Genomic DNA, 72,089 nt, shown 5'->3' on the forward strand with positions numbered 1-72,089 from the left:
CAAAACACAAAAGACTCAAAGAAAACAACTCTTTAACCCTAAAATAGTGTTCTACCCAACAAATGACTCACAATTACCTTAATACAACTAGAAATCCTACCTAATTACAACAAACACAATAGAGATAAACCAAATACAAAGGAACAAGAACACCTTAATCAATGCAGAAACTAAATCTCCATTAACCAAGACATTTTGATCCAAGAACTTCAAAAAAGTGCTAAAAACAAAAGATTTTTCGCTCATAAGAATATCTCTCTCAAAAGGTTTTTTTACATCTCTCAATTTGATTTCAAAAATTCTATTTAAAAAGCATCAGAAATATAAAGTTTTATAAAAAATGTATTGTCAATTTTAATGGATTAAAATCTCATTTAAATATGTTGATTTTTCTTTTTCAATCTATTAAAACTTAAAAAAAAACAATTTTTGAAAGCAAAGAAATTTTAAATCATTAAAAACTAGTTATAACATATTAAAGAACCTTTTCAAAACCACTTGGGTCTTAACTAATTTCAACAAATTGATTCAATAAAATAATAGACTAAATCATTCACTATAGTCTTTTAGGACCTTAGTTAAGAATATTTTAACACAATAAATCATCATTTCAATCCATTAAAATATCTTAGAACCAACAATAAGTTCTAAAACAATTTTATAACAATTTAGAAACATTTTCTTTGACATTTTAATGGATAAAGTAACTTAGTAATAAAAGTTATTGAATCATACAAAACAAATTCATTCACTTTCTCTCTCTCTCTCTCCCCCTCTCTCTTTCTCTCTCACACACACTATATGAGTTAAGTCTTCACTATTCAAATCCTCATGCAAGGAGATTATTCATCAAATACTCCAGTTGCATCTACAATTATGTGTGGAAAACATAATCATGACTTGGTTGATACATTAGTAGATCAATCATATGCTAACAATTAAAATCTAATGAATAATCCATGCGTATTGACATGACTAAGAGTTTAGTGAAGCCCAATTTTTTTACTAACTTTGAAGAACAACTAAGTAAATGTCTCAACTATAAAACAAGTGTGTGTGTGTGAAAGACAATAGTTAATGATGTTGTTAGAATGTTACATGTATATTCACTGAAATAGGTTTGATGAGTCCTAAGGATTTGTTACAAATACTTTTTGGACACACCTTTATTTAGTGAAATTACTAAATACATTTAACATTATTTTGTTGATGGACAGTACATACAAAACTAATAGGTATAAGTTGCATATACTTAATATTATTGATGTGAGATCCACATGGTTGACATTCTTTGTGGCCTTTTGTTTTTTTGGCTAGTGAATGAGAAACAACTTTATTTAAGCTCTCGAAAGACTTAAAGAGTTGTTTTTTTAAACAGGGTCCTCCATTTAGTCTTTGTCACTAAGAAAGATCTTGCTTAAATTAACATATTTTTTCATAAATCTTCCAACCTTGTGTGTTGTTTCTCATTAATAAGAATGTTAAAGTAACGTGTAAAATGTTAGTGAATTTTGTAGAGGCCTGGGAGGTGGTCATGGATGCTTGAAGAGGTGTGATGGGTTGTCTAAGCACTAATATAGGGATGTGTTCAATATTTTGAAGTTGTCTATTTGCCATGTCCATTATTTATTGAATATGTGAATTTGATAAGTGTCATAATTCAGTAATATTTCATATAAAAAGTTTGACACTTATGAATTTTAATTGATAAAATAGTTATAATATTCAACCCTTAATTTAGGAATTTGAACTTTTTTACATATATTTTATTATAAGGTGAATGTGAATGATTTATTCCCAAATTTGTGTTAATTTTGGGATTCTAGAGGAAAATTGAGATAAAAGGGCTAAAAGAGAATGGACAAGTTAAAGACAAAGATGAAAATACAAAGTTGAAACATTGGAAACTCGTCCAAGACTCTCTTAAGCAAGTTCACTCCAGTTAAGTTAGGTTTGTTCTCGTAAGACTCACTTAAGCAAGTAATAACTCACTTAAGCGAGATGTCACGTAGTCCAAGTTCAATTAGGTTAAATAGAAGGCGTGAGGTATAACCCTAAACATCATTAGGAGGATATGGAGAGATAAAAAATCCTAGAAGAGACAGTTGTCAAGGAAAACACCCCAAATCTTCTTTTCTTGTTTTCCATGCTTGTAATGACCAATATGAGTGGCTACTTATTTCCTTTGGGATTAAAAGTAATATGTTCAAACTCTTATGTCTTAAGATGATATTTATTTATAATATTTTGTTCTTGATTGATGATTGATATTATCATTTTATAATATGTATGTTTTATGAATATACTTACCAAATATGCAAAACATTGTTTGTAATTGTGTATTTGTTAGGAATCCAAGTGTGAGTTATAGTCCCATATTGAGTAAAAATGAGTGAAATGAACAATATATATAAAAAAAACCAACAAACACATTTCCTTAAGATTTTAGGTTGGAGGTGGTGGTTTAGTATATCTTATATGGTTTGTTTATAGCTCATTGATGTCGAATCTCCTTTATATTTTGTAAGAACCTAACAAACTGGTGTAGTGAACATGGATCAAACATGTGAGTGGTTGAAGAATCCTATATTTAAGGATTATTTATATTAAAAGTCTTCCTTATGGGATTTTCAAGTAAGCGTATCCCGTTGTGGTAAATGACAATACAAGTAGGTCACCACTATGTTCAAGGGGAAGTGTACAAATATTGAAGGGCCTTGCACTTGAGAAGGAGATTGTTAGAGATCCTAATGTGAGTTGAATTTCAACATTAAGTAAGAATGGGCAAGATGAAAAATATAAAAGAAGACCCATAACCCATTATCCTAATATTTTAGGTTAGAAGTGGTGTCTTATTATCTTATATGATTTTCTCATGATTTATTGGTGTTGAATCTCTCTAGCATTTCCCTTTAGAAAGTCTTGAATCGTTTTGGCACAAGATTCAAGACTAGATTGTTTGTTGTTTAACGTATTTTATGTTTTTGTAAGCTTTTGGTTATCTTTATAAACTTTTTTTCTATATAAGTCAAAGGTGACTATTTATTAATAATACTCATTTAGTAAAAGTTTGAGGGAGTTATAAAAGAATATATGTGTTGATCTAAGCTTGGGCAAAGTATAAAATGATACCCATATCAGAAATGGTGAAACTCGTGTTGTTTAGTTTAAGTTTGACAATGCATGTCAAGGAGTGCACATAGTATTTCATTAATATGAACCAATACAAAAATATGTGAATGCTTTTATAAAACCTTTAGGCGATCCCTTTTTAAGTGTATATAACAGGACAATTTGTGAAAATATTCAATACAAGTTTGAGCTCTATTCAAACCTCAATTCCACAGTTAACATTTTCTTTCATATTCATTTCATTAAAAAGCTAAACTTAAATCCAAAGTGAGCTCATCTCGTATATTTTCCTTTAGATGTTTACTTCTCTAATTGCGTAAATTTGATCCTTTACTTTTTTCAAATTTTTTTCTAAAACACTTTCCTGATGTAACTCAAGGGTTACTTGTTTATTTCAAAGAATACTTCTGGTGTTATAAGAGTCTGAAAAAGTTGTACAAGAATATTTGTGCTGTAAATCAGAAGTGACCATCGAAGAAGACTCGTTTTGCAACAAAGCCTTCTTTTAAACTTGACGTTATTAAGAACTACGTAATCTCAAGTAAAAATGAACCAATATTGAATCTTGTGTTTGTATTTTATTTTTCTTCATCTATGTTTGTTTTAGTATCTCTTTTGAATTTGTTCTTACAACAAGGACCAAGAACACTCGAATCAGGTTGACAAGATTAGCTCCTTAGGTTCTCTCGGTTTCTTCTTGGACTGGACTCTTAGTTTCTCCTTGGGCTGGGCTCTCTTGGTTTCTCCTTGGGCTGGATACTCTCGGCTTCAACTAGGGCTGGATGCTCTCGACTCCTTCTAGGGCTGGATACTCTCGGTTTCTTCTCGAGCTGGGCGCTCTCGGCTTCTTCTCGGACTGGGTGCTCTCGGCTTCTTCTTCACACAGATGAGTGGGTGTACCTGCAAGGCGCTCTGATGCCAAAGTCAGAAATGATTTTATGTTCATCAGACAGAAATCACTCTTACTTACCTCTTGTGTTGACCTCCTATTTATACGGTTTTCTTAATGGGCTTCCACTTTTACCTTTGGACTTTCTTTCTGCACCGTTTTATTATTTACGCACCTCCTAATACAGACTTTTATTTAATTGGACCTTGTTATAATAATAATATTTATATTTTTGCTTTATTCTTTTATGCATAACCTTTTGGTTATATCTTGTATCTAACTCTCGGTTTTAGCCTACCAGTACAGAATTGATGTTGAAGAGTGTCTTTAAAACTAAACTACATTTGCTTATATATATATATATATTTTTTTTTTAATTTTTTTTTATAGTTTAACAAATTGTATATTAAATTTTTAACTATAATATATCTTTCTATTCTTTAAAATTACTGAAAATAAAATATCCACTTTTACAAAGAGTTTTAAATTTAAAAATAAAACACAATTCCACTTCCATTCTTATACTTTACATGATAAAAACATATGTTATGTTAGGAAATTGTCATCACATAAATACACATTTCTATTTAATGCCATTTTTCTTTCTTATTGTAACTAAATTAAAAGATAAAAATATGTATCATTATCTATAGTGAAGAAATCTACAAAAGTTATATACCTATAATTTGGTTGAAAGGAGTTATATATGAATAGTTTGAGATACTTAAATATATCAAAGAAACATTTTTAGGGATGAAAATGCATTTAAGAGAGAGGGACACCCATATAATAATTTTATATTGATATTAGTGTAAACAATTTCCTAACTTAGATGGGTATATCTTTCACTGTATTATTATGGATTTTAGATATTTTTTATAGGATAAAAAATTAGAGGGTATGCAATTATAATGTTATCTTAATAAGAAAAAGTTTGATTTCAGACTATGTAATATTTTAAAAAACTGAAGAGTTAAATAAATCTCATTAATTGAGATATTAATTTTCAACTTTTGTATATATTCAATAATAAAAGAAAATATTTTGCAAAAAATGTGAACAATTTGTTCCAATAAATATACTTAAATTGTCAAATGGGCATTCATATTCACTTAAACAAACTTCTTAAAAAAAAAAAAACTTAAAATAGTCAAAATATTTAGAATTGGTTAAGAGGGAGCATGAGAACAAATTAAGATAAAAATAATTCAGTAGTATGTATGATAGAAAAAATAAAATATAGATAATTTTAAAACATAATTAAAATTGATATAATACTCTTTATAACTCTTTAACATCTTTATATTTTTTTAACTAATCACCTTTAATTTTTTTTCGTTATTTTTCATCCATTTCTATTTTTCTAATTTATATTTCGTGTCCTTAACAAACAAAACATGTTTATATATTATTATTATTGCGAATAGTGACAAACTAAACATTACTTTTAATAAAAAGATCTTAGAAAATTCACTTAATTAATGTTTTATATAATTATTGATGTTAATTTTTTTTTTAGCCTTAGCAAGTATGAATTTTGGTACAATTCTGCTATACATAGTTTAAAAAAAAAAAAAATTCCAATTTTCCAATGTATTACAAGTTCCAACAACCTCCAACAGCCTATGGTAGAGACGGTTGAAGTCAAACAAACCCTTCTCTTGCAAATTCTGGGTCTTCTTTCTTTGCTCTTACCTTCTACTCATTATATATATTCTCTCTCTCTCTTTCTCTCTCTCTCCCTCTCTCTCTCTCTCTCTCTTGCATAAGTTCTAGAAAGACCCATTCCAATCCTAAATGGACGGTGCGGCACAATCCGCCGCTGCCGCCGCCGCCGCCGCCGCGGGAGGACCGGCGCCGTTTCTTCTGAAGACATATGACATGGTGGACGATTCCTCCACTAGCGACATCGTTTCGTGGAGCTCATCCAACACCAGCTTCGTCGTGTGGAATCCGCCGGAGTTCGCTCGCCTTCTTCTACCGACCTATTTCAAGCACAACAACTTCTCCAGCTTCATCCGCCAGCTCAATACCTACGTGAGTTTCTTCGATTTCTGCTTTTGCCTCTGTTTTGCTTCCGATTGATCATGGACTTGCTTTGTTTATATTGATTGTAATTCATTTTGATTACTGCTTCCAGTTTAACTGTTTGATGCATTTAAAGTTTGCGCTATTTGATTGTCCCCTTGCCAAAATTTATAGCCGCCGGATTTGACTAATTTTTTAGTCGTTGTTGTTGGCTAATAGCACTGTGCTGAATTGAATTGTTGCTTGTGCATTATGAATGATGATGATGTGAGATTGAGAAAATGTGTTGTGAGATGGAGAGAGCTTCAATTTGGATCCGATCGAGCCTATGAAGATATAAGTTAAGAGGAATGCTATGTGCTCCTACTAAATGAAATATAAAATGCATTTAGTACTTGCCATATAAAGGATGTACGAGGATGTTGTAGGAAGGTTAGAATTTTTCATTATTTAGGGTTAAAGAGACTTTCAAGCTTGAAAGACAGGGAAAGGTGTAGGATAGCCTTTTCTTTTTTGTTGTGAATTGGGGTATAGGGCACAGAGTTCATTCAGGCAGGTGATAAAAAAAATCTTCTTCTGTACGTTGGGGTATCCCTTGCTCAAAAAAACTGCCAGCAAAACATAGGCTCTCATCAGAAGGTAATGAGAATCTGGTATAGAACTAGGCCTGCATCAGAGAAGGCTGATCAGTCTTCAGCAACTTCCGGATGTATCTCACAATTATTATTTAACAAGTCACAAAATGTGTTTAACAAGTTTTCAATCTTGGATTTTGGTATTCTATTATCGACAAGGGATGAATATTGAATGCGTATAATAATTGATAATTGTCAGAATATTAAGGTTCTCAGTGTTTTACAAGTCTTACAATGGTAGTAATCTTATTTGGCTGCTAATGAGGGTTGTTGTACACTAGTTCTTGAACTATCTTATCAGAATAAGCAGTAGTTGATATCTATAACCAATTTCGTTATGATAGTCTTCTCTTTTTTATCTGGACTCTCCATATATGGTTTTAATACTGGTCAATGAAAATTATAATAAAAAGTATAAAACGGTTTCAACATATATACACTTTTCCCTTGGTTCTCCAAAATTGAATTTAATACTACCTAAGTTTCAAGTGTCCCTAGCATGATTGTTTTGGCAGTTTTCATGTATTGTCTTTTTCAGAGTGATATTTGAAGGTTACGTGTTTTGCAAATCATTGGGAGTTTGAGGAGCATGAGTATTGCGTGAATTGTGATAAATATTTCAGTTGAATTACTTATCATCAAATAACTAGAAAAATTCATGCTAGAGCAAGTTTGGTTGTTTTGGACATGTTAAACTCGCTACCTTTAAACTTTCTTCCTCTGTCATACATGCTCTTTATCCAGAAAATGATGGCTAACGGAGGTTCATATCAGTTCAATGACTATAATAGTTTAAATTGTATTTGAAAAAGTATTTATGCTTTTCTTTGGTCTTCCAAAACTGAATTTAGTACCACCCAAGTTTCAATCACTAGCATGATTGATTTGGCAGTTTTCATATATTGTGTTTTTACAGAATGATATTTTTTGATGTTATGTGTTCCAGAAACCATTGGGAATTTGTGGGCAACCAATATTGTGTGAATTGTGGTAAAAATATATGATCTGTTTCAGTTGAATTACTTATTATCAAATAGCCAAACTTAAAAATTCATACTTGAATCTTGAGCATGTTTGGTTGTTTTCACGAAGAGGATATATTACATTATCTCTAAACTTTCTTCCACCATCATAAATGTTGTTTATCCAGAAAAAAGATGGGTGATGGAGATGCACATCAATTCAATGGCTTTTATATAATAAAAAGGTATAAAGCTGTTTCAAAACATATATATGCTTTTGTGTTGGTTCTCCAAAACCGACTTTAATACCACCCAAGTTTCAAGGATCACTAGCTTGATTGGTTTGTCAGTCAGTTTCTCTATGTTGCTTTCAGAGTGATACTTTTTTATGTTATATGTTTTGAAACCACTGGGAATTTGTGGAGCACAAAGATTGTGTGAATTGTGATAAAAATCTGGTCTATTTCATTTAAATTACTTATCATCAAATGACCAAACTTGACAAATTCATGCTAGAGCATGTATAAGGACTAAATGTATGATTTTTAAGTGTAAGGAGTAAAAGGTAAAGTTATTCAAGTATAGAGACCAAATGATTAATTTTACCTTATTTTTATTTGCAACTAATTCATTTTATTTTGAAACGCCCAATACTTCCCTCGTATACCTGATTTGAGCTCCCCAATCCATGCCATGAATCAAGATTGCCATCAAAGCTCATGCTACCATGGATCTACTGTTTACATGTTTGATAGCTGCTATTGTTGGCTTGTAGTTGAATGCATAAGTTTCTTTATGGATAGAGTCATAAAGGGACACTTGGGCTTTAATTTTCTGTCTTTGGGAACGCTGTGGCCCCTTCTAAAAGGCTCTATGTCTTATTCTGTGTGAGCTATAATGACTTTGTAAGTTCATTCAGGTTGTATTGTAAGAGACCCATGATATTCTGTAGCTCTGTATTATTATGGACTGTACTGAATTTCAACTTTGAGTGCAATTAAACTCAAGAAAGTGTGTTGTTTTCTCTTGCTAGAATGCTTCTTGTTTCCTAAATCCCTATTTGTTTGAAGCAAGTAGTACTTTTGTTACCGTGCATGATTTGTTTAATTGGTTGCCTTGGGGATGTAGTCCTCAGAAATTTTCCATATATTGTAAATCCTAACCATAATTTCGGTTCTTTAATACTACTTTCCCTCTACGTTCTAAGCAACTCAAATACTGCATACTTTTGCTTTTTAGAGGTTTTCCTTTTTGTAAAGAGTATTATTTAAGGATTTAACAGTAAATTATTCTATGAAAATTTTGGACAATTTTTTAGACAGTAAATTATTCTAAACAAATAAATGAACATAACCTTTTTGGACAATTTAGTTGTTTATGTTCATTTATTTTTCTCAATATATAATATATATTTCTTAGCTTTTAATAAACCATTATTTGGTTATTTTTGTTCTGATTTGGTTTATTTGACGCTGCTCTGTTATTAGGGTTTCCGAAAAATACACCCAGAGCGATGGGAATTTGCTAATGAGGAGTTTGTGAAAGGTCAGAAGCATCTTCTTAAGAATATACATCGCAGGAAACCTATCCACAGTCATAGTCATCCTCCGGGTACCATTGTAGATCCAGAAAGAGCAGCATTTGAGGAAGAAATCGAGAAACTTTCCAATGAGAAATCTTCTCTTGAGTCCAATATTCATAATTTCAGACAACATCAGTCAACAGCAAAGCTTCAACTAGAAGATTTTCTGCAGCGGTTAGATGGTACTGAAAAGAGGCAGAAACAATTGCTGAACTTCTTTGAGAAGGCTCTTCAGAATCCTAGTTTTGTTGAACATCTTTCACGCAAAATTGAGTCCATGGATTTATCAGCATATAATAAGAAGAGGCGATTGCCTCAAGTTGATAATGTTCAACCGATTGCAGAAAGTAGCTTGGTGGACAGTCAAAGCAATTTTAGAATGGAATTTGGAAATGTCTTCCATCAGGATTTCTCGAATAAACTCAGACTGGAATTGTCACCAGCTGTGTCAGATATGAACTTGGTATCACGTAGCACACAGAGTTCAAATGAAGATGAGGAAAGTCCACAGAAAAAACTGTCTGAAGTGGAACCAAAAGGAGTTCAGACAAGAACAGCTCTTACATTTGCACCTGAAACATTAGAACTTGCGGATACCGGGACTTCTTTTACTTTTAAGATGGATTCATGTTTATCGCTAAAAGCAACAGCTGCTGAGAGCTCAAAACAGATCTCTTTGGAGCCAAGTAGTGAAGAAGGCGATAGTCATATATCCTGCCAATTAAACTTAACTCTGGCATCTTGTTCATTGCAAGTAAATAGAAATTCATATTTAGCCAGATCACCCCAAATCGACTGTCAAGAAATTGGCAAATTGGCAGAATCCAGATTTTTTTCCAGTGGTAAAGAATCTGAAAGTGGTGTTTCCTCAAACCAAAATGCAGCTGCTGAGGCTACCAATTTAGCTTCACCACAGGAGGCTCCAAATAATAACAACCAAGTTAATCCAGCTCCTCCAGAAAAGGTGAATGATGTTTTCTGGGAACAGTTTCTTACAGAAAGGCCAGGCTGTTCTGACAATGAAGAGGCAATATCCAACTACCGAGCCAACCCATATGATGAACAAGACGAAGGACGGTCAGCTCATGGAATATCTAGAAACATTAAGAACATGGACCAACTCAGACTTTGAGTTGAACATGCTGTCTTGGAGAACAGTTATATTATTGTTATATGAAATTTTCATGACTGATATACAACATAAATTTTCAAACTTTACTCATGACAGCAAATTGTGTCGCAAAGGGCTGAAACTATTGTTTCTGCCTTGCTACCTCATGGATACAAATGTTAATTAACTGTTTGACAGTGTTGTATATTTTCTAGTTGTGATTGGCTTTCAAACCTATTACTGCAAACATATTCATGGTTGAGTAGATCGAGTTTCACTACTTGATGGAAGTTATGATAAAATGATTTACTTAGAAACTATAATTGATAAATGTGTTTTTTGAAGTGTTCGACTACTAAGTACATTTGAATTATCGGGTTGAGGACAAAAGTTGTTTTAGTGAAATGAAAACCGACTTGATTCTTATTTCTTTACTTTAGAAACAAATCCAATTTATACTCTTTCCTTTAAAGATAATTTATATTTCCTTATATATGGATAGATTTGAGTGATTTATACTAGATGTAATTGAATTTTTATTTTTTATTTATTTTAATAATATTGTATTAATAATTTATTTTATTATAATAAATAAAAATGTAAATATGATTAATTACGTTTTTTTTTCTTTCAAATCTTCACTCTTATGTGAAGAAAGTTACATGATTTGTTTTTATTTTTAATTTTCATGTTTATTTTTTTTTGTTTTGCGTTTTATTTTTCATCTCTTGTGTTTTATTTTTCATCTCTTGCTATCTAGTACATATGTGCCTTTCTTTCCCTTATTACATAAGGGACACAAAAATGAGGATATGATGATACCTCTTTTCAAAATAAAATTTTCATTGCTCGACTATAAGCTGAAGGTGTAGATAGATGTAGAACTTGATATGCAAACTTAACTGAGTATACTCCACCCTCATTAACTAGCCATACTACCTTGTCCAGAGACTCTTTAGCTAGCCATACTACCTTGTCCAGAGACTCTTGTTGTGCTATACCATTATTCAAATGTGTTATTTGTGATAATTGTTCTCGTTTTTATTTCCATTTTAAAGTGTCCCTTCTCCATTCTAACTTCCATTTCTATTTTACTTTTGACCAAAAACCTACCTAGTAGTAATATGGCTCATATGGAAGTCCATTTCTTGTCAATTGAACCGATTAAAAGGCATAAGAATTCAAATGAACCGATTAAAATGCTTAACAATTGAATTGCATCGAACAAAAGTAAGAAAGAAGGAAGATGAACCGATTATATTCAGCAAAGAAGAAGATGAACCGAACAAAACATGAAATAAAGCTAAAGCACCGAATAGAAATGCAAGAAAGGACCTAAGACATGTTTTAAGAGTTCATAAGGACATGGAGATGGAAGAAATAGACGGAAAAGAGAGAAGACTTATGTGGTTGTAGTTCTTGGTTGATGAACACGCCACTTGAAGTATGATTGCTCCAAGATAAGTGTGAATTGCCGCCACTTGAGGAACCAAGGCACTCAAGATGAGACTAGGAAGAGGAGAAGACAATTCTCACTCACTCAATGACCAATTTGGGAGAGTTTCATCACTTCAAAAATCAATTCTATTATTTGAAGGACCTAAGCCCTCCTTTTATAGGGGCAAGGACCAGTCATGAAGCTTTACAAAGCTTGCACCACAAGCTAACCAAAAGTCCCTTTCATGATACTCACTTCTAACGCCTATAGTGAGGCATGAAGAGTCACCTTCTAGAAAATTCTAAACTAATGCCTAAAGATGCTTTACAAAAGAGGTATCTAATGTTTCCATCTAAGCACCTTCCTAAAAACTATAAATTTAAACATTCTACTTTTTATACAAAAGATACTATAAAAAGAGAAAACATTCTACCACTACTTCCTAATTCTTTAAACTTGCTCCTTGTAAGCCTTTGAGGTAAGCTAATGTCTTCTTGAGCCTCTTCAACTTCGGCCTCTACCTCTTCTTGATCTTGATCTTCGGCCTCTACCTCTTCTTGATCTTGATCTCCATCACTTTCCCACTCCCAAAAGAACTTCCTTTGCAAGCTTGTAATCTCTTTGCACATCAATATTGGAGCCTTGAATAAGGATAAGTAATACAACAATATTGCTAAAGACTAATTTAATCATACATACTTTTCCAGCAAAAAAGAGTTTCTTTCCTTTCCATTTAGATAGTTTCCTTCTCACTTTGTCAACAACCTCTTTCCAGAATTCCTTCTTCCTCGGATTTCCTCCAACTTGTAATCTTAGGTATTTGAAAGGAACAAACATTTGTGCATAATTAAGCATATTAGCATAAAACATGAGTTGCTGACTTTCAATACCTATGACTCCTATCCTTGTCTTATGGAAGTTCACTCTTAACCCATATGTTAATTCAAAACATTTGAGAATCGTTTTAACCGTCATAAAATCTTGGACATTAGCTTGGCATACCACCAAAGTATCATTTGCAAGCTATAGCATTGAAACTTCTACCTGACCATCACCTATTTTCACTACATGCAACCTATTTTAAGTCACAACTTTTCTCACTATTCCTGCCAAACCTTCAACAAAACCAGGAAAAGAAATGAGCAATTAGATCCTTTTGTCTCATACCCCTTATAGGCATAAATTCCCGAGTTGGGCTTCTGTTAATCAAGACTGACACAAATGAGGATTCTAAACAACCTCTTATCCATTTTATCCATTTCTCACAAAAGCCTAGTTTGCTTAGCATATAGTATAGGAATTCTCATTGAACTGAGTCATATACCTTTTCATAATCAACTTTTATAATTAATCCTGACTTCTTTTCCCTCTTTAGATCCTCCATCACTTCATTAGCCACTACTATGATTTCCAGCAGACCCCTATCTCTCAAAAAAGCTGATTGTGATGTATCAATATTCTAGGAAATGCTCTTTTTATTCTATTTGCTTTAAAGATAATCTTATATATTGCACAAACTCGAGATATAGGTTTGTATTGGTCCAAATTTGTTGGGGTCTTTTATCTTTAGTACTAAAGCAATAAAAGAAAAATTGTAACCCTTTGGATTCTTCCCTGTATTTTCAAAGCTTTCAACTGCTAGTATAATATATTGCTTAAGAGTTTTCCAACAAAGTTTAATAAAATTAAATTTGAACCCATGTGGCCCATGAATTTTTGAAATCTATCCTCTGAAATATTTGTTGTCAACATAACATTTTCCCTGTGTGAGTCCCATAAACTTCACATTCCCAAGTCTAACCATATAATGATTTGGCTCAGAAAAATGTTTTGCAAATAAGCTTCTTGCCTTAGATCTTACTACTTAAAGTTCCTCATTCCACACTCCTTCCACCTCCACACCTTTAATTTGATTCATCATTCTTCTCCAAGAGATGGTTGAGTGATAAAATTTTGTATTGGAGTCACCCAACTTGATCCATTTGATTGTTTTAACAGAGATTTTAACTTGCAGTTGATTTCCTTTAATTGACTTAATAACATTACTCTTTTCCTTCTATCTTCCTTACCTAAATTGTTTTCTTCATCCATTAAATCTAGCACTCCAAGGTTTTTCTACTGGGGCAGTTGCGTGTTGACAAGGAAAAACCTACAAAAGAGAGCATTAGTGTTGCTCTTTAAATTTAAGTAACTAAGGGGAAATCGACGAATGGCGAGGGACGACGACGAGCAATGGCGGAGGCGTGCGGCGCGAAGACATACCTCCTATGCAAACTCCTTTACTACCTACTTTTTCTCAAACTTTCCAGATAGCCATGGAGAATACGAATTGTTCAAGCTTTTTCAGAAATGGGGTAGAGTCAAAGAAGTGTTCATTTCAAGGCGGGTAAATAGATGGAGCAGAAGATTCGGGTTTGTGAGATTCTTCGGAGTAGAAAATGTTGGAAGCTTGGAGAAGGCGTTAGATCGCTGTTATGTTGGTAGTAAGAAGTTGCATGTTAATCTTCCTAGGTATAGGAGAGAGGAGTTTGTACGTAACGGTGGTGATGCTTTGTTTGGAGGAACGAAGGCAAGAGGAGGTCAATCCTTCTATAGGAGAAAGAGCGTGGAAGTATGGAGGGAAAAAGGAGGGAAGGCTGAGAATGTAAAGGGTAAAGCAAAGCAAATGTATGCAGAGGTAGTAAGAACACCAACACAAGATCGTTGGAGAGGACCCAACGTCACAACTAAGGCGACTATCCTTCCATGGATGACCAGTAGCATGGTTGGCCGTTTGAAGAATGAGGTTAACTTTGAGATTCTACAAGAAGAATGTGTCAAAGGGGGGATGTCAATGTTTAAGGCAAGATATATGGGCGACAATATCGTTCTTCTATCACCTAAGGCAAAGGGAAGAATGGAGGACATTGTTAAGCTTAATAAAGAGTGGTTTGATTGTATCTTTGAAGACGTTAAACCGTGGTCTGAGTCTGTTGTCGCAAAGTATAAGCGTGTATGGGTTAGGTGCTTTGGGTTACCGTTTCATCTTTGGAGTAAGGAGTGCTTGTCGAAAGTTGTGGGGGAAGTAGCAACATTGGTGGATATTGACGATGCAACTCTATCTTGGGATTGTATTGAATATGCCCGTTGTCAAGTTCGCTTACTAAGGTCTTGTAAGGCAGAGGTTTCCAAGGATTATAGGATTAATGGAAACGTGTACAAAATTACCATTGTTGAGGAGACAACGAAACATGATGGAGAAGACTCTGGGTGTATGTGTGAGTGTAACCACGGTGGTTCTTCGGACAGCGTAACATCCTTAGAGTCCTTTGCTGAAGACTCTATTCTCTCTGCAAAATTAAGTATTGAGGTGGGAGGCCAAGGCGGAGGAAGTGAAGGGCGACCGGAGAGGTCAGCGGAGGTAGGAAGAGGGTGGTCAACAAACCAAAGAAAGAAGGCGCCCGAAAAGGAAAGTTCAGAAGGCTACGAGATTTGTCAAAAGGAAGTAGAACGCTCTTATATCTCTAAGGCAAAGAGTGTGCAGGGCGTCTTAGCAGAAAAAACAGATATGACACCTATTCAACATGTCAGTGATGCGTGTAATGCTATCCATATGTCTTTGGTCAACATAATTGATGCGGTGGCAACTTTAAGTTCTACGTCCAGGCCCAATTATATTGAGGCCCAAACCAAGGAATGTAGTTCTTAGACCCAGCTGTGTGATGGGCTCAAGAGTGGTTCGGGGTCAAAGGAAACAGTCAACGACGCGGGGGATGTGCCTGAGACACCGTTACTACAGGGGAACACGTGGGTTGCGCAGCCTTTGGCTGAGGGTTCCAAAGTGGTGGAAAGCTCACCAAGGTGCATTGAGGGTCAATGTATGGTTCTTAATAGCAGTCGGAGCATCACGGCGGCGGAAGTTAGTGGGGGACACGTTGTGCAAGAGCAAGTAGTCGATACTAGCGGTAAGGGTGGAGTCGTAGTGGGCTTTGCTAGTGTAACTCCGGAGAGAGTCCGTCATCTTCGATTCTCTTTGGAAACGGGGTACACGTACTATCCAGAGGAGATGGCGCTCAAAAGGGGGATTGGGCTCTCTTCATTATGGGAATAGCTATGCTACTAGGCTAAGTTCCAAAACCTATGCCACGTCTGATTCCGAGATTCTAGAATGCAATAACCGTATTAGAAGAGAAGCTGCTCAAATTGAATCTTCCAGGATCTAGGAACTGGGCAAACGGCTAGGGAAAAATTACACAGGGGATGTAGGGATGCTGATTAAAGAGATGGAGAGTTTGGAGGATAGGGACAGACAAATGCTAAGCATTGTTAAGGAGGGGACAAGAAGTGGTGTATTATGATCATTGTCAATCTAAACATCAGAGAATTGGGAGGGGGGAGTAAGGAAAAATACTTAAAGCACATTATTGCTAAGGAGGGTGCGGAGTTTGTGTGTTTGCAAGAAATTAAAACTATGGAGTTCTCTGATAGGAGGTGTTATGCTATCTGGGGAAGTAATAAAGTAGGATGGGTGTTTAATGAAGGAGTAAACGGGGCTGGGAGCACTCTATCTATGTGGCAAAAAGAAACATTTGTGTACATTTCTCATGTTACAGGAAGGGGTTTCATTGAGGTTGTGGGCCATAACGTTAAAGCGAACTGCATATGTGTTATTATTAATGTTTACGCCGCTTGCTTCTTAGGAGACAAGGTTGCATTATGGGAAGCCTTGTCAACTTATAGAATCTCTTCTCGAAATGTGGGTTGGTGTTGCTGTGGGGATTTCAATGCTGTTAGAAGTGTAGAAGAGAGGAAAGGTGTTAGAGGAAATACTAGTCAAAAGAAAGAGATCCGAGGTTTTAATGAGTTCATTGAGAAGAATCTGCTGGTGGATTTACCTTTAGTGGGTAAGAAATATACCAGGTATAAATCAGATGGGTCAGCAAAGAGTAGATTAGACAGAATACTGGTATCTGAAGAGTGGCTACAAGTCTGGCCTATGAGCAAACAATATATACAACCAAGGGAGGTCTCAGATCATTGTGCTATCGTGGTAAAATCATGGGTCAAAGATTGGGGTCCAAAACCCTTCAAAACAGTGGATGCTTGGTTACAGGAACCTGGTTTTAAGGAGTTCGTGAAGGCAAAGTGGAACTCTTATGAGGTGCAGGGAAACGGTTTAGTTAAAGTCAAGGAGAAACTCAGGTGCTTGAAGGGTGACCTTAAGGAATGGAATAGAAATGTCTTCGGGATTCTTGAGGAGAAGAAACGATTGATCTTGAGGGAGATTGAGCAGCTAGATATCAAGGATGCCAATTATGATTTGGTGGAAAACGAAAAACTAAGAAGAATGGATCTCTTCAGTCAAAAAGGTTTGGTAGAGAAAAAGATGGAGTCCCTGTATAGGCAACAAGCCAGGTCAAACTGGTTTAAGCATGGGGATTCTAACTCCAAATTCTATCACTCTCTTATCAGGTGGAGAAGACTTAGGAATGAGGTCAAAGGTGTTGAATTAGCTGGTCAGTGGTGTGAAGAACCAGAAGCTGTACGCAGGGAAGCAAAACGTGTGTTTGAGCGAAGGTTCAAGGCCACTACAGATCTGGGAGTTAGGCTTGAAGACGTGGATTTTAAATCTCTCCCTGAGGCAATCAGTTTGAGTATGGTTGAAGTGTTTTCGGAGAAGGAAGTAAAGGAGGCAGTTTGGATGTGTGAGGGATCTAAGAGCCCAGGTCCAGATGGTTTTAATTTTAACTTTATAAAGAGTAACTGGGAGACCTTAAAGGTAGACATCATGGAAGCTATTTATTCTTTCCAAGAATCAGGGGTTTTCTCAAAAGGATGTAATGCATCGTTTATTGTTCTTGTTCCCAAAGTGAAGGACCCTATTATGATTGATCAGTTTAGGCCTATCTCTCTCGTGGGAGCTATGTACAAGATCATCACCAAAGCTATGTCTCATCGTATCAAGAATATCTTGCCTTTGGTTATTGATGAAAATCAGTCAGCTTTTCTGAAAGGAAGGGGGATGTTGGAAAGTGTACTAATGGCCAACGAGGTGATTGAGGAGGTATGAAGACATCGGAGGAGTGGAGTGTTCTTGAAGGTGGACTTTGAAAAAGCATATGATTCGGTTAGGTGGAGCTTCCTGATGGATATGTTGCACATGATGGGGTTCCACAGTAAGTGGATTAAGTGGGTACAAGGTTGTTTGGAGTCGGCAACAGTGTCGGTTTTGGTTAATGGTAGCCCGACAGAGGAGTTCAAACCTTCTAGGGGTCTGAGACAAGGCGACCCTTTGGCTCCTTTTTTATTCCTTATTGTTGCTGAGGGGTTAGCGGGCTTAGTCCGTAATGCTTTAAAGGAGAACGTGTTAAAAGGTCTGAAGGTGGGGAGAGCGGAGACTGAGTGTTGCATGTTACAATTTGCAGACGATACTTTGTTTATGTGTGAAGAGTCTTTCTATAATATTTTTACAATCAAAGCAATCCTCAGGGTTTTCGAGCTAGCGTCTCAAGGTTAACTTCCATAAATCAAAATTGGCAGGTATCAAGGTAGAGAGGAATTCCCTAGAGATATATGCAAAAACGCTTAACTGTGGTGTTATGCAGATACCGTTTAAATACTTGGGGATGCAAGTTGGTGGCAATCCAAGGAGGAGGCAGTTTTGGGAACCAGTTGTGGACAAGGTTAAAGCCAGACTTAGTGCTTGGAAAGGGAAGTGCCTTTCATTAGCTGGTAGAGTATGCTTGGTTAAGTCGGTTCTAACATCTATACCCTTGTTTTATCTTTCTCTCTTTAAAGCTCCGCATGCAATTTGCCACAAAATCTCTAGCATTCAGAGGAGATTCTTGTGGACAGGGGGTGATGACCAAAAGCATATCTCTTGGGTTAGCTGGGAAAATGTATGTAAGCCAAAGGAGGAAGGGGGTTTGGGGATCAAGGATATTAGAAGGTTCAACTGTGCCTTGCTAGCAAAGTGGAAATGGAGGATGTTGACTGAGGAAAAGGGGAAATGGAAGGACATTTTGCTATCAAAGTACGATCTTGGTATAGGAAGTAATAGTAAGACTCTTTCTTGGTGGTGGAAAGATCTGTCAAAGGTGTGTGAGGAGGGAGAAGAGGAGGGATGGTTTCATAAACGTGTAGCTTGGAAAGTTGGGGCCGGGGATAAAGTTAGGTTTTGGGAAGACGCTTGGGTGGAGAACAAAAAGCTCAAAACCTTGTTTCCCAGGCTTTTCTCCGTATCTCTGGACCAAGATAAGACGGTGGCTGAGGTAGGTAGTTGGGAGGATTCAGATTGGAATTGGCGGTTAAGGTGGAGAAGAGCTAGGTTTAGTTGGCAAAGTGCTATGGAGGGAGAACTACTTAACCTCATAACAGGGAAGACCTTGAGCAAAGAAGATAAGGATATGTTAGTTTGGAGTGGGGATCAGAGTGGTGCTTTCTCTGTGAAATCTGCTCACCTAAATTTATGTCATTAGCATGAAGGCTCTTCAAAGGAAGTCTTTTCTCGTCTATGGGAAGCAAAAGCGATGCCCAAAGCCATGGTAACTGCATGGAAGATCTTACTTGGACGCCTTCCAACTTTTGACAACCTCATTCGAAGAGGTTTGGTAGTCACCTCTTCGTCCTGCGTGTTTTGTAATGGTTTTGAAGAATCAACACAACACATCTTCTTGGATTGTGTCCTTGCTCAGAGAGTTTGGTCTTCATGTTTTAGATGGATAGGAATTTTGTCTGTCCAGCACAAGGACATTCTAGTTCACTTCGAGAGCTTTTAGTTACCACATTACACAGCTAATCAGAACCGGATTTGGATGGGATTTTGGGTTGCTATTGTACGGTGTATATGGGATCAAAGGAACTTGATTGTCTTTGAGCAAGGGGTAGTTGATGCTGATGAAATTGTCCACTTAGCTCAGTTGGCAGTATGGCTAAGGTTAAAACATGGGGTCTTTCCTTTTGACTACGCCTTTTCGGACTGGATTCTTAATCTGGGTCTATGTTTACAAAACTGCCGCTAGTGATGGTCATGAGGGTCAAGTTTTCCCTCTGGTATATTGAAGGAATCCAGGTAAAATGGGTGCTGCATAACGTAGTGAGCTGGATCTGTGGTTAGATTGAAAGGCTGGTGCAGGACACAGTTAGGTAGGGTGATCTTTTCTCCTATTAATTGCTTGAATTGAAGCAGATGTGTGGACGAAAAGATTGACTATATGGAGCCAGGAAGTAGCGGAGGTGATGCATAGAAGGATTTGTTGTGGTTGCAAGAGTTTGTGCGATGGCTGGATGATGTTTTTTATCTGTTAGCGTTTGAAGAGCAAATGCAGAATTCTGATGATTGGTTGTAAGGTCAATCTTTAGATTTTGGAGTGTTCTGTGCTGGTTTTGCTAAGGGCCTTTTGTCGAGCACATGGTGTGCAAGCTGGGCTAGGCCGAACAGGGGTACATGGGAGGGTAGCTGGTGCCCATAACAGTGTCCCATTAACAGCAAAGTGGGTTTGGTTTTGTGAAGGACAAAAAGCGTAGCTACTGTCATGTGCGTTTAATCCCCATCAGGGAGTGTGTCATGGTGCGGTAGAGCAGTAAATGGGTGTGCAGTTCATGACGGAGCTAGGTTGATTACAAAGTGTAGCGAGAGCAGCATGTGGAGGTCCTGAGCAATGGTATTGGAATGTCCTGGCAGCAAAGGTACGAAGGAAGGGATAGAAAGAATTCTCTTGAGGAGACGCATGTGCTATAACTTTAGCTATAAGGAATTTAAAAGTAATATAAGTATTGGAAGATGGGGTCTGAGAAGGGGACAAACCTACAGGCACCAGAATTTGTTTTTGTTTGTTCTTTAACAACGTTCATTACTAGGTTGTTTATGGGTGCAGCCTTGTACCTTAAGCAATTGGTTACTGCTAGGTTCTTCTGGATCATGTATTTCAGATGTGTTTTGTTCATTTTGGGTTCCTCTTTGAGGAGTCCGGGTTTGTATAAGGGTTGGGATACCCCTCAAGTATCCCTTTTAATTTTAGTTTATTCTTTGCTGATAAAAAATAAAAATAAAATTTAGCACTCCAATCTAATCAATCACTTCTTTCTTTGCAGTATATATATTTCCAAATACTTCTATATTCCTTCTCTTTTTGACAAATAAGAATTCCATTCTGTTTTAACCATTTTTACAAACCCTTGAGATGAGAGCCATGTATCTAATGATCTAAACGAACTTGGTCCCTACTGAACTTGACTTGACAATGATTGCACAGTGATCTAAGACCTATCTTGTTAGAATATATTGCTTACTTGCCGACCATAAATCAATCCATTCATGCGTTACCAACTCTTTATCCAATCTGCTATTTACCTTCCCGTTTGATCTATACCACGTGAATTTTATGCCAACTAGAGGAACATCTAACAATATATTCTTATCTATAAAGTCGTTAAACCCTCCAAACTCTCTTTTCTGCCTTTCGTAGTTGTTTATACATTCTCTCTCATTAAAAGACCTTATTGCATTAAAATCACTGATTATGCACCAACTTTTGCAAATATGTGCTTGCCTCAATGAGGATAAATTGTTCGACAATTGTTGTTTTTCCTCCCAGATACAAAAGGAATATACATTTACAACAACAATCTTAGAGCTAGTCGAACACCACAATAAAATCATCTTTGAAGGTTTGTTAGTTCTTGATTTTGGGTTTACGTGAAAGGTTTTGGAAGAGTAAGGTCTTCATGCCTTGAGATTTGGCTTTTGAAGGCTAAGTCTTGATGCATTAGAGTTTGATGAAAGTTCAACAAAGGGTTGAGAGGCTGGTTGAGGTCTTTAGGCTTTTTAGGTGGTGATTTTGATTCTTTTAGCAAGACTTTTTCTACAGTTTGTCAATTGATTGGTATTAATAAATATTGTAGAGAAAACATCTTTTTGAGCTTAGTTTCTAACAAAATGATGTTTAATTTTAAGTGTACTTAACTTTGGATATTGGAATGTTTAAGACATGATTGAGTGCCAACTAGTTTAGGTATTTGTGATCCTTACACTAATTGTTTTGATAATAACCAATATAATTAAGTTTTGAAGTACCAACAGTTCATTAAAATATATTCAAATTATAAGAAATACAAAGAAATTCACCAATTCATTTAAGAACAACTAAAACTTCATGTGTTATTTTAACTTTTTTATGTTGTAAATATAAATCTTGAACATATTAAAAAGTTTTGAGATTTGATGAGGGTAATAAAGCAATATGATATGTCTACATGCATTCAAATTTTTATAACTGAATCTTGATAAAAAAATATAATGCATGTAGACATATAAATATGTAGACATGTAGCTATATGCTTTCATTTCGGTCTTCATGACTGACGCTATGTTGCATATGATTTTTGTGTCCACTTAAAAACGTTATAACCCACTTTAATAGTATCTTGCATGTGGTCAACATTTAGATTTAATCTTTAAACAAACGTTTTCATTTACATATTATTCATTTATATCCAACTAATTTTTGTTAGTTGAAGAAATGAAAAAAATAGAATAAAAAACTATTATATGAACACTTATTTAAATCATTAACCATTAACAAAGATGCAATAAGTTGATGACAATAAATAAACAACATTTATTCCAAATGATATTTTTCCACTCTCAATTAATGTACCAAATTACTATTATTTTGAGAAAAAAATATCATAATACATTAGGTACCTTCTATACATACTTTATACATTAGGTACATTCTATACATACTTATATTCATCGATATTTTTTTATATATATAATTAAATCTAAAATTTATTGAATTTTTTTATCGTAATTAAAATTATTCATAATAATTATCAATTTCCAGAATGTTAATTAAAATAAGTAATTAATAATTATTAAAACCTCATCAATTCCAAAATTCACATGCTCAAATGGTATTTTTTATTCTTAAATTATTAGAATATGAAAAATATGTGTTGGGTTATACATGTTTAATGGGAATTTGAATTCTTTATTAGATTTTTTGTGTGTTGTTTTTGTATCATTACTTGATTTTGATATTTTTAAATATATTAATATCATAATTAATATATTTTGAAGGTGTGACACCCCAAAAATTGCATATAACTATTACAATACAAGTTCTACATGTTTCTATACAAGTTTAGAGTTTTTCAAAACATATCTAATATATGATTAGAGCTTATGGAAATACAAATATTTACAATATAAGGTTCAAAACAACATCCTAAAGTCCTTCAGACCCTTCGACACCTGTATGATCATCTGCTCGTGTACGTAATACAGTCATCACAATTCACAACACAACAAGAAAAACAAGGGTAAACTAATGAAAAAAAATTCCACAACGTACTTAATCCACTTAATCCATGCAAAAAGAACCAATCAGACTAATCATTTATAAATATTTCTTCAAGTTTTGTCATATAAAATTTCAATACCAATTCCATCATTCATATAGACCAGATATGGATCAATTTTCAATCATAATAATTGGATTTCATTTCAATCCACAACACTTTGATTTTATTTCAATCACTCTGACTACACATGAATCCATCGTCTTTCGGAAGACTCATTAAGTATGCCCCTGCCAGAGACTAACATCTAATCCATACATCAAGGATAAGGGTAAGTTCAAACATCCAATACCGAGTGTCCACAACGAGACCTAGTGTATGACATCAATTTCATACAATTTTCATCATTCATATATAATACATATTATTTAATCACATAAAATTTAAAAATGCATAAGATATAAGAACCTTTCCAACATTAAAAATAATATTTAACTTCCAAATTATCAAAATCTAATATTTATACGTTCAAATAACATAAAATCAAACAATTTTATTAAATAACATATCTGCAAGAGAAATTAAAACTTGGAACCACGTCCCCTCCACATTCAAATCTTCTAACATAGGGTACTATTGAAAATTAAAGTTAGCTTCCCTTACCCTAATTGCTTGCTTTCCAAGCAACTTCTAGAATTTAAACCTCCCAGTCTAAATAATCTTTAAAATATAAGGGCCTAATACATAATTTCTTGTTTTTAAGGGATTATACAAGGCACATTAACATAACAATATAACAAACTAATAAAAACTATGGACTCGTTTAATTAGATTAATAATAATTACCTCCTTATGTTTTTTTTTTCTCCAATTGGATTAAGCACCACTTTCTAGGTTTGGAATTTAGTTATTTGGGAATAATATTGGTCTCTAGTTTCTGAACTTTTAATCCTATTATTACATAGACATTTTCTTTTGCATGAGCAACTTGTTAGAGAAGAGTGATCTCTCTACTCTAAAACTACGACTATGGCCAAAAGAAAATAGATAATGTTTGATAGACATTTCAAATGCTGATTTTGTATAAAAAAAAATTAATTTTCAAGAAATTTAAATATATTAAATTTCAATTATTTTATTTTAAATTATTTAAATTTTTAAATATTGCATTTAGATAACAAAATTCAAATTTACTAAATTTTATTTTTCTTATTCGGATACAATATTTTCCTTATCACCTCATACAAAATTTACTACTTACCTTATAATATTAATGAAATTGATCGAAAATTTTTAAAAAATGTATCCAAATATTATTACAAATAAAGAAATTTGTTGGGTGAGTTGTTTTATGGCATTGTAATATATCCAAATAAAAGCAATAATTAAGTTATATTGCATGAGAAGCATATAGAAGTGTCTGAATCACACACAGTTCTTATTTAATTAAAAGATACATAAGCATTATATATATAGTATGTAATAAGGGTCCAAAATGCTGGGACATTTTTAGTTCAGAGTTTGGTGACCTTTAGAAAAAGTATATTCTAAAGGCACTAATATATGGTTCAGAAACACAGACATGTGCATGGCATTATTGGATCTCCAAATATAGACACTACACATAACTATTAATATATAGTTAGCAAGATCATCATAATTAACCCATGAAGACTGTGCCACAACTTCCACTCTAGCTTTAATTTCAACCATATCTTCAGCTGCATTCAAATATAAACAAATAGAGGTTTATCACTTTTGTAAAACTGTTAATTACTTGATGCATTAAGGGTGTGTCTTTAATCAACAATAATAAATTAATTAAACTAAAATGAAACACTAAACCATATACAATTTTACAAACATATCAAGCATAAAAAAATCCTAATAATCTTGATGCGTCTTTTTAGGTGCAGACATTCGTTTTGTAGAGCACACTATAGTCTAAGATACTTCTATGTTGTGCTTAAACAAATAGCAAAGGATTCTAAACCTTTATACTTGTTTGAATTTTTGTGAATTATATTTTGAAGATGAGCTGTGTATAAAGGATTGAGATACTTGGAGTGTTTCGTTTAATTCATTTATTTATTATTGATAAAAAAATTAATCTTGATATATGCATTAAGGGTGATTCTAATTTTTATTTCACACCTTAAATTTTCATCCTACATATGTAATATTTTTCTCCCTTTTTTCTTCTCATCTCTCTTCTTGAATTTTTTTTTTTTTACAGAAAGATAGGACAAAATTCATGCAAAAATGTTAAAAAAAGTTATGAATAATCAGGACTAATTAATGCATGTTAACTTGTTTAAAAAATATGGAAGCTTTTTCAAAGTATAGTTCACTTTATAAACATTTATATGCTGACAAAATTTTCTCCTTTATTACAAACAGAATTTGTATACGAACAAATTAGTTTACTTGCTTATGAGTTTTTGTAATGTTCTAGAATTGGGTTCTGCTTTTACTTTTATAACTCTTTAAAAAAATAATATATATATATATATATATATATATATATATATATATATATATAAAATCTAATTGATTTTTTTTTATACTGATACATTTGCATTCCTTTTACTTGTTAAATTTAAAGCTATAAACATAATGGGGATTGAATCTTTGTTTCATCCGTTTATAGTGGTTTTTTAATCTAAGAAAATTCTTGGAACATTTATCTTTTATTCAGAAATTAGCTTTCTGAAATATTAAAATTATAAAATATATTCTGAAAAGTAACAATGGAGAGAGTAACCAAGAAAATTTATTGAGAGGGGAAAGCAGCTTTCCCTTCTTGTCAAGTGTGTTGGAAGTTATTGAGAATGAAGGAACTATGTTTAGGATCCAAAGTTGTGTTTGAAGTTTATAATTTACTTTTGAATGTAAAAGTAAAATTATTTAAAGTAGTTTCAGTTTTTCCTTACATCATATAACTTGATTTCACCTTAAACTAAACATCATATTAATTAAATTAAATATTATTTTAAAAATTAAAAAATAATAGTATCTAAATTATTATTTAATTAACTACCAAGATTTTAATTAACAATTATTTAAATTTTAAAATTGATAACTAAAATCGTAATAACAAATTAAATATCAATTTAAAAACTATTTACAATAATATTAATTAATTTAGATACCAATAAATTTTTTAATTTTTAAAATAATATATAATTTAATTAATATAACAAATAATTATTTTTTATTTTTAACTTTTATTTAATGATTTTTTTTTGGTGGGAAAGGGTTAGAGCTAATAATTTTTAAGAAAATACATGTGAAATGTTAAAAATCACGTCTAAAATGAGGAAGCGAAACACAGTATTAATTAATAGGAGAAAGGTGATGAATGCTTACACAAGTTGGAGAGCAGTTTGGTCTTGACGTGAATATTGTTGATCAGAAGGTATGAGATTTACAGGGAAAAAGTTCCTGTCATAAGATTGTGAAGGAAGGGACTCACACAGTGTTCCCTGCATCATATTTGATTGCTGTTGTTGTTGTTGAGCTCTCTCATGTTCAGCTATCTGCGTCAATAATCAACAATCAACTAACTAATGACACACCACATTTATGTGTTTTCTGCATTGATTCTTGGAGAGTGTAATGTATGTGTGTGTTACTAGAATAATGAGAGGACCTTAGCTCGCAGATAATTGTTATGGTTTTGCAGCTCAATTTCCTGCACAAACCAAACTTACACCTCAGAATTTGGTTACTCATGCAGAAAAACCTTCATCAATAAGATGAAATCAACTGCTAGTAGGATCAAACCAATTAAAAGAGAAAAAAAAGAGTCTAAGTTTGATAAAAAAATATATAAACTCATATTGCAGAAGACAAGAAAAGATAAACCCTAATCAGATTATTCTAACATCATCTTCTTCCTTATTCTGTTTGGGGAACTTGCTATATATGCTAGCTATGGTATATAAAAAATAAAAACAAGTAAAACATAAGTTAAACAACACCAAAGAAAAATATGAGTACCCGTTTTTGCATGAACTCGACATCAGCAAACAATGTTTCATGCTGCAAAATTTTTAGTGCATCAGTCTACAGGAATAAAGATAGACAAACAGGAGGGAACATATGCTACCTACAACGAATTTTATTAATAATTTAGAAGAGAAATATAAGAAAAAAATTAAACAAACCTTTTTTATTAGTTAAAATTAAATGAAGTTTTAAAAGTAGAAATTTTTAAAAAATATATAAAAAAGTTTTACAAATTCAGTTATGTATAGTTAAAATTTATGTTGTGGAAAAATTAATTTCAATTTTTAAAATCATTAATGGAAAATTTCATCAAAACATATCCAAAAGTGTATCTTTTTTATTTTTTTTTGTAGTTTTTGCTCATCTTATATGCATGCTTGGGTTTATAAGAAAACCTTCCAATAACAATTTTATTATAGTTTATCAGAAAAAAAATAAAGAATAAATGTATTTATTATTTTCCTGTGAGGAAACCAATTTATACCTTTCTAGACCTAACTCTACTTAATCCTTTCTCCAATCTACCCTCAAGGTTCTTGAGTTCCTTGAGACTCAGAGAACCAAGTGCTTCCCCAAGGATGTGCCTACAAGGCAAAATTCATGTGAGATATGGAAAAAATATATTAAAAATATAAAGAAAAGAAGTAAGAAACTGACCTGTTTAGGTTCTGAATATCTCGAATTTGTCTTCTCAATTTGGATGATTCTTGCTGGTAAAACTGATTTGATAGTGTTAATATGTGAAGAAGATTATACATATTGTTGGCAAGAAATAGTCAAATATCCACAATATTGTGTCTTTTGAATGAAGAATTAGATTCATGTTTTTTTTTTATCAATAAAAATAAATAAATGTAACTCTTTAAGAGGTGTTTTAACTCGTTTACACATCAACATCATAGAAATAAACACGTTTTTCTTTATCAGCAATGAATAAATAAAATAAAAGGATACTTCAGAGGTATCCTAACCCATATACAGAAATAAACACGTTATTCTTTGAATATATCAAATCCCATATGAAACTTTCAATACCATGATATGCTATGATGAAATATGAATCAATAATTTGGAATGGTATTTTCTTATAACTCAAATATACTAAAAGAAGAATATTTACAATTTTTTCAATTAAAAAGCATAATTAAAAAAAATAATGACATTAATATTTTTTAAGAAAAAACATTGACATTAAATAAAATTTAATTAGCTGGAATTTATTCATATTAAAGTTCACAATTTCTTTTTTTGCTTATTAATTGTGTGCTAGATATATTATTTTTTTAGTATGCTAGACATAGAAATACATTAGGGATTTGACTATAAAATCATTGGTTTAAAAAGGCTGTAACTATGAAATGTATGTGCATTTGTTAAATAACCCTAACAAAACATTGTTTTAATATGCCAGTTTTTTTTTTTTTATAATTCTTAATAAATTTACCTGCGTATTAACTTCAGATACAGATTCTGCGTTTGTGGAAGCAGCACTTGCCTTTTTGTACCTTTCAATTGTTGCCCTAACACTGCAAAGAATAAACAAGTGAGATCAATGGCACAAATCTATGAACAACATTGAGAAAAATACAAACAATGTTATATGACTTCTTATATATTTTTCTTAATTTGGTGACATATACCATTTACAACAGCAAATATATGACTCAAGATCCCACTACAACAAAATTATTAAATAAAAACTAATTTTATAAATAAAATAGAATTAATTATTATATTAAAAAAAATTGTATACTATTTTATTGAATAATGTACGAAACTCTAAATGATATAAAAAAGAAAAAGAAACAAAGTATGATTTTAAAAGTTGACTATGAAAAAGCATGACTCGGTGAGTTGGGAATTCATTGTTTATATACTATGAAATCAGACTTTTGTACAAAATGGAAAGACTAGATGATAGGCGTCTACAGTCGTCAACCTTGTACGTGCTTGTTAATGGGAGTCCCACCGCTGAATTTAAACTTGAAAGAGGTCTTAGATAGGGAGACCATTGACTCCCTTTCTATACATCATAGTTGTAGAGAGGTAAGCTGGGGGTGTTAGACAAGCGATTAAAAATAATCTCCTTCAGAGTGTTTTGGTGGGGAATGGGGAAGTAGGTTATTATGTTACAATATGTGGATGACACTTTATTTTTCTGTAAGGAAACAACTGAAATATCTTTGTACTTAAATATATTTTGAGATGCTTTGAATTAGACTCAGGTTTAAAAGTAATATTTTAAGAGCAAAATAGGCAGGAATCATTTAGACACTATTTTGATGAGTAAATATACTGCTATACTAAATTGTGAAATGATGAGCACCCTTTTTACTTACATAGGGATGTCGGGGGGGGGGGGGGGGGGGTCATAGAAAAATATCATTTTGGAATAGGGTTTCAAATAAAATTAGGTGTAGATTGGCAAGGTGGAAAGGGAAGCATCTTTCTTTTGTAGGAAGGATATGCCTTTTTTAAAACATTCATTACCTTACTTCTCCTATTTTATATGTTAATGTTTAAAATACCAACAACTATTGGGTTCAATATTATGAAAATACAAAATAAAGTTTCTTTAGGGATGGGGCTACAATGAGAGAAAAATTAATTAGATTTCGTGGGATGGAATATGTAAGGAAGGGGAGAATGGCAAGCTTGGGATTATGGATTTAAGAATTTTTAACATTCCCTTACCTGGAAAGGGGAATTGGAGGTTAGGTTTGGAAAAATGACAAACTATAGAGGGAAATATTAGTCTCCAAATATGGGGGTTGGAGAGAACTAAGGAGTATTGTGGAAGGACATTAGGAAAGTAGGGATGTTGCATAGAAGGAATTGTAGTTTGAAAGATAATATAGAATGGTAAATTGGGGTAAGAAAAAGTATTAGGGTCTGGCAGGACATATAGATTGGCAGTGACACGTTGAAAGATAAATTTTCAGGTTATATCCACCTGCAACGATGCAAGGCTGTGTGAGGTTGAAAGATGGGAATATAATAGGTGCACTTTTCAATAGAGAAGTGATACAATCCAAGCCAACAAGGAGATGACCAAGGACTCAAATTACCATTCACACTATGAGAAGTCATCTCAACTTTCAAGTGAAGACCCCACCAAGGATCTAACAGACCTCACCAGAAGGAGAAATGGGCAAAGACCAGAACATCAAATGTTCTTCCTTCTGGTCTTATTAAGAATAAAACAAGTTATAAATAAATTGGGCTCGCTTTAGGGGTACAAATAGTAAGATAGGGTAGAATAGGTGCCTTTAGTGTTATAGAGGGGTGTAGTTATCATTTTAGCTTGTTTTTGACATAGTTTCTATAAGAAGTGGCCTAAGGTGTGGTTTTGACTTAGTCAAATCCTAAAGGAAGCCCCCCGGACACATTTACCATCCTACCCTTGCTTCTTGTTTTCCAAGGCACCATCTCCTATAAATAGGGTGCCTTCCTCCTTGTATTTTCATGTTGAATTTTATAGAAGAAGGAAAACTCTGCACAAATTGTGTGAGGCTTGTTAGCTCTAAGCATTGGGTCTTATCTTGAGTGAGTTGAGAGCTCTCAAGTGGCGGCCCTCTACACTCATCTTTGAGGAAACCACACTCCAAGTGGCGTGTCCACTCTCATTTAATCTCCATAAGCTTTCTTTCCTTCATCCTTTCTTCCATTTTCCATTACACTTTTATCTTTGTGTTGGTATTTCTTGTTTGCTTCATTTCCATTTCGGTTTCCTCCCATATCTTGTGTTTCCTTTCATGTCTTTATATTCTGCACCATACATCATGTTCACCTTATTATCTGATTTTCCTTTTTGCCTTTGGAAGTGAACCTTACTTAACTACTTGGTTAAGTTCGTGTCCGGTGGGGATCTTCCCTAAGTCTCACCATATACTTGTTAAAATCTCAATCATAAGTAAAGTGTCATCTCTAAAATGGAATCATCTAAAATCAACTCACATAAAAAAGGGAGTTGATGGTGTGAGAATCCGATCTGAAAGAAGCTTTAATGAGAGAAATATGTGGTATATAGCTTAGAATAGGAAAAAAGGATAAATGGGTATGGAAACATTCATATTCTAAGACTTACATGGTGAACTTAACGTATAACATGCTATATAACAGAACTGCAGGGGAAGACAACTTAGTTTTTGAGAAGTTATGGAGGGTGAAAGTGATGCCCTCAACACAATGCTTAGCCCAGAGAGTGATAAAAAAGTAGAATGGAAACCATGAACAATATTTTTCGAAGAGGTTTAAGGCCTTCCAATATTCTCTATGTATTTTGGGGTTTACAAGATAAATAAATGTCTTAATAATTGGGTTGCACAATGAACCAAAGAGGCATTTATGCCAATTTATGGTATGCAGGTTGAACACAGTTGCAAACAAAGCTTGGGCATGTATGTAGGTGACCATTATTGCAGAAATCTAGAAACAAAGGAATCACATTGTTTCCAGCAATGCTAGACCTGATCCGGTTGAAGTTTTTGCTCCTGCTTTGCTACAAACCTAGTCTTGGTTAACTCGTAAGGTAAAATTTGTTAACTTTTCCTACTTTGATTGGTTTTAAAATCTTATTACTTGTCTAAACTCAACAAGGAGAAAACTCGATTATAAGAGGTAATTGCAGTTTCTTGGATATAATTTTTATATTGGTGAGTCACATTGATCTATGCGAGATAGTCAAGATGGGTATAGTTTTTGGAAATTGCAGGGTATGTAGAAATTTTGTTCAATAACACCCCTTCAACAACAAATCTTTCAAAGTTGGTATTGAGTCTACTCTAGCATGGTCTAAGTTTTTGCATGAAGGGTTCTATTACACTATTTGTTGTACATCACTACATTACACTATTTGTTGTAAATCACTACATTGTGGCATGAGGAAAACTTCATAGTTTATTATGTTTAGGGCACAATTGAGGTGTATGATTTTTGGTTTTTTCCATCCCTGCTAACATGTTGTGCTTAACCAACTTATACACCCTGCACCAGTGGTGTTTTCCGTGTCCTTTTGTATAGGGTTGGTTAGGTGCATGGAGGGACACACCATAATCTTTTTGATGTTCAGGTTTTTGTGGTATATGTCATATAGATGATTTATTTTGTATAAGGATTGAAATATCTCTCAAATGCTCCAATTAATTCACTTTTCAATGCCTATAAAAAAACTTTAAAAACAATAATTTATAGGAGAGATAAGAATTTGTAAATTGAGTTTATCATGCATGGAAAATGAAATAATGATCCATTAGTTGGGAAAATCCATATGAATCTGTTTTATTGAATATGGTAGTTGATGGAATTAATGATATTAGTATCATCTTCACAACAACTAGAAACCCCTTTATTCCTTTTTGAAAACTTATTAATGTTCAAAATTCGAATGTCAAGAGCTACTTCCATGAATATGAAGAAGCCAATTATTGAAGAAACAATGAAATATTTTGGTTAGACTTTCTTCCTTAACTAACTTTCAAAATCCTATTCTCATTGAACCAACTCACCTCTATAGTTAAAAAAAGTATTTTATGATAGATGACATCATTCTTTTTTAGTCATTTCCTAACGAGTTATGGTCAACAAGATATGTGTAGATTATTCAGGCATTGGGGAAGGGTACAAGAAGTTTTCATATCACAAAAGCTCAATCAGAGATGATAAATGTTTAGTTTTGTAGGTTTACGAAGGTGCACAATGTGATGGACTTAGAGAAAGCGTTTCCACTTGGATTGGGAGCATAAAGATCAACATAAGTATATTGAGGTATAAAAGGTGTGTTCAATTCATACATACATATTTTGCTGTTCTGGTTTATGTGTTTTGGCTTTGTGTGGAGGGGAAGGTTGTTTCTTTTGTATGCAGGTTAAGCCGTGGGGAGCAGGGATATATTTCGGTTAAGGAGCAGGATGAGAGTAAAGCACTTTGAAGGAATGCGGAGTTCCCATGTATATAACGTCACACAAGGTTTGGAAGAAAGAGTTTTCTCTGGGAGATATTGGATTGATGCCGAAGAAAAGCTGGAAGTAGAATTAAGCAGAGGTTTTAAAGAAGAATTTTTGGAAAGTGGAGTGTTCATGAAAGATCATTGCAAAAGCATGTTGTGATGCTACTGTGGTACATCAGAATTTTCTCTAAGTAGTTAGATGGCTCTGCAGGGTGTTATGGTCAACCAACTGTGTTAGTCTAGTGCTGGGCATTGCAGCATTTTTTCATTTGATCGAAACAGGATGTTGGACTTTCCGCTTAGGAAGTCTCGAGCCCGATGTTGCAGCCAAGTAGCAGGCTTTTTCTGAATCTGGAAATGTGAAGGTGCCTTGTAATATATAGTTAAATCTTGAGTTGGTGTGAGTATATGCTTTTTAGGATCAGTTAAAAAGAGGGTGGTATAGGTGTACGAGCGAATTTTTGAAGGTAATGTGGGGCAACTTTGATACCTTCAGGAGGAGTGGTCTGAGGTTTTTTTGAGAGGAGTTAGTCTTGTATGTTGCTGGGTCTGTTTATTCTGGATGCCTAGGCATGTTTGCTTGTGTAGGTTAGTTTAATCTATATGTTAGATTTGATTTTTGGTTTTTGGTTTTTTTGTAAAAGGGTTGGGACACCCCTAAAGTGTCCCTCAATTTAATTTTATTAATTCTTTGCTGAAAAAATAAAATAAAATTGAGGTATAAAAGGAATGAGGAAACAAGAAACGTGAGTTGAAGGAAGTATGAAGTCAATTGGGTAACAAAAGAAATGAATACAAAGGTAAAGCACCATCAAACGTATGTACAAGCACTAATTGGACCTACATTCAAAGAAAGACCTAAATGACATTGGTGATAATTGCCAAATTTCAGTAATATTTCATATTAAAATATAGGCACTAATGGATATTAATTGATAAAATAAGTATAAAATAACCCCTAATTTATGAATTTATACCTTTTTACATATTTTGTGACTTTAATTTGAATAAGAATGATTTATTCCCAAATTTGTGTTAATTTTAGGAGTTAAGGGAAGAATGGATATGATTGGGCAAGAGGAGAATATACAAAGCTAAAAAGGGAAAGTTGGAATGTACCAACACTCACCAAAGCTCGTCCAAACTCGCCTAAGCCAGACGCCACTAGAGAATCTTGCTCAAGCGAGCTCAATCTCGCCCAAGAGAGCTCAATCTCGCCCAAGCAAGATTGCTCTAGTAACGTGGGGCCTTTTTTCGTGCTTCTCGCCCAAGTGAGTCCAATAACGCCCAAGTGAGAACACACTTGGCCCATGAAAATTTTGTTAAATAGGAGACTTGACGTGCAATGATTGAGAGGAAAACACCATTAAGTGAGTTGTAATCCAATTGGAGGAATAGAAGATGTTAGAAACCCTAGAGGAGACAACCTTCAAGGAGAAACATATGAAATCTTCTTTTCTTGCACTCCCTGCTTGTAACAACCATCGTGTGTGGCTAATTCTACCCTTTGAGATTGAGAGTAATCTATTCAAACTCTTATGTATTTAGGTGATATCTAAACATAATATTTTGTTCTTGATTGATGATTGGTATTATCATTTTGTTAGTAATGCTTGTTCGCCTTGATCTTGAAATTTAGATTTGAATGGAAAGTACTTCTAAGTTTCTGACCCAAATGATAATGTTTAACATATTTGAATGCTATGAATAGATTTGAAATGTTAATTGCTATGAACGTTTGATCTTACTGAAAAATTGTTTTTATAAATATGCGAGGAATCAATATTTAGGAAGCATCTTAGTAATTTTATATGTGAGGAATCAATATAAATGATTTTTATACGGGCATCAATATCAATCAAAGGACACAATATTTTCATGGTAATAAAAAAACAAAAGAGTGAGAAAAGATGAACCCCAATCCCTATTTTTCACATTGAGCAACAAACTCTTGACTTGTTTTCTTATTGTCATCATAAAAAATCTCAACAAACTTTTATTATTTTGTTTTATATTTAATGAATCTTTTACTTGATTATTCAAATGTTCCTTGTGGGTTCAATTATTACTTCTGACAACACATTGCACTTGCCGTAGAATAGTCATCAATTGGGGTGGATTTTAATGTAGTGGAGAGAGAGAATGGTTGGCTGCAAATGAGCTATATTTAAAGGATAAGTGAATGTGAGGAGGTTAATAAAATAACACTCAAAATGGTTGGAATTAGTGTTTGAGTCAATAATGTCATAGTTAACTCGAGATATACTTGGGAATAAGGTGGTATGGATGAGGGTGAGAGGAACCCTTATTTTGTTATGGAGTTACGAGTGCTTTCAAAAGGTCATGGTGATCATAGAAAATCTTGTCCAATGCGATGACATAATCAAAGTAGAAACACATTTAGAGTTTGCGAGGATACGTGTAAGACTATCGTACGGGAGCGAGACTGGTATGAATAAGAGATTCAAAATCAATTGAAATATTTATCATATTGTTCTCAAAGAGGAATTTATTAATACTGGGCACAAAGGGTGTAAATTTCAAGTGTTTGGATAGTAATGAATAAGACAAAATAACTCTAGAGAGTCGATTAAGGGAGTGTCAGTTTTACCATCAAAATCGAAATGCTCAAAGAAGGGAAGTTTGTACAAGTGTGCGAGGTACAAAAAGGGGGATGAAAAATTGGTAGACATGCTGGAGGAAAACATTGACGAACATAGTGGTTAAGGGTGTAATGAACGAAATGAAGAGGTAATGATAGAATGTAGTGACAAAAAACATGAAAATGGTAGTAAAGAGAGAAGGTGGCTCTATCAGGAAAAACTAAACAAAAATTGGTACCAAAATAGAAACATGTTTGTTGAAGAGCAAAGGAAAAGGTATGGAGCAGAAAATGACAACAATTTGCAAATTAATGGACATATCTTTTGTATGCATGAAGTTTGGTCCCAATTAGAAGTTATGAAATAAGGATTGTGTGAAAGACTGGGCAATGTCCAAGGGAGGGGCGACAAAAGCAAACCCAAACAAAAATGAGTAAGGGGGAGTCATATGAAGGAAACTCTGCAGAAGGCCAAAAACCAACCCTACCCAAAGCAGCGGATAACACAAAGACCTAATCCCCATCACTCCAAGTTAAAGCAGAGTATAAACTTTGGAGATGTTGCTGGCAATGAGGTAACAAAATCAGAGTATCATGTAACAAAATTAGAGTATAACGTAACAAAATCACAGTATCAAGAAATTATATAAATAAAAATGCAATGTCATTTTTGTAAATATTATTATTTAGTTTTGTTTTTTCAAAGTTAAAAAATAAAGTTTTTAAAACACTTATTTTGGCGCTAGACATATTACACCAGTTTGTTAATCCAACTAGTGTAATATGTTTATTTACCCAACTTTTTGCCTCGTGCTCTTATTGCTTACTCGCGCGTAAAGTTATTTTTCTCGCATTTTCCTTCACACTAGTGCAGAAGGGTTAAAAGAAGGCAACTATTTTCACTTTAAAACGGTGGGTTTCTAGTTGCATTTGATGTACACGTAGTCTTATGTCCAACAGAGAAGAAGACGACTATTTAACCGCATTCTTAAATGTTGATTTATAAATGTGGTTATGGCAAATAGCCCCATTCTTATATGCTTATGAATGAGAATGCCATCAACGCTTGGGTTGTTCACGGTAATGACACTGTATACACGACATCCACGGATGGTAGCATCAAAGTTTGGAGAAGGGACTGCAAGGCGAAACGACACGCATTGGTGAGCACTGATGCGGGGTAGAACTCGACGGTGAATGTGCTTGCGTTGCACGGTGATGGTGCAGGGTTGTTTTCCAACATTTGCGACGACGCGATATTTCGGTGGGAGTGAGGGTGTGAGAAAAACGACACGGTGACGATGGAGATGTTTAGGGGTCACAGTGGGGCCATACTGCATATGATCCACATGGCAGGTTTGTTGGTGAGTGCAGCGGCGACAACATCGATTACGACAACAAAAGTGGTAGCAACGACACAGTAAACACCCAAACACCAGCGAGACAATTAGAAAGTGAGCTTCAAGCAATGACAGAAAAGAAACACATAAGAGAAATGAAAAAAATACAAAAACTAATGGTGAAAAAGAAGTAGAGAGGTCGAAATAAACTTACCACGAAGAAGACAAATGTAGGCTTGAGGAAGACGAGGGGAAACACCAGAGCAAAAGAGTTGAAGAGAACGAAAGCGACAGAGAAGGAAGTATGAAAGCGTAAGTGGCGCGCTTTGTCTTAGGGGAAAAAATGTTTTAAGAATGTGGTTAAGAAGTAAAGCCGCATTCTTAACCAAAGCGCTTTGTTTTAAGAATGAGACTATTACAAATGATCGCATTTTTAAATGAATTTAATTTAAAAAATGCTACCGCATTTTAAATGACAACGTCTGATCGTAAAAACGCATTAAATAAATGGTCGTTGTTTTTATATTTTGTACTAGTGCCACCATCGCTGTCATGCTGTTGCCACTATTTTGATTCGCTTCTACCATCGTTATGCACCTCTTCCTCCACTATTGCTGGCATTGCTCTCCACCACTGTTGTTGGCATCGCTCACAATCTCCTCCACTGTCCTTTCTTTGTTGTGTTCTTTCTTCACTTTTCTTTTCCTCAAATCTACATATGTGTTGCCTTTTTCCTCATTTTCCTAACTCTTTTTCGATCTCAGGATGGAGCCTACAAACATAGTTGGAAAAACCAAGGAAGACGCTTTACTTCCTAAAGGTATCTCGCTAGGCCTTTCTTTTCTTAGATTTGTGATTTTAGATTTAGAGAAATTTTTATATGTTGTGTGAAAAATCTGTTTTTACTAGATCGTGTTGTTTGCCTATAAATGATGTAAAATGAAAATATGGATTTTTATGTTTAATTGTAAGTGCATTTCTTATTTTTCTTTTCATATCTAGACTTGTGGTTATTGCGATGTTTGCTTGTGTATCACCAATGTTATGTATGAGCAACAATGAATGTTGTGTTGTATATTAATAAATTTATAAAAAAATAAATCTAACATATTACACCGGTTGTGGCCTTAACCGATGTAATATTCCACATACTACACCGATTGTTTGTTCCAACCGATGTAATATGTCCTTCTAGAGCACATATTTTTGAATTATTTTACCCAAATTTTGGTACATATTACATTGGTTTTTACAACCGGTGTAATATGTGATTGACATTTTACCTCGCTAAGACCTACATCGATGGTGTAACCAGTGTAATATGTCTCTTAAAATCGATGTAAAATGTATTTTATGCACTAGTGATGAAGATGGTGAAACAAATAGTAACATACAAAGGTTACAAACAAATTATTATAAATGCATTACAAGAATTGGAGAATAGGGATAGGGGAAGGGAGTTATGATTGATAAATGAGGTTACTTTGCGTAAATGTGAGGGGATTGAGAGGATTTACAAAATGGAATTATTTAAAAGTAATAAAGAGAGAAAAAGTAGAGTATATGTATGTATTTAGAAGACAAAAACAACCATCATAGGGTTTTCTTAGTTTCTTTTCTTCTTTGTAATTCTTTTGTTTTGCCTCCGCATGGAAGGCTAAACCTTTTTTTGTTGATTCCTTTGTAATTTCCCATTGAGTTTTGAGGTTTTGGTTTAAAAAAAAAAAGAAGAAGATGATTTGTCAGAGGGTATGAGTAATAGGGTTATGTAGTGACTACACGACCTAAAGGTAAATGTAATGTAGTAACCAAAGGTAAATGTAAGAAGAAAGACACTTTAATAACTATAGTGAATGTGTACTCATCATGTACATTCAACTTCAAAAGGGGAATGTAGGAAGAATTAACTCATATTAGGAATAATGGAGGTAGTAAGAAAAAGGTAATGGCAGGGGACTTTCTGTGTGAGGAATGACAATGAAAGGAAAGAGATAAGCCTAATAGGGACTAGTAGAAGGGAATAGGAGGTAGTAAGATATGGGTAATGGTGGGGGACTTCAATGTAGTGAGGAATAACCATGAAAGGAAAAGGATAAGCCTAATATAGACTAGTGGAAGAGAGATTGATAGTTTTACTAAGTTTATTGAAGATACTGGGATGCTAAATTTATCACTAATAAGTAGAAGGTATACTTAGTACAAAGTGAACAACTCTGCAAAAAGTAAGCTAGATAGAGTAATGGTATCAAGTGAATGAATGAATTTATGGTCTACAAGCAAACATTTGCATTAGATAGGACACTATCTGATCATCGTGCCTTAGTACAGGAGATCATAAAAGTGGATTGGGGCCCCAAACCTTTTAGACCATTAGATATTTGATAATATGTGGGTCAGTTAGAAGTTAGAACCTTTTGTGAGAAAATAGTGGGAATCTAATATGGGGAGAAGGTTAGCTATTTTAAAAGGAAAATTAAAGCAGATGAAACAAGACTTGAAGGTGTCAAAAAAAAGAAGAGTTTGACAGAGTTGAACAAAGTAAAAAGAATATAATCCTTAAATAGTTTATTTGGACAAAGCCAATGTGGACAATACCTTAGATGCAAAAGGATTTTTGGAGGGGAGACAAATGTGTGTTGAACTTAAGAAATTAAATCGCAGACAAGAGTCAATAGTTATAGACCGAGATCGAGGATTAAATGGATATCATATTGAGATTTTAACTTTAGGTTTTACCATGCTATGATTAATTGGAAAAAGTTAAAAATAATATAGGTGGGGTTAAAATTAATGGGGAATGGTTTGAAGAACATATAGATATAAAAAAAGAAATAAATAAGATATTATGAAGACATATTTGAAGGAAACAAACAAGGAGGTTCAACATAAAATTGGGGAATATATAATTTCAAACAATTTCAAGAGAGGATAATAGGATGTTAACATAGGAACTTACTAAATTAAAAGTAAAAAAAAAGTAGTATAAAGTTGTGACAACTCAAAATATCCTAGAACATGTGCCTTTACTTCAATTTTTTTTAAGAGGTTTTGGGGCATAATGAAAAATGATATTGTTTTTTGTTGTTAATAAATTTCAAAAGAGTAGTAAAGGGCAAAGGTACTAATGCTTCTTTTTTATACACTGATCCCAAAATGTGACAACCCTCAAGGCTTTGATGACTATAGATTGATTTCATTGATGGGTTGTTCCTATAAGATTATTAAAATCCTTATCCATTATATTGAAAAGGATAATGGTAAAAGTCATAGATCATACTAAGATTGTTTTTTTGTGGGGAGTTGGATATTGGATAGTGTATTAGTAGCTAATGAGGTGGTGTGGAAGATGAGGTGCAAAAAGAGAAAATATGTAGTGTTTAAGGTAGACTTTGAGAAGGCATGCGACATAATAAGTTTTGTTTTTATATGTTAGAGAGATTATGCTTTTGCAAGAAATGGATCATTATGGGTGAGGGGTTGTTTAGAGTTGTCTACCACTTATGAGCTAGTCAATGGAAGTCCAACCCAAATATTTAAACTAGGGAAAAAGTTTTGGCAAGGACACCCCTTAGAACCATTTTTTTTGTGTTAATAATTTTTGTGGAATTGTAAGGAATAATTAGGAGGGACATAAAAAATCAGATGTTACATAGGGTAAAATTGAAGAACAATGGGGTAAACGTGAATATACTTCAATTTGTAGATGACACTTTGCTCCCGTTAAAAGACAATCTTCAAATATATTTGTTATGAAATGTGTCCTTAAATCTTTTGAACCATCGTCTGATTTAAAGGTGAATTCTACAAAAAAAAGTAAGTTGGAAGGAGTGGGAGTGGAAAGCTGTATATTCTTGAAAGATTTTCTAAAATTTTAATGTTAGGGGTTAAGCATTCTATTGGTCATTTGTTTGGGGAGGCCAATTGGAGGGAATTCTAAGAAATATCAATTATGGGAGAAAGTAGTTGAGGGTAAAGGAGAGACTCTCTAGGTGGAAAGGTAGACATCTATCCTTTGAGAGGCGAGTGTATCTTATCAAATTCATATTATATGTTATCCCCTTATTTTGTATATCATTTTACAAGATGTATGTCACAGTGGGAAAGGAGATTAGGAGAGTTTAGAAGAACTTTCTATGGAGTGAGGGTAGGAAGATGACATGAATTATATGGAAACAAATGTGCAAGCCAAAACATGAGGGGAGATTAGGAGTTAAAGATGTAAAGAAGTTTAACATAACTACTAGCTAAATGAAAATGGCGTCTAGGTGTATAGAACCACGAGCTAAAGAAATGAGGTTTTGAATTTAAAATATTTTTCTTGGAGGATCTTAAATGCCATGGGGATATAAGACAAATGAGTCTGGATGGTGGAAGGATCTTAGGAAAATGAGAGGGGATAAGAGCAAGGAAGGTGGTTTGATGAAAATGTAGTTTAGAAAATAGGAAAAGGGTCAAAATTCAAGTTTTGGGAGGATAGACGGGCTAGTTTGGAATCTTTGATGAAAAAGTACTCTAGATTATATACAAATGCAAACTTTAAGGAGGTAAAAATTGAAGAAATGGGCACTTGGAAAGGACATAGGTTGCAATGGAATCTCTAATTTGCAATGGTTTGATTGGGAAAGGAACCAACTATATAACTTGATCTAGGACATTGAGGGTGTTAATCTGAGAGCTGAAGCCGAGGATGATTGGTCAAGGAAAGATGATGAGATCAAATATCATATAGTGAAATTGACATATAGTAAGCTCTAAAATGAAGTCTTTTCCGAATAGTTTTGAAAGTGTAAAACCTTAGTTTCGGCCCAACATTCCGTATGAAGGGTATTCTTAGATAAACTGACAACAAAATTCAGCTTAAAAGCTAGAAAGGTTTTGGATGGGAGCACATTATGTGTCATGTGCAAGTCAAGGAAACTATCAATCACCTATTCCTAATTTGTGGGATTTCCAATGAAATACGGAACATGTTAACAATTGGTTGGGCATTATCAATGTCCACCATGAAAATCCAATGTCACACTACCAGCAATTTGTATGCCAGGAATTTACCAGTAAAGAAAATGCTATTTGGAAAAATTTGTGGGTGACAGTAGTATGGGAGAATCTATACCAGAGGAACAATTTCACTTCTAAGGATGAAAGTGTGAATGAAAAAGAGATCTGCTGCAAAGCCCAAGTTTGGGCATGGATGAAAGCCAAGAACCCAAAGGGTAGTTTTTCTTTCTTAGACTAGTGTTTGTGTGCAAAGGTATGCATAAAAACTTTACAGTAATAGGAATTTTAAAAGGTGTTAGAGAAGTAGTTAGAAGGAGGTAGTAGAACAACACACAATTTTGATGTTGTATGCATAGGCAACATATGCTACAAGGAAGGGTAGTGCTCTCATTGGGTGGGTGTGGTCTTGTTTGTTGTTGGCACAGGTAAAAAGCTTGGATGCAGGACCAATAAATTATATCAGCTGAGGAACCAAATGGCAGCACAGAAGAAAACTGTAGCACACAGCTACAGTCAGGACTGAGTGAAAGAAGGGGAAAACAAGACAAGGGGTGCTGCCAGCCTATCCAACACTAAGCACTGATCAATATGAATATACTACAAATATCTTGAAAACTGGTGTTGTTATATATATATATGTATATATATATTAGGGTTTATATGATGCATCTATATACATGATTAATTATGGTTAGTCTATATATTGTATATATGGTGCAATTTAAACTAACAGTATTCGTTTGTCTTATATAGGCCATCCTGTCAGTATAAAAGTCAAAGAAATTGAAGAAGAGAAATACAACTCACAATGCAGTTCTTCCACTAAAATTTCCATATATGTATATGCTCTGTAAACTCATAATCCATAAAATATAAATGATTTTCCTATATTAAAGGGTGTTTAATTTAACGAATAAAAAAATAAAAAATAAAAAATTATATAATGTAAATTCATAAATAAGATTAAATATTAACATTTCCTTACTTTTGATTTCTTATATGACATGAAAAATAATATGATGATCAAGAATAAACATTCTTGTTCTTCTGCAAATGATATATCTAGTAATAAAAATAATACTCTCTTCAAACAATAATAAATATCATTTTAAAGTTTTCTTACACAAATACAAAATCATAATAAATAATTTTTTTTACAAAATTAACTTTATTAGTCATTTTTAGTTTGTGTTTTCTTCTTAATCTTGTTAGGAGTGCACATATAAACAGATAATTAATATTACATTCAAAAGTTGAAATGAGACTTATTTTAAAACTTTTTTTTCTCTTATAGTTGTGAGGAAAATAGAGTATATTATAATAATTTTATTTTTTATTTGGAACATGATTATTTGAATCTTACTGTTATATCTCAACCTTAATATTATCGAGGATCTGATTGGCTGTCCCTGCCAAGCTGGCACATAATCCAATAATATCATTGGATAAAATAAATATAACAAAACTTGAAAAGTTCAGAAAATGTGTGACCACTGTGTCATTATACATGGTGTAATAACCATGAAAATCCCTATTTTTCACCTGGATTATCTTAAAACCCTTTGAAGATTGCTGCTGTAGTTCTTGTTTGTGTCAGTGAACTTTGAAACCTAAGAAATGAGGGTCATCAAGTCTCAGAACTTGTCATTGGATCGTACTCTCTTTCTTTTCCTTCTTCACACACCTTTGTCACTTATTTTTCTAAGGGCACAAACCATCTAAAGCTGAATTTGTTTATATATATAAACTCTTATTCTTTGAAATATTCTAAGGAATAATGTGAAACCCCTCTCACCCTTTTTGAAAACTTCTTAAAAGTTCAAACTTCGAATGGCAAGAGTTAATGCCATGAGTACGAAGAAGCCAATTATCTATGATCATCTGGCCATAATGTAAATGTAAGTTTCCCTTTTTATTGAAATTTCCAAAACACATAATTGAGAGTAGGTAGAAGATTGACGTCGAGTGAAGAAGCTTTATTTCCTCAAAGATGAAAGAAATGAAAAAAGATGAAAGAGAGAGGGTGCTTTGCTTTTAGCCATTCTTAGAATCTGATATCATGGTATCACTTTTAGCAACTCAGGGTAAAAAACAAACCATCCACAAAGAATAACATCAAAACACCATAATACATAACTTCCTTAGGATACTAATTTTTTAATAAATTCTACCAAATGGGAAAGAAAATTAACTTACAATTATATATAAAGATGAACCAAAGAACCTGAAGAAGAATAAATGCCACTGTGCCCTCATGTCCTTACTGAAGAACTAAGAAATAATACTTCACGTGACCAGTGAATCGTATTTTTTAACATTAGAGAACAAATTATATTTATTCCATTTCAGTATATTAATTTATAATTTATAGAAGTTCGTGAAGCTTATGGGGGTATCTTTGTTTTGGAAATGGGATTTTGTGAAAAAAAAAAGAAAAAGTGAGCAAATTCTTTTATTTTTAAATTAATAAATATAATATCATAAAAATAAACAGAAGATGGTGATGTTAAATCTATGTTGATTATCATCATTTTATTCTTATTTTGTAATTGTTAAATAAAATATTTATAAGAAACAAAATAAATGTCCTTTACTTCTTGTAGAAAAAGTGGCCACCCAATTCCATGAATATTTCAAGATCCCCTCTGCCAGAAATTTCAAAAGCATATAGAGAGTTTTTGACATTGATAACACCACACAAGCTGGGAAACCCTAACTGCACCATGTTTCCTTGACCCTATGGTAAACGACAAATAGTAATGAAGAGTGGGAAACGAATTTTAGACTTTCATGAACACCTAGATAATATTTAATATTGAACAGATGAGAAGGGGGAAAAAATCTGTTTCACTGTAAGCGGAATCTTAAAATCTTTGCCTGAAGAAACCCTAATATTTGGGTTTTGGAAGGTTCACATATTCATAACTACCTTGTACGGAAATAAATTCAAAAAAAGAGTTTTAAACATTCTTTTACTATTTACTTTTCACAGTTAGGTTATAAAACTGGAAGATCATATCCCAGATTCGACTGCCCTAAAGACTTATCCATGAATGGATTTAGGTGTGACTAATGAAAAATCGAAACCCTAGATAACTTGAAATTTTGATGAGCTGACAAGTTAATCAGGAGTGGCAAGAAAAAGTGATGATGAGGAGGAGGAAGAGAAGAGAAGATGATCAATAATGAGTACATGCAGCTTTATGTGGCAGACTTTTGTAGGTTTTATGGTTGACATGTTTAGGGAAAGAGAGAGAAAGGAAAAGGATTGGAAAAAGCTTAAGAGCATGGGAGAATATACACAAAGAAGCTAAGATCTCTGACTTGCAAATCTTTGTAACCCTATTCAAAGCTGTTCCTGTTCTTCATCTATCAAGTGCTACTCCTAGTATATATCACCTTAACTCCTATTTCTATCTCTCATCACTGATCTGCAACCTTTCAAACAAACAGTTGGGTGACAAGAATAAAAGAGCAATAGGTTTGTGAGTTAAACGACATACATATACCATAAAGCTCATTAAGGAAACTAAAATTAACATTAAAAAACACAAACAAACAAAAGGGACAAAATTAAAGTGTTGGGGGAGAAAGGAAATTCACACTTTGAACTGAAAAATGGCTTGCTCCTATCTTAACCTCATTCAAAAGATTTAAAAAAGAGAAACTGATATTCATATATCAGTTTTCACTTGTCATAACAAGTTCGACACATTTTGAGACAAAATCACCAAGCATTTTGATATTAACAAGCAAAACCAAAGAGCTTTCTAATTAAGAACCTTTAAGATTTGGGGATTACAAAAATTAAGAAGGGTTTGTGTGTTGGTATAACCTGTTGTTGGCATACTCATACAAACGGCCACGGCTTGAGAAGACAACAAGGGCAACTTCAGCATCACACAGAACTGACAGTTCATAAGCTTTCTTCAGCAAACCGTTGCGGCGTTTGCAGAAGGTGACTTGCCTATTTGTGGTGTTCTCGATCCGTTTGATTTCAATCTTCCCTCTTCCCATCTTCTTTTGAGAAGATCCTTCTTGAGCTTGATTTGGAAGCTCCATGGTTTGAAGCTAAAAGTAATTAGTTATACCAAAACCAGATAATTAGTCAGTACCCTTGTTCAATCATTGAAAAAAATATATGCAAATCAAATTATCAAATAAACTGAAGAGAAAGGGAAAGAAAACAAAAACGAAAGATGTGAATAATTGTATATGTGCCTAAGGGTTTGGTGTGATCTGGATTTTGGCATGCTATAAGGTAGTGACTAACCATGAAATTAGATAGCAATATACAGAAAAAAAAAATATTTAGGGTAAGAGGGTGCAAACAAACAAGTCCACTATGTTATCTATACCTTTGGAATCTGAACTATATGTAGTTCTTTGGTGTTAACCTTGAACTCAGGTACAAAGGGTGCAAAATATGGAAGTGAGTTGGCCTAGCAGACAGGTATTTATGGACTGAAAATAGACCCTCCAACAATTACCCAACTCACACTAAAATTTAACTTCTCTTGTGGGAGAATTAAAGCATGAGAGAGAGAGAGTAAGTGACTTGAGGTTCACCTTTCATGCTCCATAAACCATCCATTTCTTCATGTATGGGGAAAAGGAGAGGGAGATAATGAAAGGGTCTTTTCGAAAGTGACTTTAATTTGTTAATGTGGGGTTTGATTCAATTTCAATGAGAGGGACAAGAACATAAAAGTTTGAACGCAAAATTCTGAAGCTTCAAATGTTTAACTCATCATAGAAGAAAACCATTTTGCTTCTTGGAATTTGAGTTTTTGCATTTTACTTCAAATATGGCTTTGTTTACACTTATAGAAAAAAAAAGTAAAACAACCCAAAATTTGCTAATAAATTAAAATTAACATATAAACTTTTTTTTTAACAAATAAAAGTTAAAATATAAGTACAAATTTATATTAGAAGGTTTTTTCCACTTTAACTAATCCCACTACATTTGATTATTTTGTGTATTTTAAAATTGAAACCTGAGAGTTTCCAGTGACTCGTGATCCTCTCTCTTGAATTATTACAGTTTCAACTAAGAAGGGTTCCCACGTGACGTCTGATCATAATCTTCAATTAGTCTTTGTGGGGATGGGAAAGTTGGTTTGAAATTTTCACTTGAAAATTTTCATCCTTTTTCCCTTTTCTGCATTTCGATTTTGATGGCCTGGTTAATATATCAAAAGCCGTAATTTAACATTTGGATTTTGAAAGGAACTATTAGGCAGTGTATGTAAAATAGGTGACACGATGATATATAGGTTACTGACCATGTTATAGATTTTTTTCATATGAAGGATTGAATTTTCCACAGTATATAATAAACATTTCACAGTTTTTTTGGGTTTACCACCATTTATACTAGCATATGTGGATTAAAATGTAAATGAATGATGGAACTTGTAATGGAAAGAAAAGTAAAAAGGATAGATAAACGTGTAAGAGTCATGCCAAAGTTCTCTAAAAATAATGCTTGGAGATTCAATAAAATAGAAAACTTCAATTTATTGCTATCTCTAATTCCTAATTTCTTTTATCGGCATCCTAATCCCTAATAAAAAAACATTTCATTTGGAGAACAAGCCTTAATAGCAATGTAACAGGAATAATCTTGCAGATAGAGGAATAGATATATCATGTAAACTATATATCCGTTATAAAGAACAAGATATATCTTGTTGGCATTTATTTTTGTTTGACATGTTGGGTGTCTACCTGAGTTTGGAACATAAATAAGTAGTGAATAAACATAACATATGATGTGCATAACAAGATCATATACAACACTTTCATCAATTTAACATGTCAGATTTAAAAAAATATGAGAACATTACTTGAAAAACAATTTGGATGGCAATAATAAAAATAATTTGGAAATATAGAAATAATGTTATTTTTAGGAATGTTGTCATAGATGGAGAGGAAATATTCGCCCAAACTCAATTAAAAGATTGGCCATGATTCAACATAAATTTATTAAAGCAAGTTTCTCTTATTGATTGGTGTTTATGAAAAAATTACATTTTAAGCATTCAAAAGTGAATTTTGTTTATTAACATGCTCCAAGTCAAAATAAAATAACTCACAATATAGTTACTGATTTGCAAATGTTGTTATCTGATCTAGTATGTCATAGTTGAGCTATGAACTATGAACATTTTCATTTTCTTTCTCCAACAGAATTATCACACGTGAGTGAGTAAACTTATAATGCAAAAAACAGCATGGCCTAATAGGCGGTGTAGCCCAACACGAGGGGAGTTTGGGTTTGAAATCTCGAGCACATTATGCAATAGACTTTAACCCTCATCACCTTCAAACAACAAGTGTGTTAGACGATCAATAGTGTACTTGTGGTCTTCTAACTTAGGGCTAGATGAAAAGTGGGAAAATGAAAGTCCAGGGTTCCAACAACTTTTGCAGAAGAAGGTAGAAGGCGAGATTATCACGATCAAGGGGCACATGTCACTCGTCAAGTGCACGAAGATAAACCTGGACACAATGTTCAATCAATCAAATTTTTTGATTGGGAGCCAAACCGTAAATCAAAAGGTGGAAACGAAGTTAGCAACAAGCTTATGGTGTCTCATCTGAATCAAAATCGAAAGAAAAGGTTAGGCTCTTTGATGATTACTTTACGGCAAGTGCATCGTGTTGTCATAAGTAATAATTTGTCCTAAGAACGAATATTGAATCCACAAGTAAAAGTTGAATAATCAAGTAAAAGATTCACTAAATAAAAAACAAAATAATAAAGTTTGTTGGGAGGTTGTTATTTTTTTTATCACCAAAAAATAAATAAATTAAGAGGGACATTTCAGGGATGTCCCAACCCTTATATAGTACCCATACACCACATGTGATAAAACACATGTAGTTTAAGGCTTCCAATCCTGAGAAAGTTGTACATTACAACAAATCCCTACTCCCCTGGGATTCATCCCAGTTTCAAAATAATAGGGAACTACATAATAATATGGTACTAATCTCATCCAGCTAAAATGCATAATCACAAGGAACTATAAAACAACAATAACAGTTACAGTGTTTCTGTCCCATGAATGAAAAACCTGCATTGTTCGGCAAAACCCATAGTATTTTCCCCATCCTGGATCACAAGGGGTTTACTCCTTAATAACACCGCACTCCTGCATCACCTAGATCTCGTTTGCAACTCTCTACGTCTGCTCATCTTCCACCCTGTTCCATAAGACCACTTTATAGCTCCATCTGGATTACCACAGCATAAAGCTTTTCCATCCTTAAGCACCCCTGCATAAAGAACAGAAAACAGGTTCTCCAATGTTACCCTACATTTTAGAAAAGAATGCAGCTCCTTCACCACACCCCCACTCTCACACCATCTCTACTCCCCGTGAAAGCAACTCACTCCGGATACACCTACCACGCCTCCTACCTTCTTCACTCCTACTAGCCACCTTCCGCTCCATTTATTTAAAGCTTGTGATGCATGATATTGGATTTAAAATCCAGTCCACTAAAGAGTAGGTGAAAGAGTTTGATATATGTTTTAACCACAACCTTGATTTGATTTGTGCCTTTTGGAATATCTCCTCTGCATCTACTACACCCTGCTTAAACACCACCTCATTCCTTTGGTCCCATATACTCCTCACAATTGTTGTCCAAACCCCTTTCCAAACCAGATTTTGTTTATAATTAACCTGAAATAAGTGGAAGCTCTCAAAATTGATCTTTATATCATTATGTTGGGCAAGCACTATACCAAACCATCTGAAGCACATCGACCAAACACACAGTGTATGTTTACATTCCATGAAGAGATGTTGACTGGATTCAGCCGTGGTCTGACATAGAGCATATAAGGTATTATTCAACATCACCCCTTTCCTACTCAGCCTTTCTCTAGTTGGTAGACTGTCCGTTAGAGCCCTCCATGTTGTGGTCACCACATTAGGGAAAGCTTTAGTCTTCCAAAGAAGTTTAAACACCTCTAGGTGTGTTCCTCTTCCTTGGTTAGCCAAGCATGCATAAGCGGAATTCACTGAAAAACACCTTTCATCTCCACTCCCCCACATATGGCCATCCTTCTCTTCTCGATGCAGACTAGTCGTAGATAAGAATATTAACATCTCTTCTTCCAACTTGGATTCCCACTCAAATCTTGTACGTCTCCACCTTAAGTTCCACCTCCATACCACATCATCCCATCTACCCACCTCTTCCACCTTTTGCCCCTGGTTCAATGACAGAGAGAACAATCTAGGAAACAAGATTTTAAGGCTAGAATTCCAATCCATATGTCCTCCCAAAACCTTACTTTATCTCCACATCCTAGTTTCCACCCTACTTCTTTTTGGAACCATCCTTCATCTCCGCCCTCCCCACAAACTTTAGCCAGATCTCTCCACCACTATGATTGAAGTTTCACTGGTATTCGTGAGACTTCTGAACCCAATCCATACTTCGAGATCACCATTTCCTTCCATCTCCCCTTCTCTTCGGCTATAAGACGCCATTTCCATTTAGCCAGTAAAGCAGAATTAAAGTTTTGAATATTTCTTAGTCCCAGAACACCTTCCTTTCTTGGTTTGCACACCATTTTCCAACTAACCCATGAAATGGGTTCCTTCTCCTTCCCCCACCCCCACAAGAACCTTCTCTGGATTCTGGTAATACTCTTGCACACCGCAACCGGTGCTCTGAACAGGGACAGATAGTAGAGTGGTACTGCAGTAAGAACAGATTTGATTAGGCATATTCTCCCCACCGTAGATAAGAATCTCCCTTTCCACAGATTAAGTCTGGCTTTTAATTTGTTTACCATCGGATCCCAAAACTTTTTCTTCCTAGGGTTTCCTCCTACTTCTAGGCCCAAATACTTAAACAGAATACCCATCTGTGCGCAATTCAAAGTTTTTGTGTAGCATGCCATATTGTGTCTGGGAACATTAATACCTGCTAATTTTGACTTATAGAAGTTAATCTTCAACCCTGAAGCCACCTCAAAACCTCTGAGAATAGCCTTTAGAGTCACCACATTGGTGTAGGAATCCTCACAAAGGAACACTGTGTCATCCGCAAACTGGAGAATACTTAATTCGATATCGTCCCTACCAAACTTAAGGCCTGTGAGCAACCTAGCCTTCGGAGATTGTCTTACTATACCAGTCAATCCTTCTGCTACCACTAAGAAAAGAAACGGAGCTAGAGGATCACCCTATCGTACTCCTCTAGAGGGTTTAAATTCCTCCATGGGGCTTCCATTGACAAGCACTGAAACTGTAGTGCTTTCCATACATCCTCGGATCCAAGTAATCCACTTACTGTGAAACTCCAACCTCTGCAACATGTCATAGAGGAAAACCTAACTGACCGAGTCGTAGGCTTTCTCAAAGTCTACCTTCAAACTTAACCCACTCCTCCCGCTCCTCCTCAAATCCTCGATCGCTTCATTGACCAAAAGTACACTGTCTAGAATCCTTCTATCCTTTAAGAACGTCGATTGGCTGTCATCTATAATGGAGGGTAGAACACTCTTTATTCTTCCTGCTAAAACCTTAGAGATAATCTTATACATAGCCCCTACTAAAGAAATAGGTCTATACTGTTATAGCAATATAGGATCCCTTACTTTAGGGACTAATGCTATGAAAGAAGCATTGCACCCCTTTGGAATATGACCAGAAGCATAAAAGGAATCCATAGCTCTCATAACCTCTTTCTTTATGACCTCCCAGCTATTCTTGATAAAGTTAAAATTAAAACCATCCGGTCTTGGACTCTTTGACCCATTACATTGCCACACTGCTTCCCTCACTTCTTTCCCTGAGAACTCTGCCACCAAACTGTCGTTATCGTCCTGTGTTAATGCTTTAAACTCCACCCCTTCTAATACAACCTCAAAGGCTTTGAATCTGTTTTCGAACATCTTCTTTGCTTCAAAACGAACTTTAAGCGGTTCCTCACACCATTGACCCCCCACCTCCACACCTTTTATTTCATTTTTAAGGCGTCTCCATCTCAGAGTTGAGTGAAAGAATTTAGTGTTGAAGATGGTTGTTGCCCCTTCAAGATTGTGTTTGATGAAGACTTCTATGTACATTTCATTTGTATTGTGCTTTGATTTAAGTGTGTCTTAGGTAGTGCTTAGAGGTTGTCTAATAGTGTGCTTTTTACTGAGTAACTCACCTCATAACCACTGGCCATGTGATAAGAACAAACATAAGTTTTCTTAAACTGTTTTTCACATGTTTTACAAAAAACACGTTTACTGCATAAAAATAAATCTGTTCTTTTCTAAATAAACATATTCATTTTTACACTGATGCCTTGGCTAAGTCTTGTAAAAATTAGATTTTGTGCATCATGTATTTTGACTAAGTCTTCTATCTTTCAAAACGACTGAGTTTTAAATAGTTAAACTTTCTCTGTTTTCGTTTTGAAAAATAAATCTGTTCATCTGTAAATGAATAGATTCTTTTTGTCTCTGGTGCCATGTCAAGCTTAAACGATTTTCAGTTTTATCTCAGCACCAGAATGGTTGACTAAGTCTCCTCACTTAACAAATTCTCTAACTGTTTTTGAAAATAAATCTGTTCATTTTATTTTCAATCTGTTCATTTTATAACAGCTTTAACTGTTTTTCAAAATTCTGTTATAAGTTGGTTTTCTATAAAATGAAAACTTGTTTATGAGTTTAAACAATCGTTCATACATTTGCAAAAACAAGTTTTGACAGCAGAGGATTAAAAGTTTACAAAGGATTAGCATTTGTTCTTTAAAGATTTCAAAAATCAAAAAGTGCTTGTTCTTGGTTTGGTTCCAAAAGCTTGGTGTGAGGTGCAGCTACTGTTCTAGCAATCTTGCCTACTGGTTTAAGGCAGGTCTTTGTATCCTCAATCAGGTGTAGTCGTTTCACTTCTCATTTCTTGTAATAGTTTGGTTGAACACTCTTCTTGATAGGTTTTCTTGAAGAGTGGGTGTGTGCTGAAATAGGTTTTTTCAGCAAGAGTACCTAAGTTCTTGTAGGTTTCAAGAACAGTGGGAATTGTACTTGGTTGTACTGTGTTTTAGTGATTTCCACCTGGTTTTGGTGAAGACTGGATGTAGCTCAGTTGAGTGAACCAGTATAACTGCTTGTGTTCATTCTCTCTCACTCTCTGCAATTTCGTTTCTGCATAATTGATAAAACAACAAAGAAATAAATCTGTTCAATTGAAAATAAATTTGTTCTTTCTGGGCGCTGTGCATACTGTTCTTAATTTCTGGAAAACTGTCTGGTTTCAATAAGAACACTGATAATCTCTTAAAGGCTAATAAAACAGGTTGAGTGTGATAGATTGTCTCACTAATTGTCAAGCCCTTAACTGAACCTAAATCACATTAATTGGAATTAAGGTTTGCTGTTTTCTGTGTTTCATTGTTTTTCAGTTTGATATCTGTGTGTGTGCATCTGGAAAATCTATCTGCATAATCTTGTGATTAACCTTGCTGTATAAACGCTTTTCAAACAAAAACAGTGCTGAAATAAATCTGTTCATTTTCACATAAATCGATTTATTTTCTGTAAAACTGTATTAAACACTGTTTCTGCGAGAAAGTTTTAAAAGGTCAATTCACCCCCCCTCTTGAACTTTGGCTCTATTAAACCCAACATTTAGTACAAGAATCTCCACTCTTAAACCAACTGGCTCTAGCTTTTTGGCATAAAAGGGATTCCAACTTCATGTTAGTCTCCTTCAATTTACTCACCAAACCAATCCTATGCAGCCTTTCACTTTCCATCAAGGCGCCATTGCAATCTTGGCAATCTAACACCTCTATTTCATGTAGAATAAACTTCTTAATGTTCTCTATATTACCGAATTCAACCTTGTTCCAAACCTTTAGATCGCCCTTCAGCCTCTTCATCTTCTCTTTTAACACCGTAAGCGCATTCCCCTGTTGTAGGGATATCGTGTGCGGAAGCGTGATAATTTCAACCAAAGATTATGAGAAATTAAAGTAACAAGTAAAGTGAGAATGATACCAGAATTTTTAGGTGGAAAACCCCTTTAAATAGAGGTAAAAAACCACCGGCGAGAGAGCCAAAACTTTCACTATAATGATATTGGGAGTACAATGAATTCCTCTCAGACTAATAGATAAATAGCCCTAAAACAAATCCTCTCTATATGGGTTAAACACTTACACCCAAGAACAGAAATAGAGAGTATATGAAAAGAGAGAGGAAGCAAGTGTGTGTTGCTTGTCTGTAGTGTGTTACATTGCTTGAAGGAAGCCACTATATATAGTGGTTCTAGGAGACAACAATAATAAATACAATTAATGGTAATTAACCTCCCATTGATTACAATTGATTGCGGCAATTAACCTCCCATTGATTGCAATTGATTGCGGCAATTAACCTCCTATTGATTGCAATTGATTGTGGCAATTAACCTCCCATTTATGCCAAGATAACGGTAAAGGTGAGTCATAAACCCACAAATCTCCACCTTGACTTGCCTTTGACTGGAACACTCTCTCGCCATGAAGCCTTGATTAAGTATGGATAATACCAGCTAAGTTCAGGCAATGATCGAACTTAGCCGATGGAAGTGGCTTGGTCAACATGTCTGCAGGATTTTCGGTCGTATGAATTTTTTCAACAATTATATCTCCTGTATCAACAATGTCTCGGATAAAATGGTGTTTGATTTCAATGTGCTTGGTCCTTGAGTGATACTTACTGTTCCTGGTCAAGTGGACAGCACTTTGACTATCACAAAATATAACAAGAACATCTTGTTGAAGACCAAGTTCACTTACCAAGCCTCGAAGCCATATAGCCTCTTTCATACCTTCTGTAGCAGCAATATATTCTGCTTCAGTGGTGGACAAAACCGCAATTGCTTGAAGTGAAGAATACCAACTGATAGCAGACCCACATAGGGTAAAGATGTAAGCTGAAAGTGACCTTCTCCGATCTAAATCACCACCATAGTCAGCATCAACATAGCCAACTGCTCCTCCGGGATCGGCTCTATGTTGATCAAATACCAAACCAAGATCTGGATAACCTTTCAGATAACGAAGTATCCATTTAACGGCTTCCCAGTGTGCCTTGCCTGGATTATGCATGAACCTGCTAACAATGCTAACAGCATAAGCTAAATCAGGTCTAGTACATACCATTGCATACATGAGACTTCCAATTGCATTTGAATACGGGACATGTGACATGCGTCTTTTGTCCTCGTCTGATTTTGGACACTGATCTGATGACAACTTGAAGTGGGCGGCAATTGGAGTATTAACAGCTTTTGCAATCTCGCATTCCAAATTTGTCAAGCATCTTAAGAACATACTTCTTTTGTGATAGAAAAAGTTTTCCAGCTTGACGATCTCTGTTGATCTCCATTCCCAAAATTTTCTTGGCAGGACCTAAGTCCTTCATATCAAATTCACTGCTAAGCTGAGCCTTTAACTTGTTAACTAAAAATTTATCTCTTGCAGCAATCAACATGTCGTCAACATATAGCAACAAGTATACAAAAGACCCATCAGATGTCTTTTGAAAATAAACACAGTTATCATAGCTACTTCTGGAGTATCCATGTCCAATCATGAAAGAATCAAACCTCTTATACCATTGTCTTGGTGATTGCTTCAAGCCGTATAGAGATTTCTTCAAACGACATACATGGTCCTCCTTTCCAGGAACAACGAAGCCCTCAGGCTGCTGGATGTAAATCTCTTCCTCAAGATTACCATGAAGAAAAGCAGTTTTCACATCTAACTGTTCCAGCTCCAAATCATACAAGGCAACTAAAGCAAGTAATATACGTATTGAAGTATGACGAACAACAGGAGAAAAAACTTCATTAAAGTCAATACCTTTCTCTTGATCAAAACCTCTTACAACAAATCTTGCTTTATTCCTTGTACTCTCAACACCAGGGATCCCTTCTTTTCTCTTAAAGATCCACTTGCAACTAATGACTCGTTTTCCTTCTGGTAACTTCACCAATTCCCATGTTTCGTTTTTGAGAAGACTCTCAACTTCTTCTTGCATAGCAGCAATCCACTTTGTTGAGTCGTCACCAGAGATAGCTTCAGAGTAATTCTTGGGTTCACCTTCTTCACCCATCTCTTGTGCAATAGTTAAAGCATAAGCAATGTTGGCTGATTCTGCAATTAATCTTTGAGTCGGTTTTCTTGGTCTCTGTTGTGGAAGTTCTTGAGCCATAGACCATGGCTGTGGTAATCCTCGTCGTTTAGGTGGACATTGCTCATGTGGACTCAAATGTTCATTTGTACCATCAGTAACAGTGACTTGATCACCTTGAGTACTGGAGGAATTGGGAACGTCTTCCTCATGAGCGGGTGTTTTAATCTCAAACTCCACCTTCTCTCGAGCATCTTCCTGGTCACCTGTATCAATTGAGGAAATAACAGTATCTTTTGCAGAAGAGAGCATAGCATTTTCATTAAAGGTCACATTCCGACTGTGAATTACTTTATGAGATTCTGGGTCATATAAACGATAGCCTTTAACCCCTGAGCCATAACCCAAGAAAATGCACTTCTTAGCACGAGGTTCTAATTTTCCCTCGTTTACATGAGAATAAGCAGGGCAACCAAATATTTTAAGATTAGAATAATCAACAAGGTTACCTGACCAAACTTCTTCTGGAATGTTGCAATCAATTGATCTGTTAGGAGAGCGGTTTATCAGATAACATGCCGTTGAAGCCGCTTCAGCCCAAAAAGATTTGCTCAAACCAGAATGAGAGAACATGCAACGAACTCTCTCCAGGATAGTTCTATTCATTCTTTCTGCAACCCCGTTCTGTTGTGGAGTACTTGGGATGGTGAAGTGTCTGGAAATGCCTTCCTTCTTGCAGAAATTATTGAATTCATTCGAACAGAACTCAAGGCCATTGTCTGTCCTTAACCTCTTTATCTTCTTGCCAGTCTGATTCTCAATCAATAATTTCCACTCTTTAAAAGTGGAAAATGCTTCATTCTTATGTTTAAGAAAATACACCCACAGTTTTCGTGAGAAGTCATCAATAATTGTCATCATATAACGACATTTACCTTTGGAGGGAACTTTTGACGGACCCCAAAGATCCGAGTGAATATAATCCAAAGTACCTTTGGTTCTGTGTATGGCTTTAGAAAAACTAACCTTTTTCTGCTTACCAAAAATGCAATGTTCACAGAAATCAACCTTTCCAGTACAGTGGTTACCAAGGTGACCCTTCTTCTTGAGGATTAGAATTCCCTTCTCACTCATGTGGCCTAATCTCATATGCCACAACTTGGTGTTATCTTTGTTGGGTGAGGCAACAGCTGCAGAACCTGTAACAGTTGAACCCTGCAGCACATACAAACTATCACATCGAATTGCCTTTAGTAACACAAGAGCTCCTTTAGACACTTTTAAAACTCCACCTTCAGCTGAGTATCTACACCCATGAGATTCAAGGGTGCCTAAGGAAATGAGATTCCGTTTCAACTCAGGGACATATCTGACACCTGTTAAAGTTCTAACAATTCCATCATGTGTCTTGATTTTGATTGTTCCTTCACCAACAACTTTGCATTGAGCATCGTTTCCCATCAAAACAAGACCATTATAAACAGGTTCATATGTGGTAAACCAATCTCTATTGTAAGACATGTGAAAAGTACAACCAGAATCAAGAATCCATTCATTTTTAGACCTTTGTTCAGTGTTGGAAGCTACAAAACAATCCCCATCAGATTCAGTTTCAACAATACTAGCTTCGGCAAATTTTTCTGGTTGTTTACCATTTCCCTTATCTTCTCTATCTTGCTTATTTTTCAATTTATAACAGTCAGAGATCTCGTGTCCCTTTTTCTTGCAATAACGACAATATTTGGAGTTCTTGCCTCTAGATTTTGACCTAGATTTATACTTATTGTTCTTACATTTCTCTTGGTTTCTCCCTCTAACTACTAATCCTTCACCAGAACTTTCAGAATGAATTTGAGTATCAAATTTTTCTTTGGCTAGTAAATTAGTCTTGACATCATCAAAGCTTAAGGTAAGATAATTACCGTATAACATAATTTCTTTGAATTGTCGATGCGAGGGTGGTAGAGAAACAATAAGTAGAACAGCTTTATCCTCATCATCAATTTTAACATCCAAATTTTCCAAATCAATTATGATGGAATTAAATTCATCAAGGTGAGATTGGATGGGAGTACCTTCAGACATTCGGAGTGTAAAGAGTCGCTCCTTTAACCGGAGTTTGTTTGCAAGACTTTTGGTCATGTATAAAGACTCCAATTTACTCCATATGCCTGCTGTACTTTTCTCATTGATGACCTCACGCAACACCTCACGGGACAAGCATAACTGGATTGCAGACAATGCCTTTTCATCCATCTCATCCCACTGCTCCTCCGTCATGGTGGTTGGTCTCATCATTTTACCTGCCAGAACTTTCTTTAAACCATTCTGGGTGAGAACAGCTAGCATCTGGACTCGCCAGATAGCAAAGCTGATTTTACCATCAAATTTCTCAATATCCAATTTTGACATTATTGAACAATAGATCCTGGTGGAATTATCGAAAAGCTCTGATGCCAATTTGTAGGGATATCGTGTGCGGAAGCGTGATAATTTCAACCAAAGATTATGAGAAATTAAAGTAACAAGTAAAGTGAGAATGATACCAGAATTTTTAGGTGGAAAACCCCTTTAAATAGAGGTAAAAAACCACCGGCGAGAGAGCCAAAACTTTCACTATAATGATATTGGGAGTACAATGAATTCCTCTCAGACTAATAGATAAATAGCCCTAAAACAAATCCTCTCTATATGGGTTAAACACTTACACCCAAGAACAGAAATAGAGAGTATATGAAAAGAGAGAGGAAGCAAGTGTGTGTTGCTTGTCTGTAGTGTGTTACATTGCTTGAAGGAAGCCACTATATATAGTGGTTCTAGGAGACAACAATAATAAATCCAATTAATGGTAATTAACCTCCCATTGATTACAATTGATTGCGGCAATTAACCTCCTATTGATTGCAATTGATTGTGGCAATTAACCTCCCATTTATGCCAAGATAACGGTAAAGGTGAGTCATAAACCCACACCTGTATTACATAAGAATTCCACTTGTCCTTAACCATTGCACCAAAACCTTTTTCCATAAACCAGGCATCAATGGATCTAAAGGGTTTTGGACCCCAATCCTTGTCCACAGACTTCACCACTATTGCACAGTGGTCAGAGACCTCCCTTCTTTGCACATACTTTACACAAAGGCCATGTTTGCATCCATTATTCGGTTACTAACACTCTGTCTAGCCTGCTCTTGGCCTTCCCATTTGAATTAAACCAAGTATAGGGCTTGCCCACCAAAGGAATTTCAAACAGAAGATTAGCTTCGATGAAACAATTAAACTCTCTCATCTCACTCTTCTTACTATCCCTCACACTAACACCTTTCCTCTCTCCATTCTTTCTAATGGCATTAAAGTTACCACAATAACACCATACCACGTCTGAGGAGGCCTTTTTTTAAATCAGATAGCTCCTTCCATAAAGCTATCTTGTCACTTAATGAACATGCAACGTAGACATTTACCACCACACATCTGCAGTTGATTTTAATATATTTTCCATAGACAACAATGAACCCCTTCCCCATCACATGTGTATCGTAGCAAAACGCATCTTTATTCCATAAGGATAGTAAGCTTCCACTCCCATTATCTCCACCATAATGTAACCACCCCACATTATTATCCCCCCATAGATTGAAGCATCTTGCATCCGTAATGGCACTCACTTTCGTTTCTTGAATACAAGCAAACTCCGCACCCTCTCTCGCAATAATGTGTCTCAAGTACCTAGCCTTAATGTTACCCCCCAAACCTCTTATATTCAGATTTACTATCAACATATATGGTCGTTCTTGTCTCCCTCCTCAAAGTTCTTCATGACCTCTGTATCTCTCTCTTCCAAACAGAGGTATTCGTTAACTACCTCCTCCTTGTCCCCCCAACAATTAAGCCCAGATTTCTTTCTAATCTCCCATAGTTTAGATGGTTCCGCCGTAAGACTAGGCCCAGCAGAACGACGATTACAATTGACTATTCCCCCATCAGATATAGAGTTTGAACACATACCGTCTCTGCCACATGAAGAGGAATTGGCCTTAGCACGCCTTGATATGAGTCTCACTGATCTTCTCGGGAAGGATATCGAATCCCCCAATTCAAAGAGCCCTTTCAATTTTCGTCTTCGTGGTGGGGTGGTAGTGATGCCTCCCACGGTTGCTCCCTCCGATAGGTCCAATGACAGCGTTCTTTCCTCGCCCCTTTCTTGAACACGCTCGTTCGCCACATTCAAAGTTGTCGACACGCACATCATCATTAGGTTCCCTGTGTCACTTCCTTCACTCTCGTCATCACTTTCCTCCTCCTTTTCACCGTTCGTGTTAAAGTTCAACCCATCTTCTTTCCCTTCCTCACCTTCACAAACCTTCTGCAACGGCCCTGTCTCAAAACCATCCTCTTTGGTTTGGGCTAAAAATGCGATCCGATCCACGTGAGGTTGGGCCTCCATCTTTCTAACGTGGCCTATTTTTTCTCTCACTGGAGAATAACACTCAACTTCAATGACCATTTTTGCCAGCTCATCACTTTCAACATAGCTGTTGGGAGGTTGTTATGATTGCAATAATTAAAAAGAAAACAAGTCAAAGAGTTTGTTGATTCAATTGAGAAAATTGGGATTGAGTTTCATCCTTCTTACTCTTTTGTATTTTGATTATTTTATCTTTTGATTGATGTTGATGCAAGTATGAAAGTCATTTATATCGATTCCTCACATACAAAATTATTAAGAGAGTCTTCTAAATATCGATTCCTCGCATATTTATAAAAACTTCTTATCATTACGATTAGATGTTGATAGTATTTAAGATTTCAAATTTATTCCTAGCATTAAAATATGTTAAGCATTATCACTTGGTTCAGAAACTTAAAAGTACTTTCCAGTCAAATCTAAGTATTTAGATCATAGAAACAAACATTACAAATAAAATTACAATATCAATCATCAATCAAGAACAAAATATTATATTTAAATATCACCTTAATACATAAAAGTTTGAACTGATTACTCTCAATCCCAAAGGGTAGAATTAGTCACTAATGTATTATAAGCATGAAGAGCTAAAAAAGAAGATCCAGAATGTTTCTCCTTGACGACAATCTTCTCTAGGGTTTCTAACACCTTATATTCTCCCAACTAATCAAGAACCAAGAAAGCACTTCTCACAATTCAAGATGATTAAGGAAAGTGAAGTCGTCAATCAAATCTAGTTTTGCGTGTGGATTGCATTCGCAGGAGAACTGTGAAAAAAAAAAGAATAAGAAGATTTAAAAAAATGGAAGAATAGACCGTCATGAAATTTTCATGATGGCACAACTGAAGGTTTGGTGTCTCAAACCACTTGTCTGTATGAGGTTTATTAGAATTAACAAAGATTAGATGTGCGAGTGGTAAAACATAGGTAAGGTTGGTGAGCTCATCTCTTTAGTTTGTGGTAGTGTAGTCGATCGTTTTTGTGTGAGGTTTGATTTCTTGTATAAGGGTTGAGATATCCTTGAAATATCTCCATTATTTATTATTTTTTTGGAGAATATCTCCCAACTGATTTCCATTCCACTAAAAGACTAGGGTTGTGCCTCAAGCCTCGTATTTAACCTAGTTGGACTTGCGCTAAGTGACTTCTCACCTAGGTGTTATTGGGCTTAGTTACACGAAGAAAAGGTCCAGCATCACTGGAGTAATCTCGCCTGGGTTAGATTGGGCAAGATCCTCTAGGGGCTTCTAGCTTGGGCGAGCTTGGGTGAGTTCTGATGCATTCCATTTTTTCCTTTTTAGCTTTGTCTATTCTCCTTTTACCCCTTCATCTCCATTCTTCCCTACAATCATGAAATTAACCCAAATATGAGAATAAATCATTCTAATTCAAATTATAAACACAAAATATGTAAAAATGTTTAAATTCATAAATTAGGAGTTATATTATGATTATTTTATCAATTAATATCCGTAAGTGCTTGTATTTTAATATGAAATATTACTGAAATCTAGCACGTATCACTCGTATCCCTTAAAGTTTTGTGTAATTTTGAAATTAGGAATTACAATAGGATTTTTTTGGCTTTATTAAGAAGTGGACTTTAAGTCTAACTCAACCCCATAAAACCGACTCATAGGATGAGGTTTGCACCCACTTATATACTATGAAAGGCTTTAATCTCTAGTCGATGTGGGATCTCCAACACACCCCCTCACACCGATACTGCAAACTCATGCGTGGGACTATATATTATGGGTGGTCCGATAGCGGGTGGCACGATAGGCCCAACACAAACACTGGCTAGGATAGGCTCGAAATGGCTCTGATACCATATTAAGAAGTGGACTTTAAGCCTTACTCAACCCCATAAAACCGGCTCATAGAGTGAGGTTTGCACCCACTTATATACTATGAAAGGCTTTAATCTCTAGTCGATGTGGGATCTCCAACACACCCCCTCACGCCGAGACTGCAAACTCGTGCGTGTGACTATATATTATGGATGGTCTGATAGCGGCCCGATAGCGGGAGACACGATAGGTCCAACACAAACACTCGCTAGGATAGGCCTTAAATGGCTCTGATACCATATTATGAAGTGGACTTTAAGCCTAACTCAACCCCATAAAACCAGTTCATAAGGTTGAGGTTTGCACCCACTTATATACAATGAAATGTCCTAATCTCTAGTCGATGTGGGATCTCCAACACTCCACGAAATGGACTTTAAGCCTAACTCAACCCCATAAAATTGGCTCATGAGGTGAGGTTTGCACCCACTTATATACAATGAAATGTCCTAATCTCTAGTCGATGTGGGATTCTAAAAGAAAATTTGAAGTCACTTTAGAAGGATATTAGTTTGTGGATGTTTTTGGAAATTGATAAGTGTCATAATTTAGTAATATTTCATGTAAAAAGATAGACACTTATGGACTTTAATTGTTAATAAATTTATAATTCAACCTCTAATTTAGGAATTTGAACATTTTTATTTAATTTTGGATTATGAGATGAATAAGAACGATTTATTCCCAAATTTGTGCTAATTTCATAAATCTAGGGAAAGATGGAGATACAAGGGATAAAGGAGAATGGACAAGTTAAAAACAAGATGTAAAGACAAAATTGGAGCATTGAAAACTCGCCCAAGGCTCGCTTAAGTGAGTTCACTCTAGTAAAGTTGAGCTTTTTCTCGTGAAACTCGCTTAAGCAAGCAATATTTCACTTAAGCGAGATGTCACTTAACCCAAGTCCATTTAGGTTAAATAAAAGCGTGAGGCATAGCCATAAAAAATCATTAGGACGATATTAAGAGATAGAAAACCCTAGAGGAGGCAACCGTCAAGGACAAACACTCTGGATCTTCTTTTCTTGTTTTCTTTGCTTGTAATGACCAATATGAGTGGCTAATTCTTTCCTTTGGGATTGAGAGTATTCTGTTCAAACTTTTATGTATTGAGGTGATATTTGTTTATAATATTTTTTTCTTGATTGATGATTCGTATTGTCATTTTATTCTTAAAGTTTGAATTTTTTATTCATAATTTTGAGCCTTAGATTTGACTAGAAAATACTTCTAAGCATCTAACCTAAATAATAATGCTTAACATATTTGAATGCTAGGAATAGTTTTGAAATATTAATTTCTTTATAACATTTGTTCATAATGATAAGAAGTTTTTATAAATAAGCGAGGAATCGATATTTAGGAGACATTTTTAATAATTTTGTATGCGAGGAATGAACATGAATGATTTTTATATGTGCATCAATGTCAATCAAGATGGAATATTATATGTTTTACTCATTGAAAATATAGATGAGTGAGAAGCATAAACCCCAATCTAAATTTTTCTAATTGAATCATCCAAATCATTTACTTTGTTTTTATTTAATTTCTTACAAATTCATGATACAAACAATCTTTCAAACAAACTTTTACAAATCCTTTTATATTTAGTGAATATAATACTTGACACCTTAGAACTTTTCCTTCTAGGTTCGATCTCCGTCCTTAGGAACAATTTATTACTTTTGACTCGGTACACTTGTAAAAAAAGTTATGGGAAACCTATATAGAAATAATAAGGAGCTTGTGTTGAAAATTAAAGATCTAGACATGAAGGATGAACAATATGGGTGGATGAAGATGATAGGACTGAAAGAAAGAACTTATTTGCTAATTTGAAAAGAATAAATTTGAAAATTGAAATTATTGAGAAGCAAAAGTCTAGAGCAAAGTGGTTGCAAGTAGGGGACTTGAATACATAATATTATCATAGGCTAGTAAAGTGGAGGCAAACAAAGAATATGTTGGAAGGTGTGTATGTAGGTAATAAGTGGTGTGAAGTTCCTAGTAGGGTAAAAAATGAGGTTTTAAAGTTTTATAAGGATAGGTTTTTCAGGATCACAAGGTCTAAAAATAAGATTAGATAATATGTTTTTCTCACAAATCTCTAGGGAGGAAAATGAATCCTTAATTGGAATGTTTCCTGAAAAGGAAATAAAGGAAGCTATTTGGGATTGTGATGGTGACAAAAACCCGTGACCAGATGATTTTAATTATATAATTTTTTCAAAGAATTTTGGGATGTTATTAAGCTAGATATACAGAGGGTTGTAAGCTATTTTCATACTAGTGGGAGGTGGCACAGAACTAGTAATGCCTCTTTTATCACCCTTATAACTAAGGCACATAATCATCTAAGTTTAGACGAGATTATGCCCATATCCTTTGTTGGGATTTTGTTTAAGATTATAGTTGAAATCCTTTCTAAAAGACTGTAGAAAGTAATTCATTAAATTATTTATCATAAACAATTTGTGTTCATTAAGGGGAGGGGGATCATGGATAGTATGGTGATGGCAAATGAAGTGATATAAGAGGTTTGAAGGAAAAAAATAAATAAATTGTATCATTGTCAAGGTTAGCTTTGAAAAAGCATATGACTATGTTAATAGAAACTTCATCTATTACATGTTTCAAAGAATGAACTTTTGTGGTAAATGGATAAAAGGGATTAAAGGTTGTCTTGAGTTATCGTTTATATCTCTATTAGTTAATGGAAGTCCAACCCAACCATTTTCATCTTTTAAAGGATTAAGACAAGGAGGTCCACTTGCACATTTTTTTATTTATTATTGTGGTTGAGGGTCTTGTTGGTGATTAGGGAGGCTAAACGAAAGAGTCTATATCAAGGTATTAGGTTGGGAAAAAATCAAGTTCAAGTTAGCATGTTACAGTTTGTCGATGACACCATTTTCTTTCGTAATGTGAATGTAAGAAATATCTTTACCATTAAATGTGCTTTTGAGGTTTTTTGAATTAGTGTGGGCTGAAGGTAAATTTCAGTTAAAGTAGAGAGCATAGTAGTTGATGTTAGAATGTATGACTTTAAACTAGAGGGGGGTGAATGGTTTAAAGGGGGTTTTCGCAAACTTTTTAGGATAGAATGAAATTCTCTGCAAGAAACCAGATTTAGGAATTCAGTTTGCCAAGAACAAAGCTTAAAACAGAAAAGCAACAGAAAAACAATCGGTTGTTTCGCAAAAACAATCGGTTGTTTATACCAGTAAAATAACAACAACTGAAATTAAAGAGTTTAAGGGAGAGAGAATTGCACAAGCAATATATACTGGTTCACTCTTAACCCAAGAGCTACATCCAGTTTCCCAGAAACCACTGGGGAATCCACTAGGTAATCAAATCCAGATTACATACACACACCACCAAAGAAGTGACATTGATCCCCTCAAGAAACGCATTTCCTTTGGCTCAGGACATACACCACCAAGAATGTTGATCTTGACAACCTCAAGAGCACACAACCCTTCTTGGCTTTACAACACGAGAATGTACACAAATCTCAGAACAAATTACACTGTTACAGAATGAACTGAAATCAATACAGAGTGATCCTATTCCACTTCTCTCTTGAATAACCAAAGCTCAAGTTCAAAAACTCAAAATGCTTTCTAAACTCTTTGAAAAACTCAAATATGTTTTTATGTCTTGTTGTTTGTTATAAAACATTAACAAATTATTTATAGTATTCCAATCTTGGTCAAAGCATTTAAAGCATGAGCGTATTCAGTTATGAAAACAATTAAAGCTCTTTTAACCAACAAAATTGTTTTCTTTTAGGATTCCAAAAAAACAATCGGTTGAAATAGTGAATCAATCGGTTGTTTTGGTTTGACAGCAAGTCAACCATCCAAAATAGTTTTCAAACTTTTTCAAAAACACCTAAGTATAACAATCAGTTGTTTCGACAAAACAATAGGTTGTTTTTCACTTAGTTTGAAAAAACATTTTAAACTTAAAAGATTTAAAAACACTTAAGCTTTAGATTCAACAAAGAGTGGATTACAAATATAATCTACCCCAGATCCTATTCTAAAGCACCTCAGCAACAACAAGCACATCCAGCCTTCCATTAAACTCAAAGGATTTAGATTCTTCAAAGCTTGAACACACTTGATTCAACAGTTGATAGGTTCTCTGCCATCCTCAATTATAGTACTATGGATGTACCATTCATAAAGAACTACTTGTAGGAGCTAATCATAAAAGAAGGATTTCTTGGAAAGATATGATCATGAAAATGAGGAAGAGGCTCGCCATTTAGAAAGGGAAGTATCTTTCTTTTGCAGGAAGGGTCACCCTCATTAAATTTGTCATCTCGTCCATTCCATTCTATTATCTCTCATTATTTAAAATGTCGGTTAGTGTTGAGAAATAGATTAGGAAATTGGAGAGAGATTTTCTTTAGGGATAGGGACATGACAAAAGAAAAATTGATTGGGTAAAATGGAATACCCTATGTAGACCTAAGGCAACGGGGGGCTAGAAATAAAGGATTTGAAATGCTTTAACATGGATTTATTGCAAAAATGGAAGGGGAGACTTGGGAGGGGTGATTCAGCCTTATGGAAACAAATTTTACAATATGAATCTTGGAGAGGGTTAGATGATGAATACAACTCAAGTCATGAATCATGGTGGTAGAAAGACATTAGGAAGACTTGTGGGAGTGAAGCAAATAACAATTGGTTTGATAATAGTATATGTTGGAATATAGGAAAAGGAAACATAATTAAATTTTGGACAGACAAGTGGTTAGGGGGGGATTCAATAAAAGATAGGTTTCCACGATTATATTCAAACTCAATATTGAAATATGGTACTTTGGACCATTATGGTGGCTGGAATGAAAACTAATGGAAATGGAGGGTGGCTTGGGGAAGAGCATGTTTTTTTTTGGAGAAAGACATGGTAGAAGAATTCTTGTTAGAGATAGAAATCATTCAATTACATAAGCATATAGAGATGATGAATGATATTGGAGGGATGACTCGTTAAAAACATATACTTTAAAAATTGCTTATAGAAAGCTAATTTCACAATGTGGCAGTTTGGAGGCGTTTAATTTTGATGTCTTTTGAAAAACAAAGCTCTCCCTTCTGCCTAATTCTTTGCATGGCATGTCATTGAAGGTAAAGTGGTGACATGACAAAGTTTTCAAAAAAACAGGGGTTCATGTGGGAACTGGGCAACGAGTATTATGTGGGATAGATAAGGAGAATGGAAGTAATATGTTCTTTGAATGTAAGGTGGCATGTAGGGTATGAAAATTGACTTATCTATGGATAGGAAGATTATTTCCCATAACAAAAGGGTTGATAAGCATTTTATCTAGTTTGATATTGTTGGACTGAATAGCTCATGAAATAAGGTATGGAACTTTCTCCCTTTCAAGCATATGCAAGTGAAAGTCAAATGTGTCCCTTCGTGACCAAACATTCAATTGAACCAAAGAAAATATCTCAGAGTAGTTCAACACTTCACCTTTGAATAAAATTTTATTCCTATGACTCCAAATCTCACCAACCACCACAATCCAAATACTTCTCATCCCTAAATTAACCGAATTCGGATCATAACATAACATGAACTATAAAAAATGATAGTAAGAATAGAGAGGGGCAACCGACAAAATGGCTAAGTACTCATAACAGAGGTTCCACACCAATCAAGCTATTCTACAATAAAAAAAAACAAATAATTAATCTCTTCCTCTTTTATCCTGCAAAAACAACAAAGAGTGCTTCCTACCGCAATCCCACGTCTAAGTAAATTAACCTCAGTGGCAATCTTATTTTCCAATACCCTCCAAGCCATAACATAAGCAGAAGGCAAGGCCTTAATCCTCCAAAATCAATTAAACACCCCCGACTAGACCCCCTCAAAACCCCCCTCTAAGCATCTTGTACACATAATTAACAGAAAAAACTTGAAACTTAACATATTTCCATAGCCACCCATTAATTATATCAATGACAGAGCACGAGTCGTGCACTGTCTCGAGAAGTTGTCTAATTTGGTCCTTCTCCAAACCAAAAAGACTTATTCTCCACGCCAAAGACCACTCCCAGACACCATTTGTCCAAGATCCACAATGTTCCAGCGACACATCTTTCTCACCACAAATAGACCTTGAAAACTTATTCTTAGATTGGATCCAAATACCTCTATATATTTAATATAACTTTTTTTTTGATAAAAAATACTATTTTTTTAATTTTTTTTATATAAAAAGGAGTATTGGATATTTCAACTCATTCTCACGAATCAAAACTCAGAGACATCACAGGAATGTAAATTCTAAAAGACAGACATAACCATTCACAGATTGCAGCAATTTTGATTTCTATCTCTCACCATAATTCCAACTAAAACATAAATATGATTCAAGTGTACCCTCATAAAATAAATAAACCTGACATAATCAAACTTTTGGACTTGAGAGAAAAAAATTATCTTCAAATATTAGAGATGGTATCATGTGTGTGTGTGGGGTGGGTGTGGGTGTCGGTGGGGGGGAATCCATGTTTTTCTATCTCTTCAATAATATCATCACCTTTTTGTTTCAACTTATAACGTGATAACCCACACCTCGGACAACTTTTCAACAATTCAAAATCTTTTATGTATAATATACAATCATTAAGACATGCATGTATCTTTTTATACTCCATACCCATTGGACAAAGAATTTGTTTGGCCTCTTAATTAAGATTAGGTAGATTATTTTCCTCTGGAAGGATATCCTTCAACAACTAAAGCAATTTCGTGAAGCTTTTATCAATCCATCCATTGATTGCTTTCAAATTCATCAATCTTAACACTGTCGACAACCATGTGAAGTTAGTTGATCCAGGATACAATGGAGTCTCTGCATAGCTTGGCATACTTCCATATCCATGCGCTTCTGCAAAAGACTCAACTCCCACATCACGAATCATGTCCTCTAATCGATCATCATCTACTTCATCATGTACTGCATCATCTATGGTGGACCCCACATATTCTTCAGTTACGAAAACATGTGGTAAATTTAATAATTCACTATGTCATGTCCAAGTTGTATAAGATCGAAGAAACTCATCACATAGAAGGTGCTCCCTGGTTTTCTTAACATCCTGTATCCTTCCATTCAAACAGTTAACGCATAGACACCTAATATTTGCTCCATCATAACCACTATTATTCGCGTTATGTTGTGCAAATTGTATAAATTCTTCTACTCTTCTTTCGTACTCATCACTTATGCGAACATAATTAATCCAATTTAAAAAAAATACAAAAACCAATGGTGAAGAAGAAGTAGAGAGCTCGAAATAAACTTACCAATGGCACGAAGAAGACAATGCAGGCTCGAAGAAGACGAGAGGAAGCACCAAAGCAAAAGAACATAAGAGAAAGAAAGTATGAAAGTGTAACTGATGTGCTTCTGTGTTAGGATAAAAAATGTTTTATGAATGCGGCTATGAGGTAAAGCTGCATTCTTAAACAAAGCGCTTTTGTTTTAAGAATGCGGCTATTAGGTAAAGTCGCATTCTTAAATGAAGCACTTTGTTTAAGAATGTGGCATTACCTAATAGCTGCATTCTTAAAACAAAGCGCTATGTTTAAGAATGCGGCTATAACAAATAGCCGCCCTTTTATTGGAAGTTAATTTAAAAAATGTCACTGCGTTTTGAATGACAACATTTGACTATAAAAACGCCTTAAATATTGGGTTGTTGTTTTGATATTTTGTGCCACTAACTTCACTTGTATTATTGTATTTAACAATAACATACTAATTAGAATTTAAAAGGAAAATTAGGAAAAATTTAAGATTAAAATTTTAAAGTAAAATTATTTTTTTATAAATAAATTGAATGATTTAGTTTTTAATCATACTGTAATTTTAAAATAATCACCTCCCTTGATAAAATGACAATAGCATTCTTTGTTTAATGTATATTTATATATGCATTAAAATAATATATAAATATAACATTTAATGCATTTAACAATATTTTATTTTTTTTATTTTTATATATATTATTTTAATAAAAATAAAAAAAATATTATAAAGAATAATATAAATGAGAATATTATAGGTAGTCCAACCATAACTCATTTTAAAAGCGCCTAGTTCTCCAAAATCCGCACTTATACATCTTTTTATTTTTATATTAAAATAATATCTTTAAAAAAATTATATTATTATAAGAAAATTCATAATTTAGTGACATATAGTTTTATGATATTTTTAATATATAATAATTAAACCATTTAGTTTTTTTTATGAATATTGTATATATGAATATTTTAAGGTTTTAACTGATTTAATTTTTATAATCTTTTGTTTATGTTTTAGAATATGATATTTTAAATAAATTAGAGGAGGAGACTGTGACTTTATGAAAATATAAAGGAAATGAATGACATTTAATAAAAATTAGAGAAATGAATGTCTATAAAAAAAAATTAAAAGTGAGTTTTATTTTTTTATTAAAAATATAAGAAATGTGAACTTTAGAATTTGAGAAATATAAATGTTATTTAAACTAATCTCATAAATGTAATTTTAAAAAAGTTAGACTTTGTTATAATTAAAATTCAACCTCCTTAAACTGTCGAGTTATAAATCTTAAGTTAAAATCTTTAAAAAAATTGAGACAAAATTCACAATTGTACGTTGTAACACTTTTACATGTGTACTAAGCAAGCTGATCATTGTCATTTTGCTATTAACTTAAGATGACTTTAGTATAAATTTATCTAAAGCTAGAGAGATGATAGTATAGAAGTGGTCAGATAATCCAAAATAGTCTCTCAACGAATCCAATAGTAAAATCAATAAATTAGTGTTTTGAATTTATCTGCAAGTAATAAAGTTAGCAATAATAATAATAATAAGGAGAGTTGAGATAGTTGCGTAGAAAATATAAAAGAGATTAAAATAGCAATTAAAAAGCGGTTGATCTCCAAGTTCTTCCACCATTGAATTCTTCACAGGTTCTTTAAAGATTAATCATTTCTCTGTCCTTCCACAGAGCTAAAAAAGATTGAACATGCGTCAGTCTTATTCAACTGACACTCACCAGTGAAGCATGCGTATAATGGTTTAATCAGTATCCACTTTGTTCCATGCATATACTCCATGAGAATGTTTATCTCCTCTCTTGAATCATGTGCCCAAAAAATTAATTAGAATAATGAGAACTAACTAAGAAACCAAAGTTTAAGATAAGGAAGACTCTCAATCCTGTGTTCAAGTACAACCTCTCACAACAACCAGTTTTCCAGGAGATTAGAATATTAAAATAATTGTTATAGAGAATTAAAAAACAAAAAAAAGGTTTAGCCTTCCATGCGGAGGAAAAACAAAAGAATTACGAAGAAGAAAAGAAACTAAGAAAACCCTATGAATCTTTCCTTTTCAAATTAGTGCTTGTGTCCTTTTATAGGTTTTTCTACTCCAAGGATCTTGGGAAGATATTGTAGTTTAGATTTTGTTAACAGTTTCCAACTTTCCATAAATTCTTGTATTTTGCAGAAGATTTGCTTCCAATTTTGTATCTGAGATATTGTAGCTTTTATTTCCTCCTTCTTTTCAAATTTTTATTTTGTTTTGACTACTCCAAGGATCATCTTGGGAAAA

The 72,089-nt window shown here is 34.4% G+C and overlaps 3 protein-coding genes across 6 annotated transcripts; 1 reads left to right on the forward strand and 2 right to left on the reverse strand.

Moving 5' to 3' along the window:
* Positions 1 to 5,603: 5,603 nt before the first annotated feature.
* LOC137831142 (heat stress transcription factor A-5) lies at positions 5,604 to 10,546 on the forward strand. The gene is made up of 2 exons (XM_068638694.2): positions 5,604 to 6,058; positions 9,134 to 10,546. The coding sequence occupies exons 1-2, from the start codon at positions 5,819 to 5,821 to the stop codon at positions 10,358 to 10,360; spliced, it is 1,467 nt and encodes a 488-aa protein (XP_068494795.2). The 5' UTR covers positions 5,604 to 5,818; the 3' UTR covers positions 10,361 to 10,546.
* Positions 10,547 to 24,427: 13,881 nt separating this feature from the next.
* Positions 24,428 to 46,634, reverse strand: LOC137831143 (agamous-like MADS-box protein MADS1). 4 transcript variants are annotated; one of them, XM_068638697.2, is made up of 9 exons: positions 46,528 to 46,634; positions 45,794 to 46,029; positions 28,516 to 28,597; positions 27,729 to 27,790; positions 27,556 to 27,655; positions 27,063 to 27,104; positions 26,713 to 26,754; positions 26,430 to 26,599; positions 24,428 to 24,781 (listed from the first exon to the last, which is right to left on the reverse strand). In XM_068638697.2, the coding sequence occupies exons 2-9, from the start codon at positions 46,018 to 46,020 to the stop codon at positions 24,778 to 24,780; spliced, it is 729 nt and encodes a 242-aa protein (XP_068494798.1). In that variant the 5' UTR covers positions 46,021 to 46,029; positions 46,528 to 46,634; the 3' UTR covers positions 24,428 to 24,777. The 4 variants fall into 4 exon arrangements, with proteins under 4 accessions (XP_068494798.1, XP_068494797.1, XP_068494799.1 ...); XM_068638696.2 differs by having other exon boundaries at positions 46,317 to 46,528; XM_068638698.2 differs by lacking the exon at positions 46,528 to 46,634 and adding an exon at positions 46,232 to 46,302.
* Positions 46,635 to 50,371: 3,737 nt separating this feature from the next.
* LOC150027258 (uncharacterized) lies at positions 50,372 to 51,889 on the reverse strand. Its single transcript, XM_090303902.1, has 3 exons — positions 51,643 to 51,889; positions 51,335 to 51,543; positions 50,372 to 51,043 (listed from the first exon to the last, which is right to left on the reverse strand). The coding sequence occupies exons 1-3, from the start codon at positions 51,887 to 51,889 to the stop codon at positions 50,372 to 50,374; spliced, it is 1,128 nt and encodes a 375-aa protein (XP_090160028.1).
* Positions 51,890 to 72,089: the final 20,200 nt, after the last annotated feature.

This window comes from Phaseolus vulgaris, chromosome 6 (assembly GCF_051622355.1).
Source record: "Phaseolus vulgaris cultivar YP4 chromosome 6, ASM5162235v1, whole genome shotgun sequence".
Taxonomy (NCBI): Eukaryota; Viridiplantae; Streptophyta; class Magnoliopsida; order Fabales; family Fabaceae; genus Phaseolus; species Phaseolus vulgaris.

What these genes read in the sequence shown, in the direction of transcription:
- LOC137831142 (XM_068638694.2), top strand. Translation starts at nt 5,819, where the DNA reads ATGGACGGTGCGGCACAATCCGCCGCTGCCGCCGCCGCCGCCGCCGCG. An exon ending in TCCGCCAGCTCAATACCTAC is followed by an intron (nt 6,059 to 9,133) that starts GTGAGTTTCTTC and finishes CTCTGTTATTAG; the next exon opens with GGTTTCCGAAAAATACACCC.
- LOC137831143 (XM_068638698.2), bottom strand. An exon ending in TCGAGTTCATGCAAAAACGG is followed by an intron (nt 26,755 to 27,062) that starts GTACTCATATTT and finishes TGGTTTGTGCAG; the next exon opens with GAAATTGAGCTGCAAAACCA. An exon ending in ACAATTATCTGCGAGCTAAG is followed by an intron (nt 26,600 to 26,712) that starts GTCCTCTCATTA and finishes TTATTGACGCAG; the next exon opens with ATAGCTGAACATGAGAGAGC.
- LOC150027258 (XM_090303902.1), bottom strand. Translation starts at nt 51,889, where the DNA reads ATGTTCGAAAACAGATTCAAAGCCTTTGAGGTTGTATTAGAAGGGGTG. An exon ending in GGATTCCTTTTATGCTTCTG is followed by an intron (nt 51,544 to 51,642) that starts GTCATATTCCAA and finishes TTTCTTTAGTAG; the next exon opens with GGGCTATGTATAAGATTATC. An exon ending in TTGAGAAAGCCTACGACTCG is followed by an intron (nt 51,044 to 51,334) that starts GTCAGTTAGGTT and finishes AGTATTCTCCAG; the next exon opens with TTTGCGGATGACACAGTGTT.